The sequence below is a fragment of the Beta vulgaris genome, chromosome 3 (assembly GCF_026745355.1).
Source record: "Beta vulgaris subsp. vulgaris cultivar EL10 chromosome 3, EL10.2, whole genome shotgun sequence".
NCBI classification, from domain to species: Eukaryota; Viridiplantae; Streptophyta; class Magnoliopsida; order Caryophyllales; family Amaranthaceae; genus Beta; species Beta vulgaris.
Window position 1 is genome coordinate 18,328,659 of NC_079204.1, and position 72,089 is coordinate 18,400,747.

The window sequence follows — 72,089 nt, forward strand, 5'->3', positions numbered from 1 at the left end:
TTGCTTATTTCCTTCACTTAAACGTTGATTTAGTGATTAAATCACAAAATAGACTCAAGCTAGAAGCTTATTGTTATAGCTTAGTCTTTGATTGGTGGTAATTGGGTTAGTGAAAGTGGTGGTTGTTCAATCTAATTGAACCGGTTTGTAACAAACATCTTATGTTCTCTTTCTTTGTTCTTGTTTAATACTTTGAATGCTCTTGTTATCTTAATCAATATGTATCAGCCAGGGCTTTGGCTTGAGCGTCCTCGAACGTCGGACAAGTGTATTTGGTGAGCTCCTTGTATAGGTCTGATTCTTCATCCAACCCTTGTCGAAAGGCTTCGATGGCCGTCTTGGCGTCGCAATTCGAGATCGACACATTTTCCTTGTTAAATCGGTTGACAAATTCTTTCAAGGACCCATCAGATTTTTGCACAATTCTATGTAAGTCACTAGCCTACTTTTCTATCTTACGGCTGCTAGCAAACTGCAAATTGAAAGCATTAAATAATTGTGCAAAGGAAGAGATAGTGCTGTTGCCAAGATTGATAAACCATTGCAGAGCTGGCTTTGTCACTGTTGAACCGAAAGCCTTGTACATGCAGGCCTCGCGTATACATTTAGGGATGGAGATGGTGATCATCCTTTGCTTGCATTGAGCGACATGGTCATTTGGATCTTTGGTGCCGTCATACAACTTCATTGTTGGGACTAAAACCACTTTGGCACTTCGCTCATGGCGATAGAATCAGCAAAAGGTGAGTCTACGTAGCTGTTCAGCTTCGCTTTCTCCATGGGGCGAGGGACGCTAGGGATTCAAATAATCATGCATGTGTCCTAGCTACTTCAAGCGTTGTTCGATAGGATCATTAGAGCAAAAGCGTGGGCGCGTCTGGGCTTGGCCTCCTTGGATATTGACGTCACCATCATCGTCGCCGCCAGTATCTTTGTCTGAATTGTCGCCATTCTCGGGAACATTGGGGTTCACTGGAGTCGCGAACCCTCCTCCTTCCAGATCGGGCATTTTAGGGACGCCACTGACGTTACGAGGCCTGGCTCATTTGAGTGCTGCTGGGAGAATTTCAGGCTCTGATTCTTCATGCACGACGCGATGCAGCTCTCCTTCAGTGTGGCCATAGTAGTCTTGATGTTGTTGAGTTCATCGATGACTTCTTGAGTGGTTACCTATTCTCCTGCCATTGCAAACACAGAGAAAGAAAAAATCACACATGAACTAGTGGAAAAAAAATAAAGTGTTAAAGGAAGTATAAAGATCTTGCTGAGGGCCCCAAGGTGGGCGCCAAATTGTTTATGCTGATTTTGTACTAAGTGCGCAAAGGGTATTGGGAAGCCAACAACAAAAGCAATATATTTTTATGAACATAAAATAAACAATAGCAATAAAGAAGATAAATGAAGGAATAAGACGACAAACAATTGTTGACTCGAAAAACTCAAGTGTTGGGAAAAACCGTGGGTGATCCTCTTGATCACCAATCCACTATGATGTGCTGCCGTCAATACAATCGTGAAAATACAAGAGTTATTAATAAACTTATAATGGAGTAAGAATGGAGAAAGAGAGAGAGAGAGAGAGAGAGAGAGTGAGTGATGATTTTAGAGTATGAGGAGTCAATGTCAGCTAGAGAAAAATAAATCTAGGTTACAAATGTTCTATTTATACTTAACAATAATATTCTCCTGTAGCCGTCCCCAAGAAATAGGCCAGCCTCCTGCTTAACCACTTCCTTCTTTCTCTCAGCTACAAAGTCGTGGGCACGCTTCTTTCGCTGATTACCTCCACTTGATAACTGGTAACACTTATCTGACAATTTGAAAATACAATTATGCCACCAATATGAAAATTAATGGGCCCAACAATTTGCTATTGTACTATGAGTCTAGTATTTATTCTAGTTTTTCTCCTTTTTTTGTGATTGAATGTATGAATGGGGAATTAATCAGGTTGTACATACTACTAACTAGTGATTCTAATTACATTGTGTACATACTACTTTTCTTTCTAAACTCAATTGATTGCATATTTGCGTCGCCATGTATTGTCTGAATCATACAAATTATGTGAAATTGTGAACATCTGTTGTTGGTTTAAATTTTGTTTATAAACTGTAGTCGGATTTATTTGAAAATATAGCTTTATATGATGATATTCTTTCAAGACATGGAGGAGAAAGAGGTTGTTGACTTTGTTAAGTCTATTATTCTTCCTTTTTTTTCAAACACAAAAAATTTCTCCTGATAAAACAAGCCAAACTATTATCATGAGAGCATTGTGTGATAAGCAACATAACCACATTATATTATACTTGTATGATACAAACATGGGTCTCTATACAGTTAATCTTTAATATGAGTGTCAATTACATTGACTATACTGGCGTATGAGATCATAATGATGATATTGGTGTTAGTTGAGCATAAATCAATTTCTTAGTTTTCTATAGACTGTATTAGAAGATGTTGAACTTGTATCAGGTTTAAGAGTTTAAAATATAATAGGTGGTAATGGTTGATAAATTTATTATATTTCTTGCTTGTTTTATATGTGAAGGAGCTAACTTAATACACACACTTTTAACCAAGTTCATAGGTATAAAATTTGTTTATATACTTTTTTTTTTACTATAATTATGATGATAATTCAGATGTCAAGTATTAGAGAAAGAGGTACCAAGGATCCTTGGGTTCAATAGTATGGCTTCCTATCTCTGACATGGTAAATCAAGGTTCAAATTTTGGTGGAAGCAAAATTTCAATATTGTTGGGGGAGGGAGGGTTCGGGGCTTATTGGGCCTCTAGGTGAGTGGCCCTGTGCGAGGACAGTCCAGAGGAAATTCATCTTACCACGGGTTCCCGAAAAGGAGCCCAAAAAAAAGTACTAAAGGAAGAGGTTGTATTAGCGAGAAAGATGGAAATAAAGGGTAATTACTTGACACTGATGCACCATCAAAGAAAAGTTAAAGTGGTCGACTTGGAAAAATAAATGATATAAATCGAAAAGGTGTTACAATGTCGCAAAGAGCTAGGGCCGTGAAAGCTAGAGAGGAAGTTGTGGCCCCTACTAGTAAAAATGTAAAAACTCATATGGAGGATTTTTACTATCCCCAATTATGTTGACAATGGTTCAGATGATAATAATGTTTATGAAGAAGAAGATATGTAAAGGGTGATGACGTAGGGGAGGCGATGAGGAAGAACAAAACATGTTGAATATTGGTTGAACTCATAGAGGTAATAAAAAAATTGATAAGAGGCAGTTGATTAGAGGGATAGATGTAGGACATTCAAACCCCGATTTACTTACCGATTTTGGCGATCATGTTGCACATTACATATGGATTGGCCGGGTTAGATGAATATCTTACATGTTTTTTTTTTCTAATTTAATCCATGTATTCGCTATTTCTTGTATATTAATTATAGCTTTTTTTGTTCAATAGGATCGAGGTTTGTTATACATGCCACAATCGAAGTGACCAATTGTCTTCATGGACTATAGAATGAGATAATGTTAAGCTTATGCTCGCGAAAAACAATTAAAACGTTTATCAACCTGTATGTTGAGCATATAAATCTGCCTTTGATTTCAGCTTTCATTGAGAGATGGCATCCTGAAACAAATTCAGTTCACATGCCATTTGGAGAAATGACTATCACTGTTCATGATGTATCTTATATACTTAATATACCTGTAGTGGGTAATCCTCTAATTACTAAGACTAATGGACCTGCACTATCATTGATGAAAACCCACATGGCGTCCCTCCTACATATGTTTATGGATGAAATAAACAAAAATTGGAAGACGGGTAACATAAAATTCAATGTAGTAATTAAAATTCCAAGTGTTTAATAAAATAAAATAAATCCAAAACATACTGCAATAGGATTTCTATCATGGTTGGTTGGTGCGACATTGTAGACAAGACTCATAATGCAAAGCATAAACATTTTTTACCTTTTCTAATGAATTTAGAATGAGTATGTAAGTGGTCATGCCTGGGGTACTGTGAGTTTAGCTTATATGTATCGTCAGCTCAAAAAGGCATCATAATTTCAAACTAAGCAAATATGTGGTTGTTTAACATTACTTCAAGTAACAAATATACATAACTTATTAAATTATATGGTTATTGAATGAACTTCAATACATTTTGAATTCTATACAACCTTAAAGTTTTTAATGATGTGTATTTGTTTTTTGAGTTGCATGTACATATGAATATTTTCCAAGATTTAGGCCGACGGAGAATGGACATTGGGTGAAGCAACCCTGATATGCTGCATGATGGATACCATTAAAGATAAAAAAAGACTAATGATTCTTTACTAATTTGCAGAGCTGTGTTAGATTGCATGACGTTGGAAGAGGTTAATCAAATACTTACTTTTTCATTTTATTAATTGTTTTTAAAAAATTATTTGCATATCAAAATATTTTATTTTATGTAAGTAGGTTACTTGGACCCCCTTTACAAGAGATACCAGTAAAGATGTTTCGATTTCGCAATATTGTGGACTTATTCACTGTCTGTCCATCACTGAGCCATATATGCCTATTCGAGTTTTGAGAGGAATTAGGATATGTTCAAGTGATACCTCCATGTCCTATTGTTCCTAAGAAAGCTTATAGAGGATCCAATACACATAAATATATTTCTGTAATGATTTGATGATTACCAATTGGAGAACATGGCAACAACATTTGATGCAACCAGTTACTCTCGAGTCTTTTCGTGCTCGTTTTACCACATAGGTGGCTGATAATCATATAATTGTTGGTTTGAGGATCGCAAATATCCTAAAGTACAACACATTACAAGGCCATCTTTGATGCCTCAACCTATTCCATTCCACGATGCCTGATAGAGCGGTATATTAAATTATGTAAATTTTGTGAATACTTATATATGATGACATGAACTAAAAGAAATATTCTCAAATGATGAAGACATCACTTGCAATATTTGGGTGCACATGCCTATCTACCCCATCAAGAGATGCGCAATAGGACTGATAATGAGACATATTATCGATGCCTCGAAGAGTCAATTACCACTTAAGAAGAATTAATGTGTGAACTCGAAGACAATCGTCGTCGGAAAGAAGTTAGTGATGCATATGGTCATGGTGATAGTGGAAATGGTAATTGATTATTTTATTTTTATTGCCTTAGTTTTTCGTTATGAAATTTAGTAGTTTTAAATGTTAGTGCTTAGAAATATATTCTTGAACATGTGTGTTTGACTCATATCTATTTTGTTCCATATGTTACCATCTTGATCAATTGTTTGGTTGATGTTGCCACCTAGATTGAAGGTTAGATCTAAAGCATGACTTACAATTATAAGTAATCACGAAAGAAGGCAAAACATGAGATATTATTATATATTCAATTGCAATAAACTATATAGAGGGATAATACAAACTTAAAACGCATAAGTGGAGTAGCTAGGAAAGAAAATGAAATCCTACTAATTAAACCATGCTATAAGAAATAAAACATATAAATATTTTTGTTCTATCTAAAATTTTCAATTGATCAACCCGTTCCTGCAAATTTATTCTCCAAAAACGAATCTCAAGGTCACAATATCTATTCCATCCAAGAATATGTAGGCAACGGAGCACGATCATGCATAAGGAGGACTATATAGTGATTTCCAATAAGTCCCAGGATGTTTATGTTAATGCAGCCAAATCGACGCACCCGATTCATGAAAATGATATTTTCAAAACTTGGAAACAAAGCCTTCTTTTGGATTATACCTCCACTGATGCAAGAGTCCAATCCACATCATTCTTATATTGTTAGCTATGAGCTGCAGGTCGACTAGGATGAAGAGTGCATGTGGTTAACTATACACCATGAAGATAAATTACGTAGTTAAAACACTAGAGATTTCATTTACAATCTTTGTTATTATATTCTTACATTATAAATATACTAGTACATCTCCACACACACATACACAAAATACTCGCACGTGCGCACACAGACACAATAAAGCAATACCTAATATTGGAATCCCTCTATAAAACCTTTTATCTAGGCCTCATATTACCTGAGGATGGTGCTGCAATGGTGCAAGGTCTCTGTCATCAACTTCCCTACCACCCATTATGTTGAGTGTACCTGAATTCCGACAGATGGATTTAGTGTTACTCAGATTCTCTGGTTTCTTTTTGGTGAACCCTAATCTATTACTATTTGTATTGGCATTGTATATGATTATTAATAGTGTAATGTTTTCAGATGGCAAAAGGGAAAGAGATCAATACCACATGTTATTGGATAATATTATATGTAAAGAGATAATATTATATTGTAAAGGGTAGAATATCGATCCTGTTGAACATATTTCTACATATCCATTATATAAAATTCTTAGTGATCTTTGGCAATCTCCTGTTTTGTCAAATCAGTTATTTCGCTATTATGTTGTGTTTGTTGATGATTTTTCGCGTTATTCCTGGATTTATCCTTTACGTCGAAAATCGGAAGCTTATTCTAAATTCCTTATGTTTCAAAAGATGGTTGAAAATCTTTTTAATTACAAAATTAAAATATTTCAAAAATCTCCTCTTCCATATCCATTAAAATATTTCAAAGTGATGGCGGAAGAGAATTTGATAATTCTCCTTTTCTTCAACATTTTTCACGTAACCATTTTTATTTAAGGAAAAATCTGATTTTTAAGGAAAATATTTTATTTTTCTAAATATAATAAAAATTGTTTTTGGTTTTTATGGAAATATTTTAAATATAATATTTTTGGTAAAAGGATTTTATTTTGGTATTAATAATTAAAATATTTTTAATTAAATCAGATTTTCGAATTAATGCTTAAAGTGGTTGCTAAAATTAAGGAGCAGTAACTTAAGTCTCTCCCACGTTTAAAGATGATCATGGAGATCATGGAATGATTGAGGAACGTGTTCCTTCGGGTAAGGAACGTTATGTGATAATAGTTCTACCACTAATACATGTTTTAATTCCACGTTCTAAGTTATTACCACTATAAATACTAATGTCTAAATAAGTTCTAAAATGTGTCTGACTAAGTGATTTAGTGAGTTTAACTAAATAAAGTGTGAATGCCTTCATTCTCTCATAAAAACCATTTGTTTTTTGCCTTCTTACTCTAATTCCACTAAGTTTATTTGATCAATTTTATTTTGGTTTTTGGGGTAAGGGGACTTTGAGTGAAGTTATGTAATAGATAAGCTTTGAGTAAAGCGAGTTAAAGTGAGAAAAATTCAAGTGAAGTTGAGAGGAACAACCGTTAAGGAACAATTGTTCAGGAACTTGAGTTTAGAAACTCAAGGTGTGGCCCGTGAATAGAATTAGGTTGTAACAAAGTTGTTTGACCTAATTAGTGAAAGAGTTGAGTTCAAAATCCCTAGTGATCGAGGTTGTTTCTTCTTGTTGGACCCAAGAAGTTTCTTGTTGGACCCAAGAAGTTTTTCCTCGTAAAAATCCCTTGTGTTCCTTTAGCTTGTTTCTTTTTTCAAGTTTAAAATTCCGCAAAAAGTTAAGTTAATTTCTACACATATAATTCATCCTCTCCCCTCTCCCCCCCTCCCCCCTCCCCCCTCTTGTATTGTTCCTAGTGAAATAACACCTATTGAATCATGAGTAACCCAAATTATTTCTAAGAGTAATCCCAATTATTCACAAAAGTAACCCAATCATTCAAAAAAGTAACTTCATTTATTCACACGAGTAACTTCACTTATTCATATGAGTAACCTCATTTATTCATATGAGTAAATGCATTCGTTTACATGAGTAACCTCATTTAACCAATCATACGACAACTGTATTCAATCATACAAGTAACTACAATTGTTCACAAAAATAACCTCGTTTCTTCATAGAAGTAACATCATTCGTTCATAAGAGCAAACTGATTAGTATTCCTTTTTTATTAAATTAACCACATTTATTTATAAAAGTGACACTCTTTTATTGTTAATAGTAACCACATATTTATACAAGTAACTTTATTTGCTAATAAGAGTAACTCCATTTGTTTATAAGAGTTTGTACACAAGGGTCAATTTCAAACGGATATTTCTCACAAGACACTCAATATATTTGGAAAATTTAAGTTGGAGATGAAAAGTTGGCTCAATAAATTTCCAACACCTGGTCAAAAGCTTGATTCTGGTGAGAAACGAGTGAGATATAACCTTTTGAAAACGAGTTGGCTGGCTGACAGGCCCACACGGGAACGCTTATATTTATAGGTGCGGCCGACCGTACACAAGATGCTTTGAAAAAATAATCATGCAGGGATCTTGTTATAGATTTATGTCAACATATAATATCAACCTTTTAGAATTTTTACTTAATAATAATTAAAAATATCAATGGTCAATATAATACATGGGCAAACATGAAAGTCAAATGTAAATTAAAAAAAAATAGATGTACTACTTACTAATGAAAATAATCAAATATTTATATTTTCAAAACATACGTTTTGATGACTCTAATATGATCTCACAAAACAATATTTTTCTTTTATACAACCTCTCATGTTTACTTGCAACGTTTTTCATTTTAGGTTATTGCATATTACTTGCAACATGACTTTTTTGGTATAATATACTCTCTTTATTTTTTCCAGCACATGGGATTTATCTTTCTTTATTTCTCATTTTCTAAATGGTTGTGTCATATTTCAATGTTGCAAATAATTAAAAAACGAAGAAAGTACGTGTGTGTGAGAGAGAGAGAGAGGAGAGAGAAATAGAGCACTTCTTATACGATAAAGTAAGAATAATTGAATAGTTATCCATTTTAGTGATTAATGTGAATTTTTTTAAAAGATATTACAAGACAATTATTTTTTATGAAGATGTAATCATTTGAAAAATTAGCCTTGTAAGGGAAAAATGGTTATAAATATTAGTTAAGATGGATTATATTTTGGTTAAAAAGGATTATAACTTGATGTTTTGACTTTTTATATACAGATTGTTCTCAAAGTAGGGCTACTAATTGAGCGAGTCGATTGCGAGCAGGACACTGCTCGACTTAGAAACTCGCAAACCCTACTCTACTCGAAAACTCGTTAAGCTCGCCAAACTCTTGCACAACTCGTGCTCATTAATATATTTTGCAGCTCGACTCGAGCTCCATTATTAGCTTGACTCGACTATTCGAAAATCTTTTCTTTTAATTTGTTATTTGTTTTAATCTCATGTTACTAGTTTATGAAGTATGACCAAGGATTATGAGGTAAATTTTAATTGAGTTTAATAACTTGGATCTTATTTCTCAAAATTTTAAAAAAACTTTTATATTATCCTTTCAAAAAAAAAACTTTTATATTAAATGAAACAACCTCTTAGAATAAAATATATATGAAAAAATTATCGAACTGCTCGCGGGCTTACCAAGTAGACCAACATGCTCGACTCGTGCTCGTTAAGGTTTCAAATCGAGTTCGAGCAAAGCCAACTCAAATCGAGCTTTGACCGAGCGTTGACTGAGTCAAGCTCGAGTTGCTCGCAAGCTGCTCGACTTGATTAGCATAACTTCTACCTGAATATGATCAAAATAGAAAATTTGAACTTTGAATTAGAAAAGGGAATCATAAACAGAATGAGTAGAATTTATCCATCTCATAAGATACACTACTCCCATATAAATTCTCTTTGCATCAAATTATGGTTACCTACGTTTTTTTCTCGACAACATGTTTGTGATTTATTTTCTTATTGACAATTTATGTTACCTTTTTTTCATAGGATTTTTGGTTTTAACTACCTATCTTATATAACTTTTTTGAAATACATATTTTCCTTAGTTTTTATCTAATATAACCAACTTTGATATTCCTACATTAATGGTTTTCATACCCTCTTAACGGATTCTGTCCAATAATTCGTTAGACGGGGCCAACTTATGACATTTTTTCCCATTTCTTTGGAACTCTTACTCGATTGTTTTTGCTTACAACCTCATTCTTTCTTCTTCAAGCATAATTTCCTTCAAATTTTCTTTAAATTCTCTTCAAATAATCTTCAAGAAACTGCACTTGTAAAACTTTGTTTCATTCTGCGACAAGATAATCAACCATTTTCAATCAAGCAAGGTAAGATTGTTGTTTCAGTTATATGGATTAGGGTTCCTTCAAAAATGAGGATTTTGTAAGATTGGAATTTTATGAAATGAGGGCTTATAATTGGCAATGGATTGTGCCTAATTGAAAAAATGTTGAGCAAAAAATAAAGGTTTCATTTTGATTTTTCTTCTTTGTAGTGCAATGTCTTCATCCTAAATTCTTTCTCCAATGTGATGAAACCCTTGATTTGATAAACTCCCAATTTTAATGAAACTTACTTTGTGAAACTTAAAGCAAATCTTACCTTTGTTCGAAGTAATTGGGCAACAAGTTCCTTAGATATCAAGTGCCGAAGAATTCAAATCCGTCAACTAGATTTTGTGATTTTGGGATTTAAGAAAGAGTTGACAATACGTTGTTGAAGCTTTAACGGTTAGCCTTTGAGCTTTCATGGAGAAAATCGAGCATAATTTCTAAAGTTGGGGGGAAGAAAGAATGGTGGGACATACTTCACATAATTTGGATGGATTCTCTTATACATTTTTTTTAGGGTTATGGTATATGCAACCCTTGCTGTATATAAGATATAAATACATTGCTTTAAATATACTCCCTTCGTCCCATAATATAAGTCCTGATTCTGTTTTTACACGGGAATTAAGGTAAAGTAGAATTATGTTTTATTTAAATAAAAAGATTCATTTTTATTGGGAAACACTTACATTGTTTTTTTTCTTTTTAACAAAAAATAAAAACTTAACATTAATATTGCATCGTTTAATGCGTAGAGTAGTTTAATGGGTTATGAGATTCTATCTATCATTAATAATGGTGCATTAGAAGTTGAAATTATGAGGACTTTTTGGGAGTTAAATTATTTTCATGAGGGTATTTTGGGTATAAATTATTGATTGAAAATAGAAACAAGACTTATATTTTGGGACACTTTAAAAGGAAAGGGGACTTATATTATGGGACGGAGGGAGTATTTTAGTTGTAAATTTATGACAAAAGTTTGAATTAATCTATGTAATAAATGATCAATTAATGCTTGTTTTTTCCATTATTAGCTTCTTATATGCAGCTCTTAGGACTGCATTTAGCTTATTTCTTTTTTTATTAAAGAAAGGGGAAAAAAGAAACAGAAATAGAAGGTAATTGTAGTTTTTAATGTTTGGTATAATTGGTAAATTTAAGAGGAATCACGTGTTTGGTTGTCATTAATAAAGGAAAGGAAGGAAACAACTAAAACATAGGTAAAAGCTTCTTAACTTTCTTTCCCGTCAAATTCCTCCGATTTTGAGAGGAAAGAAAAGCAAGAATTTACCAAACATAAGAAAGTTTGTTTTTACCTTTTCTTTTCCATCCAAATCCATCCTACCAAACAAAACCTTAAGAAAAGCTTCCCGTTATTTAAAAGCCTCCCTTCTGTCAAGAAGAAAAGCCTTCTATCTACAATTTCTGAGCAACACATCTTGATTTTTCACATTTCCATGGCAGCAGCCTCTCCCAGTTAGTTCTTGAGCCAACAATTTTGGCTCCTCTCTGCTTTAGTAGTTAAAGCAACAGTCTTGAAAAATAGTATTAAGTTTGCACCGTATATTTTGGGATTTAATAACACCATTTTCATTTTCGGCAAAATATTTGAAATTATTAGTTTCTTAAAATTTATGCAAAAATCAAATGGTACAACTAAAAAGAACAAGTAGTTACCAAATGCAATTTAAAGTTATTAGAGTGACAGAATCCATGGACTATAATTGGGTGCTATTGGGGCTAATGTAGAATTCTGATTCAATACACTTTCACCTTCCACACATGTCGAGGGGCTAGGGCACATATTCTCTTCGTAGATTTAAACCTCGCAAAAAGGCTGCCTAATGTATGTGATGCTTGGCTTTCCATTAAAGAAAAGAAAAGAGGTCACAGCACACATGTATATGATATATCCAAAGTCTGCATTGTGTCCAATTCATCTCGCACTATTAGAAGTCATATAAAACCCCAATTATGTACCTAGACGTTTCAAATATTCCATATATTACATTTTACAAGTGACAATGTTCATTATCAAGAATTACAAAAGAGTTGTATTTGCAAAATAAAAAATGCCTACTGATTAACAAGTTCTCTAAATCCATTTTTGGAGCTGGTAAGAAAACAGGGAAAAAGAAAAGGAGAAAAAAAAAATTCAGTGCAAACTAGGTCATATATCCCACCTCTTCTTCACCCGAAACATCAATGCCGAAGATTTTATGTCGTCCTGGGGCACTTGAAGCATGAACTGCACTTTCATTTTCATTGGTGCAGTTTTAGCTTTTCCACCTTCATCTCCAACCTAGAATCAAGTCAACATTGAAATTGCGGCCATTTGTTTAGTTATGAGTAAGGCAGTATTTCCCCAGCGGCGCATTGTGAATATCATAGTTTAGTGATATTAATCTGAACATTCATTGAGGGGTTCAAATTGTCGGGCTTTGTGCAAACTAAAATTTATGAGTGCATTGTCAGTACCATAGCATTGGTATGTCGACCTATTTAGTACTTCCTCTATTATGTTTTAAATGAAACAGAGGAGATTGACACGGTGATTTAAGAGAGGAGAGGATAGAGAGAAAGAAAGAAAAAGAGGAACCCATGTGATGAGGGGAGAGAATCAAATACCAAATAAAGTAACGAATCATTATTTTGAAACAGCCTAAAATGGCAAGTGTTTCATTTATTTTAAAACGGACGAAGTACATACTTCCTGTTGGAAATATTTTACTCCTCTCCCCTAAATGGCATACACAAAAGGAAAAGAGGAAAAACAGCTCCTACATATTTTTATGCTGGATGTAGATTAGGCTGATTGCAGGTCATGCATGTTTGATATACGTAACTGGTGATCAAAAGCACATAACTAAAATAAGCCTGGGTCAAGTACTCATAGAGACAATGAAAAGTGGTAATAAGCGTTAAGAAGATCAAGAAGCAAACAATGTCAACCTTCAGGACATATCAAAATCAACAGTGTACGTAGTGCACAAAAATCAACAGTGTACGTAATGCACAATCAAAGCAAGTTGATTCACCCTACTGAATACCAAGACTTATCTCGACTCAAACTTTGGGACTTACCACAATAAAGCAACGGGATCTCTTTGTCATGTTCCCAATCTCCAAGTGTTTTCAGTTTATTTTATCTCTATAAATAGCATGCCATATTGCCATAACATCAACCCCCCCCCCCCCCCCCCCTCAAAAGCCCACCCAGAAAAAGGGCTTACAGCAGACAAGTCCCTTGCAAAACTACAATTGAGTATATCAGGTGATATTGAATCAAAGATAGGAAAAGCTTACCCAAAGTGACGCCCAGCCAAGTCTGACCTCGGAATCATACCCAGCTTTGAACTTATAATCCTTGCCAGCGGTATGCTTGTACACAGTACTCCAATAGTTTGTATCAAGGTTGTACCAGTAACTGAAAGCAGTTATATAAAAGCGCCAAAAGACGAGCAGGTGAGCACTTAAAACAGTTTCCTTTCTTTAAAAAAAAAAAACTGCTAACTTCCAAATTTATTATAGCCTACGTCTCATCTAGGTTGCAAGAAAGTAACACGTGTAGAGTGAAATATGAACCTTAATTTGTCAGAAGGGCTGAACCGTCGCTTGAAAGCAAATGAAACAGCATTTGAAGGCAAAGAAATGCTTGGAATAAATGACATTTCATCATCCTGCAGAGTTCAATAAATCAAATCGGCATTGCAACACAAGAGAAGATGGGAAAAGTGTAACAGGCAAGAATAGGGAAGCCAACTTTGAGCTGATCCAGATCTTTATATCTATTTTTCCAACAAGCTTATTATTTGCAACTGAATACTGGTGACAAGGGAATGTTTATCATGAGAAAGAACAAAAGTGGTGCTTAAAACTTACCTTATAAGAGTATCTTAGGTTCAAATTTTCATCTTTGTACAAAGCAGTGCAAACCCCATTAAGAATTGAACCTTTCACAATACCGTTCACTGATAAAACTCTCTTCACTTCTTCATCCTCTTTCTCCTCTAATGAAACTTCACCACAAGGAAATCTAAAAGTTGCCTTTGGCTGCAGCATCATAAATACAGAACAAATCATCACCATTCAATTGTATTAAGACAGAAACTAAAAAAAGAACAGCATGAAACTGGAGAGCATGGACACAGAAGTGATAGAACCATGGCAACAAGTAATAATCTAAGGAAATCTTCTCCCCACCCCTCCACCTTTGTTTTTTCCCCTGGTCATGGAATACCAACAAAAGAACATTTGACATGCTTCTGGTTCCACAAAAAATAAAATAGTAATAAAAGAAGGTACCTTCTAGAACAAGCTTATGAATGTGAACAAGGCAAACTCTGATGACCAACTAGCCTTACCAAATAGACAATATGGAGAAGGAGAAGCCACTCAATTTATACTTTGGATCACAAACCTCTAAACCCAGCTAAAGAAATTGGAAAAGTGGACATAGTAAAAACCACAAGAGCTCACCAAACCAATAGAAGGAACAGTAGATGCCAATTCAAATTTGTATCCTGGATCAGAAAGATTTGCTGCCAATGTAACTTCTCCCTGTTGTGCCTGTAATCATGAAAGACATGTCAATTAAATTATGAAATATCAAAATTGTAACTTTTGGATAAATCTTGTAGCCAATAATGACATGACATTACACCACATAAGAACAATCCCCTTAAGTCAAACTGAACAATAATTAAGAAATACTCTCTTTTCGTACTTGCTTAAATTATCTTTAATATACAGTGTGTATTAAAATGTACTTGACAGTAATATTACATATTAAAGCAACATGGTATCTACATAGACTGAGAGCCACCTAATCTTTCCTTTGTCAAATGTCCCTGAAAGGTATCAACAATACTCAGCTTCAACTGGAAACATCACCACTACCAAAGATTGGAATAGGTGTAATACAGTCAAATAATAATATCCGTGTCTTGATATAGCCAGACCAAAAGCTCCTTCCATTACAATATAAATTATTTTGAAGCAAAAGTTACAAAAACAATCAGGGACTAAGCTTGACAAAGATCATGACTCTCTTAACTGTCTTATTAATCTCCAATTCAAAGAGCATCATAAACTCTTCAAAGCGACAAGTAAAATCACCAAAAAGGAGACAACCACCATCAATATAATCCACCCAGAATCTGAGAGGAGATAGCAACTAGCAACAGATCAAGGATGCCCCTGCTTCAGATCAATCTACAATTATCATGTCCCAAATTTTTTTGAGGCATGTGAACTGAAAAGTTCTGGAGTTGTGAGAAATCAGAGGTGCTATATGGGTCTCTTAACAAAGTGGTGTGCACGGTGCACCATAATCATATGTTCTTGAACAGATAATTGAACTTGTATAGTTGTATGGAACAAGAATCTGATTCCCTAAAGCAATTTTTATCCTCCTCTAACCCCACCACCCATCCCCCAAACCCTTCACAATAAGGAATAAAGTGGAAAAAAAAAGATTCTGCTACAAACAAATTAAGAAGCAAGAAAACAAAATTTGTTATTCTATGATATGTACAGTCGCCATTATGAACTGAAGAATCACATATTGGATAAACGAGTCCTTCTAAGGCTCTCCAATGGAGGCGTTATACATTTTCGCATAGATATGCCATCCTAGAAAAAATTGCAATACCAGTTACAAAACAATCTCAAACAATTAGCATAATAGACATATAGCTTCGTAGAGTTCTTTAATGTTGTTATGAATATCTCAAACTATATTTTTAACAGAGGTACCATCTCATGGGAAGGAGTAATTTCAAACTTTGAATTAAAATTTAGGAGGAAGAGAGAAGAGGGAGTGAGTATGAGAGACCTTTGCACCATAAGCAGCTCTCAGCTGCAATCTGGAACCAAGGTGGAGTGAACCTTGAACCAGTGTATTCTGCTCATTCAAATAATAATGGGCAGAGAAGTTCCTTGTCAACAAGCTGAGTTCAGGCCTGTAGGTTTCACTCTTCTTGTTATTCTGGTTTAATTAGCATAGGTGCCTTGTCAAATGCCAATTGGAGACACTACTATGCTCAAGGTATACTACTAGTGTAGGGCATATATAACCTCTCAACTCAATATTGACAAGTGACAGGCATAAATTCAGAAATACACAAATCTATACTCTGGAAGTAATACTAAACCAATTTAGATATTAAGCAGCGACCTTAAAATAATATTATTTGAACCGAGGGCAAAGAATTGGGTATGGAATTGGACCAAAGGTCAAACGTGCTGATTGACAGTGTCATAAAGATTGCTGGTTTAATTTCAAACCATAATTTTTACACAAAGAAATATAATAGCACGTCTTATCATTCAAGGTCTTGGCATGGGTAATAGGTGCGGTAAATCCAAGTAATATAGCTAATAGCTAAAATTGGAAACAAATAGTTGTGTCAACACTAAAAAAAATATGGGTATAGAAATGATGCATCTGGTTTTAGCAAACATAGATCAGCCATGGAAGCGAAAATTTAGAATCTTCCTCTCCCCCTCCCTCCCTGCCCCTCAAAAAAGAACTTCCCGCCTGTAGGCAGAATATGCGTCCTCTAAAGCTATCATTAAAAAGAAATTAAAATTCCCTCGTGCAGAAGGAAACAAGTCTTTCGCAGATTGCTCCACTGAGTTTCTCCACTACTAGTTTAATATATCTCTTTTCCAACTTGAAGAGCACATGATCCAACATTACCAATGTATTCGGTAATCATAGACATAGTACGCAACTACGCATAGTCAGTTGAGCCTCAGTTTCACTCAGATGTAGCTTGGTTTGACACAGCTTTCAACACTGTACCGAATCAATCAATGTGATATTTATCATAGCATCTGAGCCTGAAGGCAAGTTTACTACCCTAACATTGGATCTCCTTCCTCCGTCCCTTTCCCTTCACAGTTAAAATTTAATGGCACATAGCACTAGCGGTCATTATGTAGAACTTCGGAAGTTCTCCAGTATCTTGGGAAACTATAAAGCTAACTGTGGTTGCTATATTTACAGCAAATGCAGAATATATACCGATGGCGCTCACTACTTGTGATGCAACATTTGTAAGTTCATCTAGTAAAAGATCTTGGTTTGCATATAGTAGTGTTGAGCTCGTATGTGATTATCAAGAAACCATTTCTATTACTGCAAACCCAATTTCCCGTGAAAGAACCAAACATATTGCAGTAGATTGTCACTTCTTCAGGGATAATTTCAAAGATGGGTTACGTACGCCTTCCTATATATCAACCAAGATGCAACTTGCAGATTTCTTTACAAAGGTTAAACTTTTTATACAACATAGCAAACTTCTTTCCAAGCTGGGGTTTCATACTTGGATAAATTCTCCACTTGAGGGGAAGTGTTAAGGAAAACAAAGATGTATAGCTTGTCATGTACAGCTGTCAGTGTGTAGTAGCGTTTATATGTAGTCTCTCTGCATATATAAATGGAGTCCTATATTGTCTAGATGTATAAAAAGAAACTCGCCTCAACTTTTGTCTCTCACAAGGCCTCAAAGGTGGCAATTCCCAGTGTTGCCTAATTCACAGTACCAGATTGAGCAAAGGAGCTCAATTTGCTATCTAATCATGTTAAATTAGCCCAAAATATACCACTAGCATGTATCAATTCACCTTTCTCTGATTGCAGTTCGCAGGGGGTTAAAGGAATTAGGAACCACTGGTCATAATTGCTAACTCAAATGCAAACCAAAACTGCAAACTTAAGTCAGAAGCATAAAATCTGACAATATTTACCGGCAACAACGAGTAAAACCTTAAACCACAAGAGATAGCTAATTTAGAGGCGATTGATAAAAACATTTCCAAATTCAAATTACTACTACTACTAAAGTCTACCACAAAACCATAATCAAACTACTCCAACCTTAAAACCTAAATCAGGAAGAAACTTCAAAAAGCACACACGATCAAAAACACATGCAATTGATAATAAACTCTCAAACCAAAACCTCTTCTTCCTCTACATCAGCAATTATCCCAAATTTCACTTCCACTACTTCACCAAATTCAATAAAACTTGAAAGATTAAGCAATAACTAAGCATTAATAACATCGATTGACGCGTAATTTAGTCGAATGAAACAAACCTTAACATCATGAGATGCTTTAAGCGTGAGATTAGGACCAACATCAAGAAAGCCTTTAACCAAAGCATTATGTTCCTCAACATCATAGTGAACAGCAAGATGCTTCGTAACGAGAACGAGCTGCGGCTCAGCGATTTCTCCTCTTCCATTATTCTGGAAAGTGAACTTGAGCTTAGCGAGGCCATTGAAGAACTTCGACGACACTTTGTGGAAGAAAACCGAACTGTCGCTGTCGTACTCCGTCGTTACTCTCACCGGAGGACGCTTCTGGAATGAGAATATTCCGAACGACGACGTTTTCGGCGGAATATCCGGCGAAGGATTCTCCGGCGTCGGTGACGGAGGAGGTGAAGAAGGTTGGAATTGGAAAGAGGAAGGTCCGGAAAAGAGGATTAGGGAATCGGAATTGGTTTGGGGTTGAGAATTAGGGTTTTGAAATTGTGGTGATGATTCGGTCGCCATTGATGGAGGTTTAGAGGTTAGTGAATAGTGGAGAGGAGTGGACTTTGGTTGAGTGAGGTGAGGAGAGAGAAAATTTGAGGAGGAGAATGGTGATGTTGTCGAGACTGAGCAAGTGAGCAGTAAAATGAAAAAACAAAAGTATTAAAAATTAATTGGCCTATGCAGGTCTCGAACCTGCGACCTTCGCGTTATTAGCACGACGCTCTAACCAACTGAGCTAATAGGCCTTCAATAATAATTTAAGTAATTTAAAATTAATGTATTTTATTTGTTAAAACATTTATTTGAGAGTAAGGCATTGAAAATGTTAACCTTCTTTTTTTTGTCATAATTTTTTAAAATAAGACTATTCTGTGAAATATGTATGTGTATATATATAATATTTATTATTATTATTTTAGTTGATCTATGAGAAGAATTAGCTAATTATTATTTGAGTTAAAGGAGTCACTTCAAAAGTAGCGTAAACACAAAGTGACTCCATAAAAACTAAGATCGCCTCTTTTTTATTTGGCTTCCTTCTTGAATAAATTTCACGTATCCTTATAATTGCTAATTTCTGACAAGACAAAAGTATGGTGTTTAATTTTCAATGTTTTTGGTTTTGAAGAGCTTGGTTGGGTGTAATTGCATTCATTGAATACTACTTCATGCTAGTTGCATCGAATGTTGTTGAACCCCATGTTGTAGATATTTTAGTTGTCTTATATAGGCGAGAACACAATTACCTTACAAAATCGAGAAACTACTACTCCAAACTATCTTCTCCTTTCTTAGGTAGATATTCACCTCGCTGGAACTATCTTCTCCTTTCTTCGAGAGGAGCAATAGAATGACTAAAGGGAAAAATAAGCTACATTATCTTTAAGTATTATGAAATTTCTAAATTTTATGGTCAAAAATATAAATAAGGCGCATTTTAATCATACATGTGTTAATCCCATATCCTTTCATTTGCTGATCATGGTTCAGCAATTGGACATTTTTTCTTCTTCTTCGTATATATAAACATGGCCTTTAGGTCTGGCCCTGTATGAGAATAAATCAAAGCTTATTTATCTATCAATAATAAAAAAAAATATAGATAACATATTTCTTTTTCAAATCACTATTTTCAAAAGGTCAAGAGGAAAGAGAAGTCACTTACCACAGGTGAAGGTTGCAATTGTAGATGTTCTGCGAAAAAGAGTTATGCTTAAGAGGAATAAAAATATGTTATGAAGGAGACATTATTTCTTTTATAGAAAAAGATTAGAATTTACTCATTTTGCTTCTTTTTAGTTTAGTAACTTCATTTTTGGGAGAATAAAGGAGGAACTGTATGAGAGAGAAATTGAAAAGGTCGAGAGGAAATCTAAAAAAAATAGATTTAAATATTCTATACTAGATGATAAGGGTAGAAAAGGTAGATTAGACATATTTTCAAGAGTAGAAAAAGAAATAATGGTGTAGATTAAAAGATAAACATACAAAAAAGAAAAGTTCATAGGTTAGAAAGAAACAGAGGGAGTAGTAAATAGACATATTAAGTCGAATCTATCTCGAGCATTCTCAAGTCTAAATTTTCAAATTTCGCTTACCCTAATAATACATAATTTGAATTTGAAAGTTATGATCAAATAAAGTGGGTGTTGGATAAGGAGGTAGTTGCAAGGCAAGGCAAGGCAAGACAAGGCAACGAAGAAAAAAGAAGAGAGATGAAGTTAAGGAAATAAAAAGGCATCAACAAGAAGTTGACACATCATTTTATTTCACTTGTTCAACAAGTTAATAAAGAAATAGAATTGTTTAAAAAAAAAGGTAGGTTAGTCATTAGAACTTGTATAGTTGAGATTTTTCTAAAAAAATCATTAAAAGTTGAATTATTATTGCTTTTTTTTATTATTTTTTGAGTAGTTGTTTAATTTAATCACCGTATTTAGTCATCGAAAATAATGACTGGAAATAGAAACAACATTACCATTCCTTTTCACCATGTTTGATTCAAAAAACTCCATTTGTTACTTGGTAATAGGCAAATCATTTGTTGTTTTCCATTATCCAATGGTAACAAAAATGTTAGTCGTCATTTAGTTAAAAGGAAACAAATTATTGTGGAATTCTTGACCCCTTTTCTCTAATCTTTCTCTTTCGTCACCTCGATTATCTCTCTTCTCTCTCTTTCATCACCTCTTTAATCTTGGTCATTGAGCTTTTCATGAATTTATCATTGCAACTTTTTGGACAACAACAATCAAAGCTAGCCTTTTCGATCTCATTCAATAATGTTTCCTTCTCAAATTGTGGAAGATTCGTCTGAGTAAGTTTGCTATGTATAACTTTTTTTTCCTGTTGAAATTTTTGAAAATATTAAAATAGGTATGAGTGTTTTTTAGATCAGAAATTATTAATTGATTTTATATAAAATTATGAATCATATGACTCATATGAAAAAATCTTTCTTCTACATTTTTGGACGTTTTGACAAAATTGGCATCAATCTTGTTTTTTTTTTCCTTTTGAAAATGTCCATCTTCTGAATTTTTTGGTATTCAATATTTGTAAATGCAGATGGTGTCTGATTCAGTATTTGTAACTTGTTACATATGAATATGTAAAGAATCTGCATGATTAAATCCACAAAAGAAAGAGAGGCCATAATAAGTTACATATGACTTGCATTTCATTGTAAGTTCTTCATTCACAACTCTACAGGTATATAATCCGAGGTTCATGGTTCTACTTTCTACATTTTTCTTTCTTTTTTTTTATCCCCTTTTTTCGGAAGGGGAGAGGGGATTTCATAAGAAAAAATAGGCACAATACATTTTCGACATCATCTTTTTCCCTGGATGCAAATGACAATCACAGCACAACATAGGATTAAAAGCCAAACTAATAGCTTGCTCTAAACCCCTGCCATTAACCCACAAAGCAAAACTCTCCCCCTCACAAGCACCCAGCACCCAGCACTCAGCACACAGCCACACACAGACTCTGGAAGAACACGAAATAGAAAGAACTCAATCAACCAAATGGGGGCAGGTAACTTGCTTTTAAGCTGTTGTATTGACAGCAACTGGTCTCCCTCTGCCCATGGAGAAACCTCTGGTGCCATCAGGCATACGAGGGCCAGGGGGCTGCTGCTTTGCTACAATAGGGTGCTCACCATTCATTGCATTGTTAATAGGTGGGGATCCCACGTGTATTCCTCTATTATTCTGATGATGATTATGATGACCCCTTCCACGCCCTTTTCCACGGCCCCGATTACGGGTCTTTTTCTGCCCGCCCTCTTTTTCCAAGGTCTGCTCCTCCACCTGTTCAATGACACGGCATACTCTAATTATCAGCTCCTGAATTTAAAAAGTTAAGAAGCTATTAATCTACAGACTCTGACATTGAGCTGCCTAATTTAGCAAGAAAATGCTTAATAAGCACACAGAAAACAAATATTTTACTGAAAAGGTAAGGGTTAAAAATAATACTTCCTATGTTCTTTTTCTATTGCAAAAAATTGAGTTTTCATGCTTGCCAATGCACAGCTTAACTATTACTATTTGTAATTACTTTCCATTAAAATTTATAAAAATTCGATATTTTGAAAATAAACATCAAGACCAACCTAACAAGACCCTACATGATTATATGTTTCCTTTACAGTTTGATCACAATAGATAGTGAAAGGGTGGTGGGTGAATAGTGTAAAAACCCAAATGCTGCAATAGAAAAAGAACGGAGGAAATATGTGATAAAAGTGAAAAGAATCTAATGGTCAATTATATCATATGCTTTATAATTGATATATTCAATTCCATTACTATAAGCTACTTGACCATTTATGAGCTTCAGTCCATAGAAGTTAGAACCAGCGGATTTGACATTCCAAGCAGCATAAAAAAACAGAGTGGACAATCTTCAATTAATGTGGAGTGGAAGGAGACAGATGTTCACAGGCTTAGCTTTTCATTATGAATTGACAAGCAAATTAAAACTAGGAATAAGTATAAGAATGTGAACTATATGTTTGGAGGTTCCAAGCAGGAAAATACAGAGTACTCACTCTATTTCGAAATATATGGCTATTAATGTTGTAGCCTTGTAGGAGTAGTTCACATATTAAGGAGCCCTTGGCCCTCATATGAAGAAAAAATAAAAATTAATTTGCTACTATATCCTCCCATTTGAACATTCTTCAAGTAGTCATATAGAGAGAAAAGAAGGGAAGCTAGGAAACTTGGCAATAAAAAATAAGTGCCTAAGACTTTGTCAGTTGACTTGCAGTGTGAAACTATGAATAACTCATGTCCTATATTTCAGAAGTCAGGAACAGAGGGAAAATTTCAAGACAAGAAGAAGCAACTCATGATAAACCCATCAATTTCAGAAGATCCAGTAATTGTTCAAAAACGTTTGTCACTGAAACCAATAAACATCCTCCGTTCCTAAAATGTTCATTTTAGCAATTCAGGTCAAAATTTGACCATTAAAAGATACAATTAGTGAAAAACAAAATTATCACAATACTCCCAATGAGGCTCCCGCTCTAAGCATTTAGTGAGCATGATTAAAATATAATTACCAAACTATTTAGTGAGCATTATTAAGATAAATAACCAAAGTATTTCTTGAAAACAATCTAAAGTTCATATGATAAATTAATTTAAATTCGTAGATCAGTTCTTACAATTTATCATTGAAAATGAAATCTTTCAGACTTTGTCACAAGTCCCAACCACTAAGAAAAAAGCAACAATAATAAAGACGACAAAAACACTTACATGCTCCTGAGAGTGGACATCAGGCTGTGTTGAAAGGTCTTCTGATGGTTTCTCATTCTGGTTTTGCTCGGATGTGGAAGCATCCTCTTCCTCACATGTCACTTCACCTTCATTCCCAGATTTCTTCCCCCGTGTTTGTGCAGTTTTAGACTGATACCAAAAAGAATGAAAAATTATATAAGAAAGCCACAGACATGGACATGCATTCTTGAGCTTAACAAACTCTTGATATAAAGCAGATATCCAGAAATTGTGAAGTTCATTTAAACTCATTCTTAATCTAAAACAGAAGGCAGGAAGGGTGGTAGGTTAGAAGTTGCATCCTCTTAATTTAATATTCATCCATCAACATGCAGGACAAATGGGTTTTCTTTTCACAGATACAACACAACAATGTCAGAGCCCTTAGCCCTTTAAGACAAAATCAACTTAGATGAAGAAACCATCAACCAGGTACATCGTGCACTTCAAGCTGGCTTATTATGTTGGGAGCCAGCCTACGCGGTTTACCTTTCCTAATCCAAAGATAAGAAGGTGCAAGACATCACTTTACTTGGCATTATGATCATGAAAGTACAACATAAAGTGTAATTTTTAGCCAAGGAAATGCGCCTTCCAGAAAACAAGAGCCTCCGCAAAGAGGAAAAAAGGAAACAGTGTTGAGAAACATCTACCCCATGTTTAAGCAATGCACGAACTCTTAAGCCATTCCTCCAGTTGCCCTCATCATTTAGCTCAGCAATCTGCAAAAAGTATACAAGAGTTAAGAAGATTATGTCATTTCCTTCCAAGCAACTGATAAAGGAAAAAGCGAGTTTTTCATACGAAAGAAAACATGTAAAATGACACATTTCATACCGCTTTCTCAGCCAGCTCAATTGATTCATATTCCACGAACGCATGCAACTACAAAATAGAAACAAAATTGTTGATCAAAACTCAGCCATTAAGTCTGATACCAGGTCAAATTAACTTCTAATATGACCGGCAAACTTTGTTGAAAGGTTTGACGCCTCTTCCTGTGGCCACTGTACTTCACACTTCACAGTGTTCAATTAGTGCCAGAGACCATATCAACTGTTTGATTTATAATACGTCAAATAATACTAAGAGGTTGTTTGGTTGACATAAAATTCATTAGAAGTAGAACTTCCTAGGAAGTAAAATTAGGTGAGATAGTTTGGTTGACAAATAATGTAGGAAGTTGTACTTCCAAGGAAGTTCGTACTTCCTACAAAATGGAGGAAGATACTTACTTACGAACCTAGGAATGATCAACCAAACAGCTTCTGCCACATCCTAGGAAATGAAACTTCAAGGGAAATACTATTTCCTACGTAATGCTAAATTCCTACATTCGACCAAATGAGCGCTCAATATATCATGTAACTAAGATTTTGGATCCCTTGCAAGATAATGCTTCCAAAGGGACTACTAGGTTATAGGTACGCAATTACTAACTCCTCTCATTCTAGCAGACGAAACAAGGACAGCCTTCTGCATACAGCATACAGTAATGAGAATAACCTATAATCCTCTATGGAAGTTAGAATTACATCATGATCCACTAAAATTCCATTATACAGAAACTGTCTATGAGGACAGACTTCACATGGCTAAAACTAAAAAAAAAAAAAAAAAAGAAATCCACCAAGTTTGACCATAATCAAAAATTTAATAAAATTCCCCACAACACATAACAAATGTCAGGTATCTATTACAATATTTTCATTATTTAAAAAGTAAGACTAGACTGCAGGAAGAGCTCAACGTCTCTAAGAATCTTGTCCGCTTGTCAATTCTTGGTGTAAGAATTTATAGGTATCTTGAAAACATTTGAAACGAATGAATCCCCAACCAACTATGGACATTTTCGGGGAGTAGCCCGCTTCCCATTACTCAATAGAGAAATTCCTCGCACATAATTAAGGGAGCCATTGAAAGGTGACTAAAACACCAGAAACGGCGACTACCCGAGCTAATGATAGAGGCAAGAACACTTTCCGGCCAAGTCCCATTAATTGATCATAACGATATCGTGGAAATGCTGCACGGACCCATATATATAGAAAGAGAAAGAGAATCACCTTGATACTAAACCAGATCGAGCCCGGGATCCTCTTGGAAATGGGAAGATCTAGGATAGGCGGCCAACCTCCTGGAGAAAGCGATGTGCATAGACCAGGTGAGTAAGGATGCAGCTCCGTGGACCGCTCGTCGGGCCTGATAGGTGGTGGTATCACACCCTTCTCAAAGGAACCGTACGTGACACTCTCGCGTCATACGGCTCCGTCCCGGAATCAGGACCCCTCTTTCCTTTAACCAAGGGGTTCTCGAACCAACCTGTCTTCCTTTGGTAAGCATTTCTTTAAAAATGAAACAAACCTCATTCTCTTGTTCCCTCCCGAAAAAACAACAAATCCCAAAATGAAAAAAAAAGTTCTTAGGCGGGGACAGGATTCGAACCTGTAATCTTCAGGGCATGAGCCTGATGAGTTTTTCCAATTACTCTACCCCGCTTCTTCCCCCCGTCCGACTTGCATGTGTTAAGAATCTAGCTAGCGTTCCTTCTCATGGCCCAGCCATCCATCCCCTTCTTTTCTACCCTCTCTCTTATTCAATTGATAGAAAGAGGTCCTGCGGGAATGATTATAATACGATGATAGCACCAATGATAGAAGCAGGGGCTAGGAGCTACTCATTCTAAGGATTTTTCGGGATACTGATCGAACAGATCTTCATTCCGGGAGAGTCACTACTCGACGAGTTAAGCGAGACAAGTCCAATTGAAAGAGCCCTAGGAGTCCCCGGAAGATAGAGGCAAGACAAGCCAATCCGCTATTCTGCCTTTGCGCAGACGGGTCACTCGCGGCACACATTCTATATGATCGATGATTCCAATGCGCTTTGATTTCATTTCTTCGCTTTCGGGGATCGCCTTACTTTCATAACATCTGACGCTATATATGTTAAGATCATTTAAGAAAAATCTTATAATACATCACATAATTGGCACTAAAAGTAAAAGAAAGAGTCCTCTAGGAAGCGTTACGTTCAGATGCCCTTTATCAACTTATGACCTCGCGGATGGAGAGGGATTCGAACCCCCGGTATTCCTATCAATACTTCGGTTTTCAAGACCGACTCTTTCAACCGCTCAGACATCCATCCCCTTCGCCCGCCCTTACGCCTAAGAAATAGGCGTAAGTGGCTTATCTATGTGATTCGCTACGCTTTGCTTGTTTCTATATGATAATATGCACCTTGGTTGCTGCGCTCCCCGCGGGTAAAAAAGAGCAAGAGAGTGAAGAACGAATGATCTTCCAAACAAAAAGAGTGATTGAGTCGCGAGTTCGACTCTCGTTCTATCCATGTTCAGCAGTCCTTGTCCATGTTGGTACTGTTGATGGCAGTACCGATCAACTACGAGATGCTTTAAAGTCGATGTCTCAATGTTCCCAAGAGTAGCATCAAACGGCAAGCTATGCTTCATCAAGGCTAAGGCAGTCGGGATCTAATTGATTGCTAAACTGAAGGAAGGATCTCCGTTGAAGATTCTCATTCTGAAGCTGGTGCCTAGCTCTCTTCTTTTGGAAGGATGGGATCATACCTATTTAGCCCTGGGAACGACACTCGAGCGAAGCCCTTACGCGAGGAGTTGCGCGAAGGAGGTGGGGAAGGAAGAGAAGGACACAAGCGAACAACCATCTAACCGTCAGTCTGAACTCCCTGGATCAGTCCATCAGTAAGAAAAAGCTTCCGTCATTCAGCAGTGGAATAGGTCGATGGTATTGATCATCCAACCATTGATTGTAATGTCTGTGATTGGAGCCGATCTATAGCTATAACAGTGTGATTCTATAAGCTAAGCAGATGAGGAGATTCACGAAAGAACCTAACCGTCCTCTCTGATTGACTTCATCAGGACAGGCTCTTCCTATGGTCTGCTTAACCTTCCCTCTTTCCTGGGAACCTTGGATCGATATGGTTCATTTCTGGGTTCTGGGTTATGCTCTTTCAACGGTTGACAGAAGAGGGGGACGTACAAGGATGATCAGACTGCTTGATTCGGTTCGTCAGAGGTATGGGCATAGAGAATCCTACTATGGAGAGGGAAGTTTTTTTCATCTCAATCCATAGAGACAGAGCATCATCATATGAGGTCATTCAAGCATTTGGGCTTGCTTTGATGATGGGTAGGCTTGTTCCCTTCTGTGGTCTTTCATCGAAACAGGCCCAAGTCTTAATTTGTAGGATGGTCCATGTACATGTAGGCTTGGGTCTTTCATTCGGGCCCTATTGGGGCACCCTGTGGGCCAATGCGTATAAGCTTGGGCTTTATTAACGTGACTCATTTGACGACTCAGTACATGGATGTCACGAGTCCATTGGCATAGAATATGGAATTTTTTCCACGTAAGCTGGTTGTACAAAGCTTGTTTGTTCATATAGGCAGTGTGATTTGGAAATCTTTTGTTTGCTCCGCAAGGTAGCCAGAGCCAGCCAGTTTTTCACTAAATAGGCATAAGAGTATTTGAACTGCAGAAAAGTAGTGCGAAGAACTAGTCAGAATTGGGCCTGCCATCCCATTCGTGACATGGATGATCCGCCGAATCCATTGCTGACTTCACCACGATCAATTAGGTGAAACGGTTCTGCAAAGTTTGTTTGTTCATTCAAGCAGCGTGGTTATAGTAGTCAGAATTAGGTCTGCCATGCAATTCGTACTGCATGGCGAGACTCCTCTACCACTCTATAAATGGAGGCTCGATAAGTGTTTTCACTTCATCAAATTCAAATAAAATAAATTGATTACTTGCACGTATGACTATGGATGTTGCAAACAGGCTTTATGCAATTGCTGCCTAAATGGGGCAACTGCAAAATGAGATGGAAGAGCGCCGTAGAGTGCTAAACCTCTTTTTGAGGAGTGTTAGAACACTGGATCCTGCCAGGAAAGAAGCGCGCATTCGTGCTGCCATAGAGCGTATCGAGGATTTGGAGGGGAGGCAGCAGGCGCTGCAGGCGGAGCAGCAAGCACTCATAGTGCAGGCTGTCACCCACGGGCACCAGGAAGACTAGAATAGAAGAGTCCGTCGACTCTTTCTATCAGATTGAAATAAGTGTCTGTAGACGCAAAGTAGTTTGTTTTAATGTATGGTCTTCTTCTTCTTTATCTCAGACGGTGTTATGGATGGAAGAAACTGGTTATCAATAGGCAAGATTCAATCTTTTGACTTTTCACTGATATCAAAAAGATTCTTAGGCAAATCACAAAAAGCGGATTTCGTTTTTCCATTACACTTCTTCTTCGTTATCTAAATCTCCTAGATTTTCGTCTATTGAGAGTATTACACACTACTTTGCGTCTACAGACACTTATTTCAATCTTCTAGAAAGAGTCGACGGACTAATCTATTCTAGTCTTCCTGGTTCCCGTGAGTGACAGCCTGCACTATGAGTGCTTGCTGCTCCGCCCGCAGCGCTTGCTGACTCCCCTCCAAATCCTCGATACGCTCTATGGCAGCGCGAATGCGCGCTTCTTTCCTGGCAGGATCCAGTGTTCTAACACTCCTCAAAAAGAGGTTTAGCACTCTACGACGCTCTTCCATCTCATTTTGCAGTTGCCTCATTTCAGCAGCAATTGCATAAAAGCCTGTTTGCAACATCCATAGCCATACGTACAAGTAATCAATTTATTTTATTTGAATTTGATGAAGTGAAGACACTTATCGAGCCTCTATTTATAGAGTGGTAGAGGAGTCTCGCCATGCAGTACGAATTGCATGGCAGACCTAATTTTGACTACTATAACCACTCTGCTTGAATGAACAAACAAACTTTGCAGAACCGTTTCACCTAATTGATCGTGGTGAAATCAGCAATGGATTCGGCGGATCATCCATGTCACGATTGGATGGCAGGCCCAATTCTGACTAGTTCTCCGCACTACTTTTCTGCAGTTCAAATACTCTTATGCCTATTTATTGAAAAAACCGGCTGGCTCTGCTACCTTGCGGAGCAAACAAAAGATCCCCAAATCACACTGCCTATGTGAACAAACAAGCTTTGTACAATCAGCTAACGTGGAAAAGATTCAATATTCTATGCGAATGGACTCGTGACATTCATTAACTGAGTCGTCAAATGAGCCACGTTAGTAAAGCCCAAGCTTATACGCATTGGCCCACAGGGTGCCCCAATAGGGCCTGAATGAAAGACCCAAGCCTACATGTACATGGACCATCCTACAAATTAAGACTTGGGCCTGTTTCGATGAAAGACCACAGAAGGGAACAAGCCTACCCATCATCAAAGCAAGCCCAAATGCTTGAATGACCTCATTGTCACTTCATCCCTCTTCTTTCAGTCAAGTATCTTGAAACATCTCGAAAACGAGTTTCTCAACCCCACATTCTATGCTTTCCCGCTCTTGGCTCAATCTGAATTGGTATGATTTTCAGTACAGGACGTAAGCATCATGCATGGGTGGGAGATGGAAAGGACGAAAGGTCGCTCTTTGGTCAACAAAACAAGCGAAGGTCTTGACCTGGAAGGAAGAGAAAGAGAGCGCTAGTAGATCGAGCTATAGGTGCATGGACTTGTGTAAAGGAAGAGAAAGAGAGCAACTCCTTTCCTAGCTCGTCAGTAATACCCCTTAGTTACTTCGCTTTCCCTCCTTACTAATTCATATGAAGTTAGGTTAGCTACTTCCCCCAGTGGGGATAAGGAATTTCAGAATAGAAAACCCGAATGAAATGGGATTTTTCCTAAGGCGAATGAAGAGGGCGCTCTTTAGACGGGGTGGGTTTAGGGTAATGTTGGGAGTCGTAGCTTCTCTAGTGTTACAGCTTTCCGGCGGCTTAGAAAGGACCTGCTTTCCAGGCGCTGGTCCAAAGCGTGTCAAAGAAACCTCAGATCTATGACCTCCCAAAGGAGGGTCGATTAGTGAAAGCATCTCGTGAACAAACAAAAGGGCTTACCTCGAGTGGGAATGTGGAGATTTTTTTGTTTAGTTGTATAGGGGAAGCAAAAGACAATAAAAGCAATCCCGGACCTTTTCTCTATCCTATCATCTCATGCATTGCCCGGATCATACGATTTGATCTTATTCGGCGGACTTCTCACCAGTCTTAGAAAAATAGGCCTTCAAGCCCGCTTAGGGAAGTGTATTGCACAAAAACGATGTAACACCAGTTGTATTTGCCAGTAAGGCGCTTTCTATTGTCTTTGCATCTCCCCGGTCAATTGCATTGCCTTTAGTATGGATATGTAGGAGAATCCTTCTAGTAAAAGCCATTTCCCTAGCGAGGGAAAGCGAGTTCTTCAGTAAAGAGAGTTCCTTGACTAATAGAATTGCATCCGAGTGGGGCCCCTTTAGAAAGCCAAGACAGACATATAATTGTTTACAGACAGACCGGATAAGGGCTTAGTCTAGAAGCTTCCGATCCCAACGTCCGACCTGTGCCGTACCGGTGAACTGAACTCGAGTTCGTTCTATTCGTTATAACAGAATGCTAACCTAACATCGCCCTTGGTGATTGGCCAATTCCAAGGTCTTTCTCAATAGAGCTCTACTCATTAAATAGGGGTGGCGAAACCAAGTCTTTCAGTCCCTCTCAATGGGAAAGAAAATCGGGGTAGACCAGCACTGTTAAAGGCTACTACCCGCCATGTTCCCGCTCGGTTTCAAGCCTACTCTGTAGCGACTGCCCCAGGCCCTTGACCCGACCAACTCACGTAAGTCCAATACTTGAAGTCTACTCTTCCCACTTAATGTCAATTGTCTACGATCAGTATTGATGGACTTCCCCAGTCCTTTACTTTAAGGCTTCGAGCGGATAGGCAATGATAATTGGGAGCCAATAGACGATACGAACTACGGATCCCACCAAAGAAGACTTGAAAGCCTTCTTCCCGAAACACCAATACGTTGCATGCTGCTGCCACTTCTTCAGACCAGCCTTCCTTCCATCCTTACTCTTTTTCTTATTTATAAACCTTCCCTTGCTTCCTTTCGCACTCGGAGTTCTAGTTAGAGAATGGGATATGATTCACTACTTGCCTACTGCTCCATGGGAGTCCTTCCTCGGGAGATCGAAGAAGGTATACTATTAGACAAGGATCATTCCTGAAATTCACAAATAAATGAATGGGAACTTTGAAGCAAGTTGATCCTAGAAGACTAACCTCGTAGCTCACTTAGATCAATCAGTTCAAGCATTTACAAACCCACCTTCCTTCTGTGTTCAGGACGGAGACTCTTTCTCAAACTAAGAGGGGACTGCTTCATTGCTATTCTCATTTATGTTGATGATCTGCTAATTGCCGGAAACAACCAGCAAGAGATTGAGAACCTGAAAACCCTCTTGTCCAAAAACAGGAAGATGAAGGATTTAGGTAAACTGAGGTTTGGGTTAGAAGTTGATCACTCTGAATCTGGGATTTTTATATCTCAGAAGAAGCTAGATGTGATTGATGAGTTTGGTTGAAGAAACCTTGGATTGATCAGAAGAGTCGTTTTCAAGTAGTGTTCGATCGATTATGTATTAATCAATATTCGATTGATTGGTCTGAGGTTATCGACAAAAAAGATTTGTCTAAGTCACTTCGTTGCTTTTTGTCTAAGTTGCTTCGTTTCTTTTTGTCCAAGTTGCTGCGTTTCTTTTTGTCCAAGTTGCTTCTCTTTTTGTCTAACTCACTTCCTTTTATCTTTGTGAGTTTCGGGAAGAAAAGGCATGACCAGAAGAATTGTGTGAAATAAGTAAATTGATCCAGTTGAGGCATAAGAACGTTTTGATTTTGAATTCTTCCCTCCAGACAGCTGAACTCCGTCAAGCCTCTAGAAATGGTGGTTAAAGTCTGTATAGGTGGTTGGTTGTTGACCAACAACGCATGGGACAGGCATTGTTTGAGCCCTTTTTCCAAGAAAGACTGGTTACAACGAAACATCCTTCACTGCACACTTTCTATCTGTCTCTCTTATCGGCTGCGTGCTATCGGAGAGAGAACGGGAGGTTCAGACAAAAACATTTACCGCGCAATTCATTCAGAATCTCTTTTTCTATATATACGCAATTTCGATAAGAGTCTAGCCAACTCGTCGAAGGAGCTAAGCTACCTCTATCATTGTATGTACTGGTATCTTCACACCTAAGTCAAGTAAGAACCTCCCTTAAGCAAATTGGCATTACCTTAGAAGTTCAAGTAGAAAGTACCTTACTCTTTAATCGAAGTGGTAATCGCACATCTTTCTTCCACTTCTTTTTATCCATCGCCTGTCAACCATTCATTCCTTTGATTGACATAGGTCGCGAGCGGTCTAATTCAAAGGAGAATGCTTTGGTAGAATTCATTTTGTGGGAAATCCGCTATTATCTTCCTTCTATCCCACTTAGGAGAAACTTCTAATATCTATTTACAAGTAAGCAATGAACACTAACTTAAACTCGAAGCATTTGAGTTGAGAAAAGAAGGTTCCAACTTCTAAGCCAATCGATCGATGCAACAAAAAGTCTGTTTTTCTTTGAGGGAATTTCCAGTCTTAGTTATAGCAGTAGGAATGTGGTCTTTGCCTTATCCGGATCTATCTACACTGTCTCAGCTCGTGCAAAGCAGTCAATATCTGAAGGAAGGGTACGGAGTTGATCCTCGCACCGAACTCTAAGCGCTAGTTGAACCTTCTAAGGAAGCTAACCTATGATTTAGTCGAGTTGCTTCGCTCCAGTTTCAAGCTTTATTATCTAGCCAGTCTCGCGTGAAAGTTTCTGTTCTTTTTTTCCTGTCTGAAAGTCCAGTAGCCTAGGGGAAGGCTCGACAGAAAGGTACGAGTGGTCAGCGGAGTCATCCTCTTTCAGCCAGTCCAACCAATACCCGAAAAGAGTTGGTCTTTCGAAAGTCTCTTAGTAAGTAAGGTATGCAAAAGTCTCCTCTTTTGCCAGTTCCAATTCCCGGAATTCTACGGAATGCAGCAGTACAGTTCACTTTCTAACATCTGCAGCTGATTCTTCCTAACAGCCTATTTTAATATCTCCCTCTCTCTGTCTGTACTCGGAGTTCTAGCTTTCTTTCATACCAGGCTCTTCAGCATGGAAGCCTTTCGCCTAAGAGTTAGTTAAGAGTTTTGGCTTCTAGGGCAATAAGACTTTCTCTAAGTTTGGTAGGATTATATCTGTCTATCGCCCGATTGTGGGCATATTCCTTAGACTCTTATATGGATGTCCGTTTCGGTAAAAAAGGGATAGATTCCCCCCCTGCTGTGGAACAAGTTATCCCACCTTTACTGCCACAACTTCAGATATTTTCTTTTTGGGGTTTTCTTTTGAAGAGCGGAGGAGGGCTTTGGGGCGAACTTAAGAAAGTTTGGAATAGAGAGAGCTGAGCAATTCTGCTCCTTATAAAACTCCCCCTCCCTCAACAACAAAAGTGTAAATAGCAGAAATCGTAAAGCCCAACCAATGGCATTGATACATGCCTGTCTTCACTCCGAATGAGTGTCATCATTTGTGGCCAAAACAATAAGCTGCATAGATATCAATTAAATATCTAGTTCCTCCATTTGTAAATAATTGTAACACTTAGACTTCTGCATTACTCAATACTAAATATGAACATATTTTGTACGAATAAATAATAAATACATTATTATGTAAAATGTTGTTAATCTTGATAACTGTTACCATTTTTACTAATAATTATCAGAGATATTAATGGTCAAAGTTGTACATTAGCAAACCGCAAAATCAGGTTGTGGCATTTTTTTAGAAATGAAGAACTTGTGATCCCAATTAGAAGGGTATAAAAGATCCAAAAGAACATTGCAAAAGTAATTTATCAAACACAATGATAACTTGAAAAGTTAGTGTCACACAATATATATCTTTTTTTTATCCATATGAGCCACGAAGGCAGTACAAAGACGAGGAGGGGGGATTCGAACCTGCGACCTAAAATTCACAACACCTCAATCTTAACCACTAGGCCAAGAGATCCTTGGTATATATATATATATATATATATATATATATATATATATATATATATATATATATATATATATATATATATATATATATAGTTCTATAAAGAAACGAATTATGATAACAAAGCATTGTTGAAGAAACAGATTGCATTCCAATGAAGGCCCACAATTACCTTGTTGCAGTAGAGCATATTATCAGTTTTTGATGGCCTGGATGCTGATGAAGCACCAGTGTTGGAAGGTTGAGGCTGACAGGTACGGATACTCTTTACACTAGAGAAAATAAATAAGTTTATTAGAAGTCATACATTATTAGGTAAACATGCTATCATTTTCTTTCTTTTTGTTTCTAATGCTTTTAATTGTCTCTAATTACAAGTCTTCTCCTTCTAATAACACTCCGGTCTTGAAATATTCTCTTTAAGGACCTTTCAAAAGAGCCTCTCTACCAGTTGTGCTTGTTAGAACTTAGAAGGCTATATCAAGTCCAGTCAACCTGATAATTACTGATGTAAATTTTATCTGGTCCGATTTGATCTAATCTTGTCTAGTTTGATCTCAACATTATTAAAATTTATGTTAAACATATTTTCTCGCTTTCCTCTCTCTCTCTCTCTCTCTCTCTCTCTCTCTCTCTCTCTCTCTCTCTCTCTCTCTCTCTCTCTCTCATAATTAATAATATTGCTAAAAATTCTGTAAACCTTTCGTCCCATTCGATTCTTTCGACTTCCAGTCTTTATTTATTCCGCTTTATTCTTCCTACTTCTGCATATACTTCTAGTTTTATCTGTCCAAGTAATGATATGCCCCCTTGCAAAAAGTAAGATAGATTCTCCGCAAAATTATAATATTTTAAAAAAACAAAATGGCTTGTTCTTGTGACACAAACCTTGGCACATGTGCAAGGCCAAGTAGGAAAAACAAAAAGGGAGGAAAGGGGTACTTCATTACAGCTAAATCAGATTTTTTAATGTAGGCTAAATTTGATATAAATTGACTATGTATTGAACATAGCCTAAGACAGATCAACTGATGTCCCAACGTTTCATCAATGGGATCCTTTATGAGGCTGATTGTTTCCAAAAGCTTTTAAAGATTAGAACTCAACAGATGCATTTGTCAAGGGAAATGAACAAGTACCTCCCCACAGTTGAGAAAACTTTCATGAGATTCTGGTGACAATGATCCTCGGGTAAATTTTCAGCTACAATTATTCGAGCCTATACATAAACGCAAATAGTTCAGATGTCAGAAGTTCTCATTAAAAAACAATAGAACAGATGTTAGATGATACACAGGAGTTTGGTAGTCTGCGCAGACAATAAACAAATGCAAAAATTACTAAACAAATGTCAAACCGAACCCATTAGTTAATATAAAGTCCGTATTGATAGAAAACTTGTAAACAGGGGTAAAAAACAAGTGCCGTACTTGCAGCTCTTCCATATCGGGCCCAGTTAGAGGATGCAAGCGCTTCACTTTCTTCCCATCTTCACTAACTACCTGACAAGGTAACAGCCAAGACAGCTCAGTAAGAAAATATGAAACAGAGTGGATTAGTAAGCAGGATATAACTGTAAACTAGAAAGTAAACTATCATGATAAGGCATGGATAAGCATTCACAAAGAAAGTAAACTTTCATAAGAGATGTAGGGCTTACAAGCTTTGATGAGTTACGTAGTACAGCTGCAAGCTGAGAATTACTGCTTATGAGGGCCTTGATCTTCTTGAAAGATGCAACCACAGATATTGGCACTACATATGCATCGTAACCACGAAAATGTCACAACTTAAGGGTACTTCATTAAGCAAAAAAAAAAAAGGAAAGCTCTTATGCCAACTAAAACATGAGGAATGAAAGATTGCCATTTTTCACAGTATATTACTTCATTGAAGTTGACCGACAGTGTGGAGAGGCTCCAAAGCCAACTAACCTAAACACTGAGCTATAATTCAAAAAATTGGAGCCAAACCAACCTGAGTGGATTATAATTTTATGCAAAAAAGAAAAAGGAAAGAAGATGATGATTTTGAAGGTTCGAGTATATAAATATATAAAAGAATCAATAATTAGAAGTAGCACAATCATACCAAATCCTTCAGGATCCTTGTTGATGAACCTCACTAGATGATCAGTTGTAGCCAGATTCACATCACTGAAGTAATACTCAACCTAAAAATGCTTTCATTTATTAGTTTGTACAAGACAGACAAATAAGAAGGTCAAATTGGTTGCATGTTAAAATGACAATGATCTTTGTTTCAAAGAGGAAAGATATAACCTACAAGAGAGTTAAGATTACTCATAGAATACAAACTTGAGTTATTGCACATCCCTCAGATTAATGGGATGCAGGCACGCAGCATCAATAGTACGAAAGACTAATACATAGATATTCCCTCTGCCATGCAGTTCAATACCCCTTAAGAGAAGATTGTCTGTTGTCACTCTATTTCCCAGTGACTGCACCATATGTAAGACACAACTATGCATCACATAACTTATCAGAATTCAGAAGTATTCATGTCAATCAGAATTCAGAACTCGATTTGAGTAACGAGACATAACAGCATCTTTATCAGAAGTATGAAGTGTAGTCAACAGAAATGAAGCTGAGATCAGTAAGAAGTGTACATTAAAGGAATCATTGTCCAACTTGAACTCTACCTAGAGATCCTCATTGTACACCTACCCCTCAAAGAAATGGGTGGTAGAGAAAATCTAAGTGATCTGAATGCTCCAGCTCTCTGAGACAACCTTAGAAAATACATTGGACAAACCTACGATCAAAATTTCCACCAAATTTGATATTCAACCACAGCTTGGGCCAAGGACACTCAACTTAGTCTCTCCTTTCTCCGCCTACAACAGATGAAAAGAGCTTTCTTTCCTTTTGGGCTTTGTAGGGGAGTTAAGAGTTGGCGATAATTCTTAGATTTGGAAGCTTGGTGGCCAGTGCCACATACCAACCACATTAACCTCACTCCCATCTACTTTTACATCTAAAACTGAAAAGAGTAGAGTAGAATACAGCATCCACCACACAAAATCAGAGGTAAGCAATAATCAATGAGCAGATTACTCTATGCAGCTCACTGTACCTAGATACAAACTCATGCTGCTCCTCTCTTACATCACCCTTCAACCTTACTCTTCATCATCTCACCTTCTACCTCCATCTTCACTTTCAATATTTTAACCAGCTTGTCTCAACATTATATAGATCTATCACATCTATGACAACATTCAACTACCACAATCGGTTACAGCATTTAGGATGTTTGCGATATGGACACCTGACTCTTGGTTATAGTTACAGTTGGAAATAAATGCTCATTGAATACTATTCCTCACATTTTTAAAACGGCTCTATAGGCCCTAATGTAAGGGATATATTACATACCTTTTTTTTTTAACCCATTCCAAGAAGACAGTCCACAAAATTCAAGTCAACAGAAGTCAAAAAAACAAAAGTCAACAAAGAATGTTGGTCAAACTTCTACTGACTCTGGTGAAATACGTTGAAGCATAGCAGTCATTCCTTGATATATATTTATGCATATGAATCCTAGTGCAGACTGATCTCCTAGATGGAAAACAGTTGGAAATTTGGAATCAACGAAGAATGCAATTTGTTTTTTTGGCAGAAATTATCACATGAAAAGGGGGCACGAGACAGTGGCTCCAAAAGAAATGAAGGTCTTTAGGAAAAAGAAGTGAGAAGAAATTAACTACAATAGTCAAGGGTCTCAGGCTATAAATAGAGGATCATCTATGAGACTATGATCAAACAACACACAGCAACAAACACATCAACCTCATATCAAGTAGTTTCTTTAGTTCCGTAGTTTAGTTTATCCTAGCCTAGGAGTGGATGTTAGTTTAATCAAGGTTCAAAGATCACTATGCTCTAGATTCAATTTATACCGAATGTGCTTTCTACACAATGAGGAGCTATGCTTGATTAATCTATCTTTTATGTTTCTACTTTCTAGTTTGTCTATACATCCCTTATAATTGCTATTTTGCCCTACTAAAAGTATATCTACATTAATTGCTCATCTATTTTTGTTAATCTTCATTTCATAGAGTGCTCACACGTTTGCAAAGAATCTTTTGGGAACTCTGGACTTTGGATCCATAGAAATAGGGTGTCATTTGCTTGTTTGCATTTTTGCATCAACAAATACTCACCATAGAAGCAAAGAGAAAGAAATATTAAAGAAAAAACTATTGGAAACGACCTCTGTCCTACACTAAGCATTTCCATACTCCTTCCATCTACTCCATCCTCACACCTTACAGTCTATGACAATTGCTGATGACTAACGAAATAATGATTATTATATACATCCAACATTGTACACTATAAAAAGAGAATCAAGAAAAACAAGAGAGGTGTGGCATTGGGCTAAATTTCACATGCTCAATGAGCTACTACGATAGCTATGTAGTGAAGGCACATGGGCATTGCTCAAGGGTCGAGGTAAATGTCAGTTCATCCCTACATGACTTTTTCGCAATATAAGAGGTCCAAGGAAGAGCCAAAATATACTAGGGAAAGAAAAAGAAAATTAGGTTAAACAAAATTCAGACTCATCTTCTCTCTTTACTTTGATTATTATACAAAAGGTACCTTAAAACTCAAACATCAATAGCTTCCTTTAAATTTTTTTAAGAAACAAATGAATTGATTCTCATTTTGCACATCATAGATTCTAGTATAGTAGGTTAACCATCCAATCATGCATTCCAAAACATTAATATTTCTATAACGTAATTCGCCAACAATTGTGGTTAAACAAACAACGAAAACTCTTAATCTCTAAGCTTCTTTATCACATATCACATATGTGCATATTTCTCACATCTTATGAACTACCTTACTTTTCTTGCCTCTAATTTACTACCCCATAACTCATCAAATGATAAAGTAACTAATCATATCCAACATCTTACTTTTCTTATACTTGATAAAAGGTATTCCTTCGAGTTTCAAAGAATCATGATTTAAGTCTTGCCCTCCTGTAGGACATCAACTTCTATTAAACTCAAAATGAACACTCTCCTAATGATGCAAATTAGCTGCATTGGTATGAAAGATGCAACCTTTTGCCATATTTGTATTAAAAAAACTATCTAACACAATAACATATGTAAAATCGGGAGCGTGTCTTCAATTCCTTAATCCAAAATTTTTTTATAGAGACTTCACTTTTTCCCCCTTATTAGCCTTAGCTTAACCCTTCTCTTTCACAACTAGAACAAATTTTTTAATGATTTACCCACTCTTCGACCACAAATTTACCAATTACCTCTTTCACTTACTCTAGCTATAGCTCCTGACACAACAACAGATAACCTTCTTACACAAACACTTTAGCAGCTAGCAACACCAATCCTAGAACAAACACACACTAGGCCGACTCCAACCATCCAAGAATAAGGCTCTTTGTGTATTTCGCCCACCAAAGGCCTTCCTTGCTCGAGTTTTTTCAAAAAAAAAAAAAAAAACACCAAGAGACCTGCTTATAAATCATCACTAATGTCAGCAAATCCATTGCAAGGATCATCCATTCTAGCAATAAAACAATGCCTTGATCCATCCCCTCTTATTGCATGTAATAGTTGCCAACAATGTGTTTAAACATATAGTGGTGGTATGGTCAATTGTGGGAGAGGGAGGAATGACATAATAGATGTAGTCTATACTAATTTATTTGTGAAAGTGAACAGGAAACAACAAAAAGAAGCTACATTAGCAACAGAACTAGAAACAAAATAGAAAAATCAAACACTATTATATTCTAAGCCTCAATCTAGATATACAAACAAAACACAGGGTGTATTGTATATCCCTCTAGTTATATATTTTTATACTCATGCAACCGACAAGTTAATTATACCAATGTGTCAAAGGATTGTAGTTTGAATATGTACCAATCAGTTGATTACCCTTCCTAGGATACTAAGGAGAGCGGGAACAATAGACAAGTTGCAACCTATTGAGACCCACTTACCAAATTAAACCCGGATCACCAAAACTAGCACCCCCTACAATTTAGCAACACAAGTCAAATAGAGTATCTAGTAATATTGTCCCATGTATTGAAGCTAATAATGCACTCCACCAATGGGATTCCTAATAATACAACATTCCATAACCTCCGCTAGCAAAATTTTTGGAGATCCCAATCATACCACTAAATATTGTAACCTTAATTTTCTTACAAGTCCAATTTCTTAAAACGATGATTTAACCTTAGTTTCTTTTAATGTTTAATGAGCCACAAAGGAAAATCATGTGGACGGAATTTGATCCCTAGATACCAACCCCAACACTTTAACCCATTAAGCTACTTGAAGTCCGAATTAAAACGAAACATCTGGGTATCTAATACCTATAAGTGAGTAAGCAAACTAAGTCTCCCACGCTAATTCATAACCTGAATAATAATCTAACATCTAAACTTAAGTGTCAGCCAAAACACAAAACTTGACGACACTCTCTCAATTAAAAAACAACCGCTGTATATACTCATTACAAGCAAAAAATGTCCCTTCAGTCCTCAACTCCTCACACCACAGTGCATAGAGTTCATCACGAGCACCAGCCATCACATACAGCTCCATTGGATGATACATTACCCAAAATAAATTTCCATCAAATATATACTACCTCCTCTCTTCATAATTCCGATATTTTACTTTCTGGGATGATTTACAATACTTACAACATTTCATGTGCCATTTCTATATGTTGCAACGGAGGAGGTACTTTTGATCAAAAAGTCGCTTAATATAAACGAAAAAAGTAAACTTAAAAAACTTGACTGACACCAATTCAATAGTCAGATATTGAAAACGTCAACATAATGAGAATGCAAAGACACACCTGATTGATGAGTTTCTGCGTATTCTCATCGGACAAGCCATTATTACTCCTTGAAACAGCATTATTACCCTGTCCTTGATCCTTATCCCCTTGACTCACTCCCTCCTGCTGCTCTCCACTGCTCCCTCCCTGATGCTGATGATGCTTATGATGATGATTCCGATGATGATCATTCCTATGATGGTCATTTCTATGATGGTGATGATGATCATTATGATGATGATGATGCGGATGATTCTGATTATGATGATGATGGTGATGATTCAAGTGAGGCAACGGAATAACCGGAAACGCCGCATTAACCTGCGCCGATGGTGGTGCAGGATAAACATGAACCATCGCCGGCGGAGGAGGCGGGGGAGGAGGAACGATCATCACTCTAGGATCGGCGGCAGAAATCGCACTCGTCGGAGTCGGCGAAATCGGCTTCTTCGGCACGAACTCCGGCGCCTTCGCATTGAGTTTGCTGGAGGACGAATTTCGAGTCAACGAGCCTGACTCGGAGGTATCCATCGTCGGAGAATCGATCGATTGAGGTTGATCGGAAAGTGGAGGAGTAGAATCTAGGGTTTTTTCGGAGGTTTGATCCGCCATTTTTAGGATTTTCTAGGGTTTTAGGGGAGAGATTGACTCCCCGAAAAAGGGAAAAAAAAAAAAGGAGAGAGAGAGAGAGGAAGTGGAGAGAGAAATGGAGAGATAATATCGGTGGAGAAAAATTCGACACCGGTTAAGGAGGTTATATAGGAGGAGAGAGAAAACGGCGAAGGCGGAGGAATAAGAAGAGGGAAGGGGGTTAAAGGAGTGGGTGGTGGGACCTACTATAATGGTTTATGGATTTTTATTTTAGGATTTTTTGTTTGGAGGAAAAATATTATGGATTGAGTATGATTTGATTGGTCTTACTCAGCTTGATGGGACATTTGGGTCCCATTTGTGCACTGTGGTCAAGAACAATGATAGATCAGGTATAACCTTTTTTTTTCTTTCGGGTGCAAATCGAGTAGGGGGTAGAACCCATAGAATTTGTCTTACAATGTGGCTTCGTTTTTTGTTTGAGGGGATGGTAATTTTGAGATGAGAGAGTGAGATAAATGGGTGAGTGTGGTTTTGTTTTCTTTGCTTGAAATAAGGCAATTTGGTTTGAATTTTTTATGTTTTGGTTTGGTTTAATCTACTTTCTTTGTAACGAAATGAGTGTAACAATTTTCGAGGACATGGACTTCTAGGGTGTTTCTCGTAATGGAGTATTAGGGGTATGATTAGAGTATTAGGGTCGGTTTGGTTGGCAGATTTTTAAGTTAAGCTTGGAAACCAATTGAGGTAACATACTCCCTTATTATATGTTCGGTTGGTTTGTCTATTTTTTTACTCCTAACTAGGTCAATTCTCATTCATCCATTTTGAAACCTTCCTCCCACTAGAGGAAATAAATTACGTTATTGGACTCAAACCCTTCACCTCCTTTCCGTCCCCTTTATCTGTCTCCTCTATATGTCTATTATATGCTCAAAATTCTTCAAAATCTGCTCGAAAATTTTTAAAACTGCTGTGAAATTCTTCAAATTTGCTGCAAAAATGATGTTTGCGCAAGAGCAATCAATCATCTCTTTTTCATAGGTAATTTTCGAGTGATTTTATAGTATTTGTGTGCGATTTTCACTATATTGATGCTTTTATTCTTGTTTTTTGTCGAATTCTCCTCATATCAAAGGGATTGCGAAGATTTGCATTGTTATTTCAACAATTGCAAGCTTAGGTATCCATCTCTACATTCTTCTTAAAACTAGGATTTTTTGCCTTATCTTGCTACTATTATACTTGTCTTGATGTTGTTATTGACTTTGTCCTGCTGCTCCAGTTTTGTTGGTATTCTTCTATCTATGTTTCATTTGATGTTTCCAGCTTTGTGTTGCAGTTTTTTTTTGCCTTATCTTGCTACTGTTTGATGTTATTTGTTGGGTATTCTTCTATTTTTTGAAGGTAATTGTTCTTGTTTTGGGATGTAATTATGTTTATTCTGACTTATGCATATGTTCTAGGATCTTTAACAAACTATTGCTCAAGTTGTCTTGGATTATACATACAAGTGAAAATTGTTCTACTATTGTTGTTATAACTGTTCTGCTGATAGTTTCAAAACTTCATGTATATTAGGTTGCGTTCGAGGTACTTTGCATTTGGATACTATGCTTAGCAGTTCACTCATCTTTGACTCTCCTTCATTTTTCCTTAGACCTACTAGTAATTGGGTTGAAGTATCAGTTAGTGAACATACTTGGTCTGGTTTGTTATGTGATATATAATTTATGGATGTTAATTTATGTGTTGTTGGTGGTGGGGTGCAATGATAATTCTAGGAGGTTTGTTTCGTTTCAGAAATGGACTGTTATAACCAAATATCAAGGAGGAAGAAGAAATGTCAACAAATTCAGTTGGTTGTGACACTAATTTGTGTAGCGTATATAATATATCTTATGCGGTACATGATGAGCATAACAGTTCTAAGGAGTCTTGATTTGACGAGGAGGAAAAAGTCTAGAAAAGAATGTGTATGGAGATTTTGAGAAGGCTAATTTGAGAAAGTGATGTATCTAGACTTGGTAAAGTTGGTCCTTATCCAAAAATTAGGTCTGAAATATCTGATATTGGTCTGATCTAGGTTCGAACCATATGGTCCAAACGTTGATCAGAATCTGAACGATCCGGTTCGGTCCGAAATAATATTGATCTGAAACTCATCCGAATTGAAATCTGAATAATCCGATATGATCTTGATCGATTTGGAATCAATCCGATCCGAAGTTAATCTGATTTGAAAGGAACCCGAAGTTATTGGCTTCCATTAGGCTTTGATCTGAAGTACCCGAAACTGACCTATTTTTTTAAAAAAATAAAAATTAGATTATCACAAGTACTCTTTGGCACAAGTTCTGAGTATGCAAATTAGTTATGCATGTATTTAGAAAAGCACGAAGAGTCGCAGCTCCATGTATACATAACAAAAGCTCATAGTCAAAGAATACCATCAGACCAAAGGAGTAACTACTCCATATATAATAAATATGAGACAATCCACCACCCGATCCGAAAAGCATCCCGGTCCGATGATGATCTGAAACCATATTCTAAAATTCGGTATGATTTGAAATACAAGAGTTCGAACGATGGCCGAATCTGAAATGGTCCGAATGTAACTTGACTCGAAAATGACACGATCCGAATTGGTCCAGTCCGAATATGATCCGATTGGTCCGACTGTCAGGCCTAGATGTATCTTGTAAAAATGAACTTCGAGTGACTAAACATATTTTTAATGTGCTTTGTGAGATGCTTAGAGATATAGGAGGACTTAGTGGGAATCGAAACATGTCACTTAAGGAGATAGTAGCTATGTTTATGTATATATTGGCTCACCATAAGAAAAATACGTCTATTGGACACTTTTTCACTAGAAGTGGAGAAACGGTGAGTAGACAATTCGACCTTTATTTTATGGTTGTCCTAAAGTTATATGAGCACTTACTAAGCCTACAGCAATAGCCGAATATTTTGAAGATAATAGGTGGAAACCTTTCAAAGTATTTCACCTAAATCTTTTATATCCATTGAATAGTATTAGTAGTCGATTTGTTATGAGTTCAAATGATTCAAATTTTAGTACTTGTTTTGTAGATATGTCTTGGTGCGTCAGATTGCACCTACATTAACGTGAGGGTGCCTACAAAAGATAGAGCAAGGTAGCGAACAAGGAAAGCACCATAGTCATGAACGTATTAGGGGTTTGCCCGCTTAATCTGGAGTTTATATATCTATGTGCTACATTGGTGGGGGAGGTCTTACACATGATTGTCGTGGGTTACAGAATGCTATTTCGAGGTCACATAGGTTAAGGATTCCTCGAGGTTACTTAGCATATTATTCTATATCTAAAACGTTTCCAAATATAGGAGATATGTAGTAATTTTTTTTGAATATAGGTAAATATTACTTGACTGATGTTGGATACATCAACTGCAATGGGTTTTTAGCTCCTTTTAGGGGACAAAGATATCATCTCAAAGAATGGACCGATAATCCACCACGAAGTCCCAAAGGGTATTTCAACATGAAACACGCTAGAGTTAGAAACGTGACTGAGAGTTGTTTTGGTTTGCTAAAAGGGAGGTGGTCTATATTGTGAAGTTCACCCTTCTTTCCTAACTGGACTCAAGGCTGCATTGTCATGGCATGTTGTTTACTCCATAATCTCATTAGGATAATTATGCCAACATATGACATAGCTTATCCACTAATGGAAAAAAGTTCAACCGCTCCCGTCAATATAGGCCTTACAGATCCGGTTTTTTCTCCGGAGCTGTTAGGGTCGCAACAGTTAAGAGGAATTAACTGATCCGGTTCTATACATGACCGGATCAGTTCAGTGACTTATGGGGTAAAAAAAAAGCACTTTATACAAAGCACAGTATTGTGCTTTGTTTTAAGTGCTTTTACCTTTTTGCAAAACTAATCTACAGCTACATAATCCTCAGCACACCACAAAAGCAAATTGATGAAACGAAGATAATATCAGCCACACTACAAAAGCAATTGACGAAACAAAGATAATATCAACCACACCACAAAAGGCAAAATTTTCACCCAAATCAGACGAAATGAAGATAACTAAAATTGATGAAACTCTTGAAATTACAAATTCAACAAAACTAATAATAAAACGAAATTAAATTGACGAAATTACAAATTCAACCAAACTAACAAGAAAACGAAACTAAATTGACGAAATTATATTTAATTGACGAAAAATAAAAAAATAAATACAAAACCTAGATCTAAACAAACCAAATTACCGAGAGAAAATAATATATGAAAAACCCTAATAAACTAAGAGAAACGAAAACTAAAAAAACGAACAAAACAAGATCTAACTACATACATCTTGAAAATAATATAGATAATGAAACGAAATTAGAAACTTAAAACTAGGATAGACATAACAAAATCTGAAAAACCTAGAGCTGAAATTGCGCTTAAAAAACTTGCGGTTGAAATCGTTGCGTTTGAAATGATAAACTTGCGCTTGAAATCGTTGCGTGTTTCTTTGCGTTTGAAATCCGGTGAAGTGAATTCGTACGTGTTGCGATTCGTCGGTGGTGGAAAGAGGACAGAGGAGTAGAGAGAAGGGAATTCGTCGGTGATGGCTAGCGGGAACAAAGGGAGGTGTTAGTTATTCGTCGGTGGGTTAGAGGATGAGAGAGGGAAGATGAAATTTGTCAGCATTGCGATTCGTCGGTGGTGGCTAGTGGATCGAAGAAGGGTGAGGTTAGTGATTCATCGGTGGGATAGAGGATGAGAGGGGGAAGAGGGAATTCGTGGGTTAGAGGATGAGAGATGGAATAGAGGAGGATAGAGGAAAGAGGGATCGAAGAAAAGGGCTTAGGGTTTTGTGGGTGAGAGGATGAGAGAGGGATCAGGGGATAGGGTTTTTGTGGGTGAGAGGATGAAAGAGAAATAATGATCAGGGGATAGGGTTTTGTGCACTTAAAGTAAATTAATCAAGTGGGTTGTGAGCGTTACTTTCATTTGGGGCCACGCTGATTTGGGCTATCAAAACTCAACTAACTGATCCGATTTAATAAATGATCGAATCAGTTAATTTTAACTGATCCAGTTTGAAAAATGACCGGATCAATTAATTTTAACTGATTCGGTTTTCTCAAAACCGGATCAATTATCTCGTGTCATATTAGATTTTTTCCACTAATGATGATTTCGATGAAGAATCTGAAGGCGATGATTCGGATGATCGATGATTCAGATGACCAAATGGAGTTCATTTCAACTCTTAGAACCTCAAATGCCTAAACTAACTTTAGAGATACTCTTGCTCAAGATTTTTTTAGTAGTTGGATAGCTAGAATTCGGCAATGAAACTGGACTTATAAATACTTGAGTTATTGAATGTCTATGATCTTTTTTAGTCTTCTAGGTACCTATGATATTTAGGTTGTAGAAACTATTGGATATAAATTAACTTATTGGTAACTTTTGGCAAATATCATTTTAGTGCTTATTGTTTTGCTATTTTTACTATTTTTTTACCAGTTGTTGTTGTATTGTATATGATGCTTTTGACATAGTGTCCTTTATCTATAATGCACTTATATATAAGCAATTTATGCTTTAGAGGATCTTTAAATCTTTATGATGTTTTATCACATTAGACTAAAATGTTTTGAATCTACAATGGTTGCTTGCTATATGGTTTCATTTTCTGGTCTTGCTATGGAATTCTGCGTAGAAATTCAGTATGGAAGTTGCAAAAATGTGAAGATCATAAGTCCAGTAAGGAAGTATGCATAGTATGCTTAGAACCTTGTTGTTTGTCTCTCGATGAGTATGTAGATGGAATAAGATTTAGAATTCTCTTGTTTAACTACATTGTTTGCTGTTGCTGTTGAAATTGTTCTCCTAATTTTGTTGATTTGCATAGCTATAATATATAATACTTCATAAGATGGAAGGGGATGCAACAACTCAAGTAAGTTAAGAGGGAGGTAGTTGGGGAAGGGGAAAAACAAGCGTTATTGGAGTCCTAAAGAGGATGAGGTGCTAATAAAGGCCTTGCACGAGTTGGCTGCCGACCCCAAATGGAAGGATGAAAATGGGTTTAAAAGCGGTGACATGAACAAGTTGGAGGAAATGCTTCATTCTAAGATGCCTTTTTGTGGTTTGAGAGTGGAACCTCATATTGAGTAAAAGCTAAAGCATTGGTTAGAAAAATACAGTGCTTTGGTTGAGATGTTAACCATTAGTAGATTTGCATGGGATGATGAAAGAAAGATGCTCTAAACAGATTAAAAAAAATTTAATACTTGGACTTAGGTAAATATCCTACTTCATCTGATTCTTCCGCTTTCCAAGTACAATCTCTTCCAGCCATTTCTATGTTATGCTCTTTTGCTTTTTACCCTAATCATTCTGGTTCAACCGTGGGAAATTGTTGAGTTTTAAGCGTTTTAAGTAATCAGACGCTAGATCTTTTAGTTTCATGACATTTAATTATTACCCGTTTCATGTAATTTCTGTTTTCATTTGTTAATCTACTTGAGTTTTCCAGTTAATTGGATTAATTACTTGTTTGTGGTCAAAATATTTGGATGAGATTGAGTTTTCCAGTATTGTTTACTTGTTTAGGTTGGCAATTTCAAGTTGTTATGGACTATTCTTATATATACTGTAAATTCATGTTCTAGATTGCATTTATTTTCCAGTGAACCTCGTTATAAAAAGGACTAAATATTATTTTCCATGATGCAGACTCACAAGAAAGCCAAAGGGCTTTATAGGGTGTTATTTCCACACTTCGAGACACTTGCTGAAATTTATGGGGATGATCGAGCTACTGGAGATGTGGTAAAGTCATATGTTCGAGCAATAAAAAAAACATATGTTGGAGCAATCAAAAAAATGAAAGTGGAAACAACTAGTGAGAGAGTGACACTTGATAGTGATGATGACGATGACGATGACGATGATGCAATGGCGTATGTTTGGTCAAAAGCCGAAGAAAGGGAACAACTTAAGGATGATAAGATCAACAATTTCTTAGAGGAGGTGATGAAGTTAGAAGGTTTATCTTCTTTCGAGGCTCTTCAAGCTGCTACCATTTTCATTGGAGAAGAACCAAAGCTTCGGATCTTCCTTCAAGCTCCTCCTAGTATGAAGAAGCAATATGTGATGAATGTTCTTAAGAAGTAGTCTCCCTTGTATGCTTTTGATCAATTTGGTTGTTAATGTCTAGTTTTCAAAATTTTTGTCATGTTTATCTTATTAATATATGCACAATTTTTGGATATAATTATCGAAAAAAGTTGCTAGTTGATAATATAGAAGTTGGTTCTTATTACGTAAGAAGAATAATTGAAGTTATCTTATTTGTTTGGAAGTGAATATCTATGTTGCTACATTTTTTTCATATAAAATTTTAGACATAAAAATAACATTTTTTTTTAGAATTTCTTTAATTTAATATAATATTTATATCAAATTTAGTGTAATTTTTTTGATTTTTTTAGAGAACTTTGATTTTTTAGAAAGTTTCAAAAATTAATATATTTTTAACAATTTATAAAAGAAAATTAAATATTATCAAAAAATTGATTCTACTAATAAGTTGAACCAAACAAAAAGTAAGGGAGTCATTAGGACAATGATTCCATTCCTACATTAAAACAAACAAGTGTCCAAAGTAACACATTCCATTTCAATTCCATCCTTTATTCCATTCCATCCCCTTTTTATTCCTTAGTTTGAATCAAACCACCCCTTAGTGGTATGATTACGCTTGTGACGAGAGAGAAAGTGAGGTAAAACTAACCACCATACCAACCACCACTGCCACCATTAGACCACCTTCACCACTGCCACCATTAGACCACCTTCACCACTACCACCGCAACAACCCCAAATCACCACCACCTTATTTCTACCCAAATCGCCCACCAAATCAAACCCAACCCTAATTTTCGAGCCGACGCACCACCCGCGTATCTTTCCCCACCACTTGCGGTGCTTTTGTTGGCGCGAATGGGGGTTGTGTTGCTGGCAACACATTGATTTCGGTTGCCATAGCCTCAACGTGAAGTCGTAGCCCCTCGATTGCCACGAGCACCCCTAGTTGAACGCCAAATGCCAAAAAATGCCAAACAGCAAAAAGCACCCACAGTATCCCCTCGAACACCAAACCCACGAAATTGAACCTGAAATCCAAGAATTCAAATCAAAGAACCCGAAACCCACAAATTCAGATCTGGAACAACTAACCCACGAAATGGAACCCCAAATCCACTAATTCAGATTGAAGAACCCCAATTTAGTTTCAGAGCCGGCTCATCCTCCCCTTAGCGGATACATACTTAAAACTGTCCCCACCCAACCATCCTCCCATATTTCAAGAGTTGGTTTCAGATTTCTTTAGTTTCACTCATGTATGGAGCAATGGTGAATGATAAAGCCCATATTACAATTTTACAATTGCAATAACTTCGAAAACAAACTGCTCTTTGCAAAATAAGGTTTATAAAGTGGATTTTTTTTTATTAAAATTACCAATATGTAATATGTTTTTCAACAGATCATTCTTAACCATCAAGTATATATCACATGGCGCCACATCGTTCCAATTTGAAGAATGACTTGGCGCCATGTTACTGCTGAAAGAAAGTAGTACTTAGTAGTATATTAAAATACTTTACGAAATTTTAACTCCCTGCCTCCTCCCTCAACCCACAAAAAAAAAGGATTGAAATTTGAATTGTATCCCTCATCTATTTATTTGGTACCAATAGAGGGGAATGGTAACAAAAATGATTACCTTTATTGAATGTTTGGTTCAAGCCAAGGAATGGAAATGAAGGGTAACCTTTAACTTCAAGTAATGGATTTTGTTACTTGAGGGAGAGGGAAGGTAACAAATTGGAAGAATCCATTACCATCAAGTAATGATAAGGGATTGATGAGAGGTTGAACCAAACAGGAAAAAAAGGAATAGGTAATTGATTCCGTTAATAGTGAACAAAACGACCCTTTAATACACATAAAAAGACAAACATACCACTCCACTTTTAATTCAGAACTACTACGTGCACACTACTATAAGATGTGTAGAAGAATATCTATGATCTATCTATGTTTGACATTTGTAGGACATTTAGCACCAAGTCCACAAACCATGGTATGGGAGATGATAACAGTATGAATAATGATGAACCACTTTATGAAATTACCAATTCCAGAAGAAGAAATAATCCGAAACATTCTTAACATCCAGAACTCAATGCAACACGTAACTATAAAGGTACTACAAAATTATTTATTCAGCAAGCGCTCTACCATTAGGATACCAACCTCCGAAACACCAAATGCGCACAACTCTCAGAATTCACATGGTTTTCGCATCAACTTGCCATGAAGCGCGGATCATCTTTTGCTCTCCCTAAATTTGTTCTTTATTGCTTCCCAAAATGCAGGAATTGCTACATCATTCGGTACTTCTTTGAATGATGGCAAGTAGTTTACGTCCACTATCACATGGTCTCTTGTGCCTTCTTGAATCTGTCAATAGACGAGAACTATGTTATAGGAGTAACTACACATTGATCAAGTGATAGATTGTCAAGTGTCATAAAAAAATTAATTATTTGTGACACAGATATAGATTACAAATAAATTTAGCTCGAGCTTGCGATAGCGCACATGAGGGGTTTTCCAGCCCTTTACTAACCCTCTTTTCAGATACTATGCTACTTGACTCTGGGACCAAATAAGACATGGGTACGTGTCTAGGTGGCCATTGTTGAAAAGAACACATTTTCGGCCCAAACTGAAGTGTCATAGTCTCCATACCTACACACTGAGTGTTGAGCATTGACACTAGTATTAGAAGACAAATGACGAGTGCAACTATTATAGCTCATATACGAAACCTGCTTCCACCAATTGAGCTGTGGACAACTGTGAGAGGCTTAGCCAAAAGAGGGGCCAACCAGACATTACCTTGCTTTCCTAAAATAGTAACTAGAGTTCAAAAATGACCAAAGAAAGCACACAAAAACATGTTTTGATTACTCACAACCACATCAAAGCCAAAAATTGTAAGATCAAGCTTGCTTCTTAGCCAAGTTGCAGCATTTTTAACTAGCTCGAGGTCAAGAGCTTCATCTCCGAACTGATTTTTCTCGGCAGTGGGAAGGGACTTTAAGCTGTGAAAGACAATGACTCGGTCAATGGTGGAAAATCAAATATTTACATGCAAGTTTGAAGCTAGGAAGAATAAAGGAATAACAAAAAGAGTACCTGTCAAAGACTAGAGGCTTTAATTGATTCATTTGGGACATTTTGATCAGCACATCTCCATTAGGAGTGGATTTCTTGACTGCATAGAAGACTTTCTCACCCAAGACATAGAATTTGAAAAGTGTGGATGAATGATCTACATATTCCTGCATAGTTTGGAAATTCAGACTAGAGATTAAATCTTAAAGAGAAGAGCACTAGCAAGTAGCAACTAGCAAGTATCATTAAGAATGACTATGAACATCTAGGTTCTTGCCAAAGCCGAGAGTCATTCATTTCATAAGATCAAAAAGGGGATCCTTGTTACGTCCGTGTACCTGAGAACCATTACAAAACTATATGTACTACCTCATCACTTGAAAATAGAATAAACTGTTCTCAAGAGCATCCACTATCATTCTACCACAATCTAAATAAGTAGTAAATTCAGATAATGTAAAAACAAAGATTATTGACAGCTTTTCAAATGCCGCTCATCCAGTAAAGGCGGCATTTGGTTCAAAAGGTTCTAAACTTCTAATGGAAGGTATGAGAATGAGAACCCCATGTTCTGTTATACAGTTAAAAGGTTCTAAAGATTAAGAAACCTATAAACATTTGTTGTTGCATGTCTTAAAGCAGATCCAGTAATGCTAAAAAGAAGAATCCATGTTGTCAGCAACATAATGGGCCAGCAACTAATAGCACACAGGGAAACCTTCAAGGAAAAGAATGAAGCCTTTCGAAAGGCAGAGCGCACACCTCAAATTCAACTTTTGTAATCAGAAGATGCAACAAAAATATCAAGGCAACATGAAATTAAGGGGCCTATTGGTTCCACTTCCATTGACCATTTTCATGGGAATTCGGTTGTAACTTTAGTAGTAAAACTGCGGCATTAGCTTGGAAGTTAAAGTAATTATACTTGGTCACATGTATGTTAAGTTCCCTATATGCTATTATTTTCTTTATTTAGTTAAGTTTCCTATAAGTTGCAGATACAAAAAGGAGTTCGGTTATCATATTTATATATTCATAAGTTCACCACTTTGGAAGGTTGGACAATTTTGATTAAACTTTTGTGTTTAGCTTCAAGAACTAAAGAGAACCAGATTCAAAAGTGAATCCAGAGCCAGAGTTTTGTTTCTCCTTCATTGGAGATTTAGAGCAGTTACTAATTTCTCAGTCAAACCCTTAAAGCCGGTGTGATACGCTTTGTATCATATGGATGCTTTTGTATTAAGTTCCTCCGAGCCTTCCCATTCCTTACCCTTCATCACGAAGATAAATATTGCAGCACACTAAGAGGCAAGAAAGACGGAATTAAAATCAATCCGTTTTGAGTTTTTGCTCACCTGAATTATAGCTGGAAGGGGCACCTGGAGATCCTTATAGTCTTCCAAAGTAAAGACAATTGCCTGTAAAATTTGCATAAAGATCAGAACACTCATAGGTTGCCTGTCAGAACATTATAGAACTTCCTATTCTGAAAAATTTATCTACATACTGGTATAATGTATTACATATAGTTGTGAGACAAATATACTTCTTAATTTCATAGCTAGCCAAGCAACAAGAAAAACAAGTTTCTAATAAGTGATTCCATTACTTGATTGAATCAAACACCTTATGAAAGTAACAATTACTATTACCATTCCTTTCCTTGTACAATTCCATTCCCTTTCCATTCCACAATATTGAACCAAACACCCCCTAACTACTTGCGATATTAACACTAAAGGTTTCCAAATTGCAATCAAATTCTACAGATATTTGACTTTTCCAGTAAACTAGATAAGATATTCACTTTTCGTTCTTAGCTAACCCACCCGCCCAAAAAAAGATTCAATCTCTTCTCCCACCTCTCTTATGTCAAGTCACTCTATACGGCCAACCCATCATCAAGTGATAAGCAAACTTCTTCCACCTAAATTTACGTTCTTGTTCCATTCTTCCAATCTTCACTTTACCCCATCTGTGCAACCAACTCTCTTCTGCATCTTCTGAAACCACAGACTAAGCCCTTTCACAACTGAATCTGACCTCAACCTCGCCTCATTACATAATTACATCATCTAAAAGTGCTGCCCAAGTTCCCTTATATCTCTGCTTACGTAATCTCCCCTTAACTTCATCATTAGCAGAAGCGACTAAAGCAAAGCAGGAAAAAGTAACAGCAGAGTAGGAGCAATAATAGTAATGGTCAAAAGCAAAGATTGGAATGAAACCAAGGTATAATGTATGTGACTAAAGAGAGACAGTAATGACAAATCAAACTTTTTCTCAAATAGGTTCATCAATAAACCAGCATTGATGTGTCAAACAATAGTTAGCTAATTGAAGCAGCTAGCCATCTATACTTCTATACTAATATATTAAAAGGCATTCCTAAACAAGGAACGGTGCCACGTGGCGCCCTTCCTAAGGGAATTTTACTCCGTGTAATCCACATACAATAAAAAAAATTAGAAATTGCATAGTATAGGGTTTGATCCCATGACTTCAAGTTTATATACTAAAGTCTTAACCACTAGACCAAGTGATATTTAGTATAATTTTAAAGTGTAATATTAATAAATAAAAATTTTCCTTACCCGGGGAATAACCCGGGCCTAATACCTGGTTAATTGTCAAACAGGGTTATCAATGAGCAGCAGTAAAGTTTTTTCACTTGCTCATTTGACGACACCAATTCTTCTGTCAGCATGTGACTGGATATGATGTATATTTCAGACCATGGTTATACTCAACCATAGATAGAAGTTCCAATCTACTAATGTGATTTCCTAAGCGCACTGAATTCATTGCTTACTAAATAAAGAGTAACAAATATAGTACATTACCATGCTGTGAGCACTTGATACACCACAGGCAACTTGTGGTTTCACTATGCTTGGAAGGGATACCTTAGCCTCCATCAACCTTTCCATCAATTTAGGATCATTATAACAGTCAACCTGCATATTCAACACAAAAAAGTAAGTATTTAAGAAAAAACTCTATCAGGAAAAGTTAGTTGCGTTTGAGTCTTTTTGTGCATGTGTACATGCTTGTGTTCAGAAACATTAGGATCTATGCAGCACGCTTATTCTACAATGATCACCAAGAACAGTATAGATGATTCGCGAGAATATGTTCCATAATAAATTCTTTAATCAGAAATGAAATCAAAGAACTGTGGATAGTACAAAAGGTCATAAAGTAGCAAGCAGATTACAGGTATAACATCAGGGAATTATGTTCATTCCCTTTCAAGTATAATATAAATACATAGCTGAAATTGTTCATCATCTTAGTCAACTTCATCATTTAGAGAACAAAGGTATACAGTAAAATACCTTGAGAAAATGAGCACCCCTAATCTTTGAGTAGCCTTGCTTGTTAAGACCCTCCAACCCAAGTAGAAGATATTGGATCTTGAGCCGATCCAAAACAGGGTAAATATTGTTGAATGGATCAATAACACAACAGCGAGGGTGATCAACCAAGGTCCTGTATGTCATCATGGTAAAAATTTGTCAGCTGCATCACATCTGAAGTCATGAACCCAAAAAGACATTTTATTACATCTTAATCACCTCAGTAAAAAAATATAGTAGTGCCCTTGCCCCATAAAGGTTTCAAGTTGGTTACACTTCAAATTTACCAAAAAAAACTACCATATAACAATTCACAACATAGGACATTCAAGCATAATTTGTTAAACAACTTAACCATCTCCTGATAACAGCTAAAATCATAAAAATTACCAACTCTACGGGAGTAGCAAATATCAAAGTAGTTCCTCTTTCAGTGGAGAGTGGGGAATTGGTCGTAGCAATCAAGGGTAACATATATTTATTAGGCCTGTTCCACAAAAGCATTACAAGGCCATGTAACAATTCTAAACCACTAGCAAATATCTCACAACACAACATCTAAGATCTAGAGAGCTTGAACTATAACATTCCTCCCTCATAAAACTTTGTGAAAAAAGATTGGTTCTTAATTAGCTTTTTCAAACAAAGATCAGCTCTTAATTTCGGGTTTTAAGTAGTTTATAGATTTGCCTTGAAGTTAAAAGATTCTTGGTCCTTGTGTTGATTACTTGATTTAACAATTAAATACACATTAGCTCATTAATTATCACAAGGTTTTACTCTTGAAAAGTGATTAGTAAAAAAAAAAAAATCCAAGATTAGGGGTGAAAACTTGCAGATTTACAGTCTAAACTAAGGGTTTAAAAGCATAAAGAAATTAATCACCCACTTTCAGATTTAAGAGAATACTCACTGTACTCGACAAAAGCAATAACATACAACTATCAAACAAACTTATAGCTACAACTTAGCCTATATAAAGCAAACGAGCTCCTACCATGCTTAGAACAAGTCCCCAAGTCATTCTCCTACTAAAACTAGAAATAACAAGATAAAAATAAAAGAGTCCTAAAGTGCTCAAACCAAGAAAAACCTATTCCAAGTAGAATAGAAAAAATTTGTGAGCAAAACAACTAAAACAAATAAGATATGAAGAGTCCTAATAGAACTCAACTAAGTATGCCAATATGCACACCACTCTCATTCTTAACAGAACCAGGAATACTTCCATTCATGCTTTACATTGCTTCTTCTCCAAGACTAGTAACCATGCAAACTAACACCATTGAACTAGCAAACCCTAGGCACGTATCATGCAAACAACACAACTCCGATTGAGGAACTTTCAAAGCAAGAGCTAACAGTTGAGCATCATCTACTCCTGGATCAAACTTCAAGCTCGTTCACTGGAATCTGAATATTACAATCTTAAGACAACTAAACAACTGTACTAGCATTTTCTTTTTACAATAAAATTGTAACAATGTCACGTCTAGAGCTAACTCTAACAAACTGAATCAGAAACTGATTCCTTTTTCTTGCTTATATTCTGATAAAAATGACTGTTCTAGCCTTATTCTCTCATAGAAATGAATCAGCACAGTGCCAGACATTAGATAAGTAACACAACAAAATCCAACAGAGATTTGGATTGTCAACAACTTATAGATAACAGCAGCAACAAATGCTGCTTTCATGCATTTGTTTCAGCCAGTCATACTTTTTAACTTTATTCTGCATTGCTTAACATACCATGTCACCCGTGGAACCAGCTTTGCTATTTTGATCATCAAGCATCATTATGCAATGAAAAGTTTGAGCGAAAGCATCATCATGCAAAACAGCTCTTTATCATCAACCTCACTAAAGAATCCCATAACAGATGATCATTCCGATTCCTTTAAATAAAACTTTGACAAGCTGCTACATAACAATTTCAAAAATCCTAGATACAATTGAATATCATTGTTCATATATCTGCTCCTCAAATGTCATATCAATTCACTTGGACATCAGATTTTGCCAAGGAATTTTCCCTCCAAGCTTGATAAGAAATCTTCATTCTACAGCCACCAAATGAGAAATTTGGAACACTGCGTAATAAGCTAAACTTGTCAACCTACAGGTTTGTTGTTAGAGATAGGCTGCATAAATTGAGATTTCCCCACTAGCAGGAAACTCATATTGTCAAGCACTACACTTCACTCCGAGTCTCATAAAAACACCCATCATCAGGGATAAAACAGCAATAAATTGTTTCATTATGATGATTAGGTGATTTCAAACGTATTATGCTAGACTTGTTCCCAGGTTCCATGGGAAAGACATGTATAATGAAAAAGTCCATAGAAATTTCTTCAAAGAGAATACAGAGCTTTCAAAACCTTCTCCACTCCCTCTTGTCCCTTCCTTCTTTGTAACTTAATCAGTTAATCTTGCTATTTGCTGTTTTAATCAAGCAAAATTATTCAGAAAAAGCAAAAATCATTCAAGAAAAAGCAAAATTTTATTAAGTATTGCAGATATTGAGAAGGTCAGATGTAGTGGTGTGGGATAAACACAATGCTTGACATTAGATGAGACATCAAAAAAGGGAATTTGATACATATATAACCATAATTCAGCTTATAAAGTTTCTACAACTAATTCTTGTGATATGTGCAATTTCTTTTTACGGAGAGCTCAGCCGTACAACAACAACAAGAAAAAGAAAGAAAGAAATAAGATGACATGCATTTGAAGAATGCAGGGGCTGAAGGACAAAAATGACTCAATATTGACTTGCACGAGTCAAGTTTGATCTTACCATCATATCATATTTAATATCTAAAAGACTCAAGAGTCAAAATTTCCAAAAATGTAAAAGTACCTTCTCAATTCCTCCATGCCATTTGTGTAAATGATTTTAGGGATAACTGACGAGTCCAACTCAATAGAAACAATATCATCTGTAGCTTTATGAAGGATTAAATCAATCTCTTGCAGCTGCAACGGTAAGGGCAGCTCGTAACTGAGAGGCAGAAACATCAATTCATGTTGGACTGAATACAGTGGAAATGCACCTCTCTGCCAAATGGAACATACATGCTTCACTTAGTATGGGTGGAGAAAATAATCTGCAGAAAAAATACGAGCAAAAAACACAGCATGTCAATCATAACAGTCATCACATCACCACTAGCCATAATTCCAAAGCGCTACCTTCCTAAAACAAATCGATGCTTAAGCTTAGGGATCAAGAAGGGCACGAAGAACTCTAGCCATCTAGTGACTAGTGCGCCCCTACTAGAGTATTAACCGGAGCAGTGATAGGATCCCATATCCACACCACCTTCCCCCGATCCTTGTTTTTTCTAAGACTTCATTACAAAGAAAAGGTGAACTTCCAAGACAGTAGAATCCACTTTAGGCCTCTAGTAGGACTGTCAGGTCAAATTACATTGCTTTCTAACTATATAGATGCAACACAACATATTTCACAAATTGATTCTACCTTACTTTGGGCTATATTACTCTATTGGGTGGAGTGATTACCGAGGTATCCGATTACTTATGGAGGTAGTCGAGCAACGAGCACATTTTGAAGCCAATGAAAACTGATGAGCCTAAGGAAAGATTAGTCTGAGGAAGCAGTGCCATGCGAAGATATAGCACGGTCAAAAGTTGGTGACTTGCCACTGGAAGCTTGGCAAAGCCGTTGTTGTGCTATTACAAGGGTAAAGATAAATAAAGCCTAGTTCCTAAAAGCTTGGCACCATCATGCTATGCCACGAGTCCCACGACACAGAGCCTGGATTATGAACTTATTTGCGACTCGCCGGCTATTTGCTTTGTAATTACAAACATATAGAAGCCCTCTTTTACAGTGAGTTTATACTTAGAACTTACTATTAGCATTAAAAAATATATAATATAGACCATAAGAGGGAACCTTCAGAATTCTTAACATTCAAGTTGCTGGATTACAATTTTTTTTTTTATGTTGGACTCCATGAACATACGTATGGAAGCACATTTGAGAAGCCATTCTTTCTTTGAAAAAACTTAATTGGTGACCAAAGACAATTTGGGTAGAGGTTATTCATTGCATTGAGTCATATTAGTGGCGATACTCAACCTTAGAGCCTTCCATACTGCTTGATTCAACCACAATGCATTGTTGATTATAGTTGCACTGGTCTAGATATTAGTTTAGACTTTAGAGCAAAAATTTATCAGTACATGCCAATAACTCAAATGCTTAGAAATCAAGGCTAACTAGTAGTAAGTAACTTCTATTCTTCTGGTGAATTTGATACAGACATTCTTGTACTCGCTAAGTCGCTATAACTATATTGTGCACTTGCGGAAACCAAACTCCTAACCAATAGCTAACCATGCTAATTTCCAATTAAACTTCCTCCCACTATTCCTACCAAAAGTTACATAAGAAACCGGCAAATGCGACAAATCAAAAACCCACTGGATACCATAAGTCTCAAACCATTTGTACCATAGATGGGAGCATAATGCATATTTGAGACCCTACATAACCCCAAGCACATCATAATGATACATCTCTTCAATTTCTGATCCTATCTTACTTCTGCCAAAGCTAGTAGATCGTCCAGCTGATTTATGTTATTAGACAAATTGGTTCTCATAAAGTTGGAGCATCCCTCCAAAACATTTGGAGTTCCCAGTATCCATCACACGCAATAAAAAGTGTTCCCTACACATGAATATCTAGTCCAAGTTTCTTCAGACATTGTATTTCATTCCCATCTATAATTATTTGACAACTCCATAATTAATGGTGGAATAAAAAGCCACCTTTTACACCAAAAAATTCCGGAAAAAAGTTCAAGCCTTTAAGAAATCCTCAGAATCCAGTGTAGACTCAGTAAAATCGTACATCAAATAAATAATGATGGCGCTCAAATAATATATGTTATGTGTAGCAATATATACTAGATTATGTATATATTCTTTTGTGATAAGTTAGTCAATTTATCTTAATAAATGTGTCACTATAAAAAGAACTTTATAGCAATAGTTACTCCTAATCTTTTTGGTGCAAAGATAAGAAAACTTATTCTATTTTCTTTACTACTATTATTTATGTTACTAACAATAAGTTTACCATTATTATTATACCTTATTCCACTTCTTCCAAGTGCAAGATAAACCAAGAAGCTGTTGGGCTTTTTTTCAACCAGTTGGGCCCTCCTTTGGGCACTGCCAATTGCCAAAGGATAGTCTACAAAGGACACAACTACTCAAATTTTACTATAATACACTCACCTAGGCAACACTTAAATCCAGCTTATTCAAGATTATTTATTTCAGATTACGACCCAAGTTGCTGAGGCAGAATCCAGTCCTTGTTTCCCCTCTCCTCAAACCACCCGGTTCCGTTACGCATCTCAGTTCAATGTCTATCAATTTCACTTTTTACACTCACGCTCACGTCCAGAAAACTATATAGAAGAAGCCAGTATGCTTAATTTTGTAGCGATGGCCTTACTGATTGTAAAGTTGCTGGTGAATGTTAAGGATCATCTAGTGTCAAAATGTTCATTCTTCCTTTTCCTTCTGATTTTTTTAACAAGATAAATACATGCAAGCCTTGGGTATGGGTCACTCAAAGTCAAGATGTTGATTGCATATACATATATATGCTATTTGCAAGTTCATCACCCACGTAGTTACCTCCCCTCCCCCCACCACCACCACAAAAGAAGACACAAAAGAAAAAATCATAAGGAAAGGTCTCTTTATTATATTATTATTGCTCTGCTAAAAAGTTCCTTCAGCGGGAATTAGTCTAAAACATTTCAGTTTTTCCAGCAAATGACGTGTGCTTCATCAGTGTTTCACAAACATTTAATTCTAATAAATGCCAATAACAAATATACACTCTTCCTCACAATGCCCATCAACATTTTTTAGCATTGCTGCCCTAGGGACTTTTGAGTTTTGACTATCCTTCGTCATCAAAACATACAAGAGAACAAAGAAGAGCAACTAGATTTTGCTTCAATTAGATGGAAATTAAGGTTCATCTCTGCAATATGAAATTGTTCTCCAAAATATTAGGGGTTTTCATATAAAGATCTCCTCTTTAGTGGGCACTTTTCTTTGGAGCAACGATTAAGGACAAATTTTCTAGTCACTACACAGGCAACTTGTACAGTAGGGTACAGACTAAGGTCTCTTTCATTACTACATTCAGAAACAAATTAATACATTCTTAAAAATAGAAATATTATGCTCCTTATCCGAGGTAACTGAATAGCACTAGCTCCAAATGGTAAACAGCTAACCTTAGCAAAATCTGCTTGCCGAGAGGGCTTCATACTGTAGCCGACAGTCACGACCTCGCTGGAAGCTACCTGTTCACAAAATCAAACTGATGAGCATTGTGAATCATCCCCCCCCCCCCCCCCAAGCCTTAAATAAATAAGAAAATCAACAGAATACAATAAGCATTCCCAATTTTCTAGCAAAGATAACTACAATAGAGTAATGCCTCTTTGCATATCTCTGACACCAAACTGCAAGCTGATCACGAAATTAAGAGAGTGCAGGAAGCTAAATTAGACCTTCTTTTTAATTTCACTGTAAAGTGTAGACTCCAATGCTTGTGAGCTTAGCGAGTAATTTGATAATTTGATAACACACATATGTACCACTAAACATTATTCAATAAAATATTGGAAAGAGATTAATGATAGCACACGCAACAATATTTTCCGAACCTTTTTATTCAAGAGGCACAAACTCAAAGGCAGCTGTTCCAATTTCTTAATATGATGAACACTTGGATGCTTGATTGTATCTCCGCCATTATCAAGATCTACACGAAAAATTGAACGCATTGTGACACAATCATCATTAATCAAGGCTCACCACCCATCTAAATTATTTCATGAAAGGAGGTAAAAGAACAAGAACAATCAATATTCACAGCTGTAATGTTACATGTCACAAAGAAAACGCAGAAGATCATTGTGCAACAAGTAAAAATATATATCAGACATGCAAAGAGTAGCTATCTATTATACAGAAGCTGCTATCTCATAAAAAAGCCACCTTTCAGAAGTTAGGAAACTAAATGATGCTCCATATTTTCAAATAGGTCCAGCACATACATTAGCTACTTAAGAGTATGCTTGTTTGCAAACAAGAACCAATTTTTGTATGGCAGAATTCTCTCTTATTCCCTAGAAATTTCTGCAGTATAATTATTATAATACCCTTTGAACTGTAGAGAGTGCTCACCAAGAATACTTAGCAAACACCCATGGTCACATAGTTTATGACAACAATCCATCTTGTGACTGGGAAGTACAAACAGTGTCTTTTTCCCAACATCCTCCCAAGCTACTGCAATTTCATCCATAACCACCTCAACAGTAGAAAAACTGAATCTAAAACAAGTGAATGAATACACTTCGGAGATCTTTTTCAGAATATTGACCTGCACGACAAAGATAACCAAAGATTTGTAAATGCAGAACTATATGGTCAGATATGGGCACCTCAGAAGTTTACGTCAAAGATAAACATAAACTACAAAGAACCATAATCATACAACTGCTGGAAAGCAGAAAACCTTCACGCATAAAAAAGGAAGAGCAAACAGTATCATAAGATAAGTGTCAAGGAAAGAGGGTCATTCCCAAGGATTGCATTCTGCAAATCACATTTGAAATCTTCTTCTAATGAAACAAAACAAATAAACAAATCATGTTTCAAAATACTACTCCCTCCGTTTTTTTTTAGATGTAACATTGGACTTTTCACATTTGTCGAGGCACAACTTTGACCGATAATATCTCCAATTGTATAAAAGTGAAAATTATATAAAATATATATTTGGAAAGTGTATACCGTGACGAATCAAACAAGATCCCACATGACTATATTTTTTCTTATGTATAAATAACAATTAGTGGTCAAAATGTATTGGATGAATAGTGCCCAAAGTCAATATGTTACATCTAAAAAAAAACGGAGGGAGTATTAGTGTTAAAAGGACATTGTAGAGCAACTTTTATGTTTTGGGAGTTATAGAGTTGAACAAGAGTTAAAAGGATCAAATTTTAATTCCAGGCTATCAATGATATTCGATCTCTTTTTCACAATGCCTTTGTCGAACAAAAAATATACATGTCCCTTCCGTATGAGATTAAAATGACAACAGTTCATATTACACCTCACATATTGCTCAAAAGACCTGTAAATGTAAGAAGGTTACATCTCTTTCCAGAAAAAACAACTCACTGCAGTGCTTATCTTTCACCTGTATGAAGTGACCACAGTGCAGGTTGGTGAAAATTCAAGTATTTATTGAATAATTTTTTAAGTTAACAATAATTTTTTTTGCCAAATGCAACCCTTTGAAGTGGCTACTTTGTTAACTGCAGCCCTTTCATTTCAATCTATTCAATTGCAGCCCCAAATAATCCAAACACTTTTAACTTGCAGCCAAAATCCAACCTATCTTCACACATTTTGGCTACAACTTAAAAGTGTTTGGTTTATTTGAGGCTCCAATTGAATAGATTGAAATAAAAGGGCTGCAACTAACAAACTGGCCACTTTAGAGGGCTGATTGTCTTAAGCCCTCAACGGTACCCATCCAAATATTAAAATTCTAGAAAACAGTTCAGAGGACGTACAGACCTTGTCAGCTGAAAGATCCTCTCCAAGAAGAATTCCCTGCAAAAACAAATAATCTTACGGTCTACATAAACAAGGACCACAAAAAAAAAAAAAAGCACACAAACCAAATTAATTGTCTGAAACAAAATAATATATGCAAAATGCAAGTCATTTCACTCCTACATTCTTGTCACAACTCTCTTGGTTTCTAAGAAACTGGCTATTAAAATTCAGATAGCTCTTTGGCAGTATTCATCAAATAAGCTATTCCCTCAAAAGGCATAATCTAAACCTAAAACCATGCTTATACATTTGGTTTTAAGTAATAATTTAACACGAATTGCAAGGGACCGTCTAGCATCTAGTACTCAGGTTTCCAAAATAATGCATCTCTACAAGCAAATGTGTAAGTTCACTATATCCGCTCCTCTATATGGTCACAAAAACAAAAATGAAATTGCTTTCATTACCACAGATAATTCACAGAATGTCTTCCATTTTTTGTAGCTTTGTACTTCCTCCGTTTTATAATATTCGCTACACTTTCCATTGTGGGAAGTTTCACATTACTTGCTACACTTCCTTTTTGGGCAATAAACTCTCTCTATCTTTCTCCTCTCACATGGGTTCTTTTTCTTTTTACTCTATACCTATCTCTTCTCCAAAAATCTCCAAAAATCTCCAAAAATTGCCTAGGAGTCCGTGAATTGAGAAGTGTAGCAAGTAATATGAAACGGAGGAAGTATTTAATCCACTACCTCGTACCCTATGGGTCATTGCACGACGCTAGTAAACTATTAGTGAGTTGTCAAACCTTTGATAACCCAATTACCTCCCCCGTCTTTCCCCCAAACATACATATATAAATTAATCAATCAATAAAAGATGGACAAAGGAGTACCCATATTTACACCTTGATCCACGAAATAAATCATACCCACTTTCAACAAAATAAAAAGAATTCAAATTAATAAAGTATATAAATTAAATAACAAAAACTTACACAAATGACATGATCAATCACAACTGCATGCAATTGATTAAGCAAGAAATGAACTAAACTTACTCAAATTCAATTAACTACATTGCCTAAACTCATAAATGGAGGAGAAATAAAAGGCCATACCCACCTCCAATAAAATAAAAACAAATCAAATTAATAAACCACATAAATTAAATGACAACAAAAACTTATACATATGCCATGATCAAATACAATTGCATGCAATTAATTAAGCAAGAAATGAACTAAACTTAGTCAAAATCAATTAATTTCACAACCAAAACTTATAAAAGGAAGAGAAATATATGCCCAAAAACCAATATCACAAAGAACAACTCTTTATTGCACATGCATGCATGATTTGACAAAGAAAACAATCCCAGCAAAAAAAAAGGATGAAATTGATGAGAGAGAAAGAGAGAGAAAAAGGAAAACCTTGTGGAGTTGGGAAAATTGAAGGGCACGAAAGAGGAAATCAGCACCTGCGCGGAAAGTGGGAGCACCATTCACATCGGAGTCATCGGCAAGGAGAACTGAACCGTCCAATATCACTCCTCCTACTACACCACCCATTCTCTTCTCTCTTCTACCTCTTGTCTGCAAATAAAACGAATTTACAAGGGAAAATTAGGGAGTTTCTTTCTTTCTTTATATGGGATATCCTCTCCGAATTTTGCTGATTTTAAAAGCTAGCTTTTTTATGTTTTAGTACCATGACTAGAAAGTTAATGAGTCCATACTCCATAGTATAGCAGTATGTTTTTTTTTTTTGAGGGGAATAGTATAGAAGTATGTGAATCCTATCCATGACTAGAAAGTTAAATGAAACGGTTTCTTTTTTTTTTTATCGTTTCAATTTAAATGAAAAATACCTTAAATAGGTAAAAAGAATAAATGAAATGATATAAATACCCATACCCACCCCCTCAGTAAATACCCATTTCTTCATTAATCTCACTCTACTCTTTTTTTTTTCTTTTTTTTTGGTGAAAACGCAAAGCTCAAATAAAATCAAACATAATGTTATAGTTATTACAATCCGAGATGTACTCATTCATGCAGAAAGGAGGTGGAACAATAAAAATAGTAACTACATTCATGCTATCATCTAGTCTTCTTGCTTCCTTTGCAAGCTTGACTGCAAGTTGGTTCTTCCTTCGTGGAACGTGAATGATTCTAATCGAGTGGAACGCCTTGCATAGCTCCCTGCAAAGAACAATAATATTTGTATACAAAGTGAGATCTGTGGGGTCCTCCTTGAGGAGACGAGTAGCCCGAAGGTTATCTGAACATACAACACAATCACTTATATTTTCATTCAAAGCGCCTTGGAGCCCTTCTCTAATGTTGAGTAACTCAGCCATTAAAGCAGAGGTCGCAAATGATTGTTTACAAAAGCCCTTAGTCCACATTCCATTATAGTCACGAAATAATCCCTCCCAAGCCTACCGGGTCATGAGTCTGGGGACCGCAACGCTCCCCCATCATCTGAAAATTACCTTCACTCTACTCACGTCTCTTTCTCTCTCATGTCTTCTCTTCTATGAGACTTTAGTTCTCTTGTTTTTCTCTTTACCACTTATAAAACAAACTCAGATCTCTTGTAATCTACTAGAAATTTTTACAAAATAACACCAGAATAATAATTTACACCTTTTTGTGAGTGTTTTGAGACCAATATTTCACATCTTTGCTTTCGTTGGATTTGGATTTTTCTCTGTCTTGAGTGTTTAAGAGTTGCAATTTTTTAAGCCATGGATTCGCGAAAATATTGTGAAGAAGAAGAAGGAAAAAGTGAACCTACTTACTTTGGTCTTGATGAGAATCCTTTTCCACCTATTGGATGGTCAGATCAAGGTTTGTACTGATCCACCTTCTCCTACGGTTAAGGAAGTGGCTCCAACTTCTATTTGTTGTGAATAAGATCCACCACCACTGGGCTTTGACTCATTGAGTTCCTATTCTTACTGGTACAAAAATCTCCAAGAACTAAAGTGTGATGATCCTGATTTTTTACCACTCCCTGCTGAGTATTCTACTCCGTAACTTCAATTTGCAGCTAAGCATGCCTTCTTTTTAGAATTTTTGCTGCCTTGATTGTGGATTTTTTTTTTTGTGGCTTGATTGTGAATTTTTTTTGTTTGACTTCATATTGGATTTTTTTTTTGTGTGGCTTCATTGTGGATTATTTGATAATGAGACGAATACCATTGTAGGTATCTCTTGGTTGATATGCAATTTTGTACTTTATCAATTTGCTACATGATTTGTGGACTAGGTACAAACATGCTAAAGTAAGATGGTTATAAGATTCTTGTATGCATGTTTCTTGTTTAGTAGTTTAGCCTTAATAATACTTGTATGCGTGGTGATTCTTGTATTCTTGTATGCATGTTGATTAAGGAAACATGTAGCCAACAGAAAGAGCAGTAGCATCATTAAAGATAACATTTACAAAATGTTTTCACAAAATGTTCTTTACAAAAAAGGATTCTCATGACTTCTTTCTTCTATCACAAAAAAGGATTCTTGGACTTTCATACTCTTCATATTCACAAAAAAGAAACTTGCTGCAACTTGTCACTCCAAAATATTGTTCTAATATGCAGCAAATTTAAGAAAAAAATGCTTCCTACCCCAAAAAATTTATTGTAGATTCACCCAACTGATTTTGCTAACTCTGCAAGGTCTCAACTGTTTTCTGAATCAAATCTTCGGGTACTTCAACTTTTGTGGACAGCAAGCCTAATCTGTCCAGTTTTTTCTTACCTTTATGTGGATTTTTGTACTTGTTACCACCTCCGCATTTGAGAACTTCAAGCATTATATACTTGTAACGCAACCATGTGTAACTTAATGATTTTGCCTCAAATGCATTAAAAGCATTTTGCACAGACTTTACAAGCTCATCAACATTAGAAGGAAAAAACTTGTATTGCAGTGATTGAATTGCACTAAAAAAAACCCAAATCCAAAACGTTTAAATCTAGGCTTTAAGCTGGCTGACATGTTAATCTGATATTATACTCATCCTTAGTTTCAGCTTCAATGAATTGTGCATCATTCACATTTATATGTGGTCTTGCATTGTCTTGTTGGATCCATATTTCCTTGCATGCATATGTTGGCCATTTTTCTCTTATAACCGGCAAAACTTCATTAATAAGCTTTGATTTGATAACATCCTTAGTTATACTTTGTATTGCGTTTGTTTCTGGTGTCCCAACATCCCTATTCCTTGAATAATTTTTGGCAAATACAATCTCAGTGAAAGGAAAAATTCCAATCTTCCTAGGCCATAACATGTTCTCATTTTGACCAATATGTGGCCTAGAAACTACTGCCTCAAACATCACTTTAGGAATAAATATATTGGTTTGACATGCCCTATAAGGTTCCTCCTCCCATGGAAAAAGATAAAATCTTTGTGTTTGTTGGCTCATGTAGAACTACTTTTCATCTAAGTGTATGACATTATACATAGATGAAAATTTGGGTAAGGAATGTATTGTTCTTAAAATTATTTGGCCAAGTATGAAGTGAAGCTTATTAACTTTGTGCTTATCTAACAGTGATGGTTTGATACTACTTGTATGTGCTCTTAGCTTACCTGATTTCATTAGCCTATAAACAGCAGACATTCCTATTTCAAGTGCAATTGCTAAAGCTCTTATAATTGTTCTTTTTTCAACTGGAATTGCTTGTAACTTTTCTAAATTCCATTCCTTTCGTTTCCTTCCCACCCTTCCTTTTCTTCTGTTGTCAACATCAATTACTAAGCCTTGTTCTATTTGTGACTACTTTGTTGTTGACCATATTCTCCAAACTGTGACTCTAGTAACATTAAATAGTTCACACATTGACTTCACTGCCCCCTTTGGTAAAACACCATCAGTTGACATCATTAGTAACTTGTCAACCATGTTTTTCCTTTGACTGTTTGTTAAATTTGTTTTTTTCCCCCGCTATCCAAATTGATTACTACATAACCATTATCTAAGTCTGCTTCTTCATGTTCCTATTCACTTTCAGAATCAGATGAAAAACATACCTCCATGTCTGAATCAACATCATCATCTTCTGGGTACAAGGACATAAACTCTTCAAGTTCAATGAGTTCTTCGACTACTATTTCTCCATCCATGGTGCTCAAATCAGCTGGGCCTCCAACCTAACATGCAGCTTCAAATTTCTTTTGGCTTTAAGTATTGTAACCTAAGTATGAAACATTGTGTTGAGTGTGTAGTGAAATTTTTGATTTTCTTGTATGAAGGACCAAATGTGAATGGGTAACTCTTGTTTCTATAGGTGTTTGTTTTTAATTCTCAAAAAGGTGGAGGGGAAAGGGAACAAGCTTATTAATTCTCAAAAAGGTGGAGGGAAAAGTAAAAAAAGTGGCGCCACTTCATTCCCACTAGAAAAGTAAAAAAAAAAATGGAGGGAAAAGTAAAAGTCCACATGGGGCTGCTAAGTGCTAATAAACTGAATCACTTGTCACTCATAAAATAACAAAAAATAAAAAAAGGTGGTCCCCAAAATTTTAATGGGGTCTCTCTGATGCTTTTGGCTAATAACAAGGGCAATTGTGACTTTTTACCCTATGAAAGTGACATTTCTAAATTCTTGTGCCCAAATGCTATGTTTCATTTAAATCAGAACGGAGGAAGTATTAGTTTTGAAGTTCGTGCGTTGGTGTATACTATAAGGCAAATGCTAATCGATAAATTATGAGATGAGAGAGTAACTTGAAATGCTAAGTATTCTTAGAGAGAAAATTTTGTGCATTAAGAAAACGAAAAAAAGGAAAAAAGAAAAAAAAAAGAAAAGAAAAGACTACTTTCATTGTGCTCAACACGCCTTTCATGGTGTCTCCTCTCCTCCCCTCTCTGCCTAGGCTCATCCAATGGTCTTTTGTCGAAAAATTTAGCCAAAAATTTCTCCCACCCTTTTCTCAACAATGTTTTTCAATTAAAGAAAAATCTAAAGCAGATTTACCCCCAATTTTACCTAATTAATCGAAATCGCCAAAGTAATGATGGAAAATCTACGACCGAAATAGTGTTTTTAATGAAGATCCTTCATATCTACCATTCAAAGCCCTTATCTTATCTCAAGATAAAGAAGTTGCAATTAATCTTCTTCAGCAAGATTTTTTCTTCACCAATCAGAATCGGAGTACGTTTCTCTCTCTTCAGCTCCAGATTTGCTAAATCTTCACTCAACTAATTTAGGGAAGTGTCCTTTGAATTATTGCCCTTTAATTATGATTTTTTTTGTTGTTATTTGATGTTTGTAACTCATTTTATGCGAATTTTTCCCCTTCCTATTTGATGTATATCTATTAAGTGTTTTAATTGCCTTAAAGTGGTGGTTTTGCTATGGCATGCTTCTTTAATTAATATTTTAATCCTCACTCTGTTTTGGATTCTCATATACTGCTTAATCCCCCTTATAAAAGCTCTAGTTTTCGATTTTTAAGTTCATGTTCTACTAGTTTGTCTCAAAATTCTTACTCTTTATTTTCCCACTTCTCTGTCAGCATCTTCCTTGTGGAATTCATGTTTGGTTCTTCTTCTTCTGGACCATCACAATGACGGTTCATCTTCCATTGCCCATGAATGAGGCACTGAAGTTCAACTCTCCTAAACGTTCTAAATAAATATTCCCCTACCGTGACTGTCCCCACCCCCATTATTAACGATAATCAAGTTGAAAACTTTAAGGCGTCTTATTTGTTTGGCAAAGTTTTGGTTAACCCGTCCCTACCCCTACTGTTATCAACCGGCTATGTCGGGATTGGAAGTTTATCCACGAGAAGTGTCTATTAGATACCTTGTCAACGGGTGGTTTTTAATCCACTTCTCCAAACCCTTAGACAAGAATGATGTTTGAGATATAATACCTTGGTTTGTTCAAGGTCTTAACTCCGTTCTCCTCCCTTGGAGGCCTTTCTTTAAGCCCTTCTTTAGTTCTATCACTCATGTGGACCAATGGGTCAAAACTCCCTTCCTTCCAAATAATTTTTGGTCCATGTATCATCTTATCTCAATCACTTAAGGTATAGGTCATCTAATTAAGCTTGATTGTTTCACTCTCCTAAATGATGAAAAAGCTCAATTTGCAAGAATTGGCCTCAACATTAATATCACTAAATCGGTCCCTCATTCTCTCAAAATGACCTTCGATATTAAAACTTTAGAATTTTTTCTCTCCTACGAAGGTCTCCATGAGGTATGCCCCTTTGTGGTAATAAGGATCACTTTCTTAACTCTTGTCCTAAAAAAAAAATCCCTTCATGCATTGACCTTATGGTTTCTCGATTTGAGGCTAATAATATTGATAACCATTTCCCTCCCCTCTTGTCCAATGAGTGGTTATTTGTGAGGCCCCAACGTAGGCAAAGGGGGCATGCTTTCTCCCCAAGGGATGCTCGTGTTGTCTCTCGAGGCTCCCACAATTCTCCTAATTAGGTTAACCTCCTTTGTGATGAGCCCCCTCTCTAAGCTCTGCCTAATATCCCCCTCCCAATCATGCCCCTATGATCACTTCCAATGTCTTTGCTTCTTTGTTGGAATTTCAAATTTTACTTGTGATGGTAATGTCCAACTCAACCCTCGACTGTTATAGAGCCGGCTGACTCTCCGGCTAACCCCACAAAGGATGAAATTTATGCGCCCTTTCTTCAAGTGTGGGGATAATTCATCACAACCCTCTTCGGACTTTGATGCTGAAACGGAGGAGCTTCTATCTCAGGTTGGTACTCCATCCCCCATAAAATAATACTACCCAAGCAAAGATAATTTCAAGATGCGCAAGCGCCATTCCCCTACAATGGAGGGCTTTTGTTCATTGTCTTCCTCATGATTGAGACCAAGTATAGAGGTTTTTTGGGTTGTTGGATGAAGCCTATTTT

The 72,089-nt window shown here is 36.3% G+C and overlaps 3 protein-coding genes, 1 long non-coding RNA gene and 2 other non-coding genes across 8 annotated transcripts; all 6 read right to left on the reverse strand.

Annotated features, from left to right (window-relative positions):
- Positions 1-5,369: 5,369 nt before the first annotated feature.
- On the reverse strand, positions 5,370-10,832 carry LOC125496001 (uncharacterized). The gene is made up of 3 exons (XR_007272585.2): positions 10,390-10,832; positions 9,415-9,562; positions 5,370-6,142 (listed from the first exon to the last, which is right to left on the reverse strand). It is a non-coding gene; the product is annotated as an uncharacterized LOC125496001 (long non-coding RNA).
- A 1,171-nt stretch (positions 10,833-12,003) lies between these two features.
- Positions 12,004-18,809, reverse strand: LOC104889072 (outer envelope pore protein 37, chloroplastic). The gene is made up of 6 exons (XM_010674214.4): positions 18,233-18,809; positions 14,601-14,690; positions 14,004-14,174; positions 13,707-13,801; positions 13,428-13,548; positions 12,004-12,423 (listed from the first exon to the last, which is right to left on the reverse strand). The coding sequence occupies exons 1-6, from the start codon at positions 18,692-18,694 to the stop codon at positions 12,292-12,294; spliced, it is 1,071 nt and encodes a 356-aa protein (XP_010672516.1). The 5' UTR covers positions 18,695-18,809; the 3' UTR covers positions 12,004-12,291.
- Positions 18,810-18,847: 38 nt separating this feature from the next.
- On the reverse strand, positions 18,848-18,921 carry TRNAI-AAU (transfer RNA isoleucine (anticodon AAU)). Its single transcript has one exon. It is a non-coding gene; the product is annotated as a tRNA-Ile (tRNA).
- A 2,413-nt stretch (positions 18,922-21,334) lies between these two features.
- LOC104889073 (la-related protein 6B) lies at positions 21,335-42,149 on the reverse strand. Of its 2 annotated transcripts, none has more exons than XM_048641225.2 (10): positions 41,333-42,149; positions 36,528-36,609; positions 36,097-36,191; positions 35,867-35,938; positions 35,576-35,655; positions 34,609-34,708; positions 24,313-24,360; positions 24,129-24,197; positions 23,455-23,604; positions 21,335-22,029 (listed from the first exon to the last, which is right to left on the reverse strand). In XM_048641225.2, the coding sequence occupies exons 1-10, from the start codon at positions 41,924-41,926 to the stop codon at positions 21,730-21,732; spliced, it is 1,590 nt and encodes a 529-aa protein (XP_048497182.1). In that variant the 5' UTR covers positions 41,927-42,149; the 3' UTR covers positions 21,335-21,729. The 2 variants fall into 2 exon arrangements, with proteins under 2 accessions (XP_048497182.1, XP_010672517.2); XM_010674215.4 differs by having other exon boundaries at positions 21,335-21,993; positions 41,333-42,142.
- TRNAS-UGA (transfer RNA serine (anticodon UGA)) lies at positions 26,539-26,625 on the reverse strand. Its single transcript has one exon. It is a non-coding gene; the product is annotated as a tRNA-Ser (tRNA).
- An 8,937-nt stretch (positions 42,150-51,086) lies between the features above and the next one.
- Positions 51,087-65,900, reverse strand: LOC104889074 (inositol 1,3,4-trisphosphate 5/6-kinase 4). 2 transcript variants are annotated; one of them, XM_010674216.4, is made up of 12 exons: positions 65,612-65,900; positions 64,195-64,230; positions 62,788-62,986; positions 62,265-62,362; positions 61,830-61,898; positions 58,394-58,590; positions 55,504-55,657; positions 55,009-55,122; positions 53,521-53,583; positions 52,187-52,332; positions 51,963-52,092; positions 51,087-51,445 (listed from the first exon to the last, which is right to left on the reverse strand). In XM_010674216.4, the coding sequence occupies exons 1-12, from the start codon at positions 65,747-65,749 to the stop codon at positions 51,311-51,313; spliced, it is 1,479 nt and encodes a 492-aa protein (XP_010672518.2). In that variant the 5' UTR covers positions 65,750-65,900; the 3' UTR covers positions 51,087-51,310. The 2 variants fall into 2 exon arrangements, with proteins under 2 accessions (XP_010672518.2, XP_019104197.2); XM_019248652.3 differs by having other exon boundaries at positions 64,191-64,230.
- Between the last annotated feature and the right edge of the window lie 6,189 nt (positions 65,901-72,089).

Bases quoted from the DNA above. Each gene is read 5' to 3' on its own strand.
- LOC104889072 (XM_010674214.4), bottom strand. From the start codon at position 18,694: ATGGCGACCGAATCATCACCACAATTTCAAAACCCTAATTCTCAACCC. The intron at 14,691-18,232 runs GTTTGTTTCATT...TCATGATTACAG, and splicing joins AAGCATCTCATGATGTTAAG to GCACAACAGGGAGAAGTTAC. The intron at 13,802-14,003 runs GTAAGTTTTAAG...TGAACTCTGCAG, and splicing joins ACCTAAGATACTCTTATAAG to GATGATGAAATGTCATTTAT.
- LOC104889073 (XM_048641225.2), bottom strand. From the start codon at position 41,926: ATGGCGGATCAAACCTCCGAAAAAACCCTAGATTCTACTCCTCCACTT. The intron at 36,610-41,332 runs GTGTGTCTTTGC...AAGCATTTTTAG, and splicing joins CGCAGAAACTCATCAATCAG to GTTGAGTATTACTTCAGTGA. The intron at 36,192-36,527 runs GTATGATTGTGC...ATGCATATGTAG, and splicing joins CAAGGATCCTGAAGGATTTG to TGCCAATATCTGTGGTTGCA.
- LOC104889074 (XM_010674216.4), bottom strand. From the start codon at position 65,749: ATGGGTGGTGTAGTAGGAGGAGTGATATTGGACGGTTCAGTTCTCCTT. The intron at 58,591-61,829 runs GTTAGCTGTTTA...TCCATTTGGCAG, and splicing joins GGCAAGCAGATTTTGCTAAG to AGAGGTGCATTTCCACTGTA. The intron at 55,123-55,503 runs GTATTTTACTGT...TTGAATATGCAG, and splicing joins GGGGTGCTCATTTTCTCAAG to GTTGACTGTTATAATGATCC.